We start from the raw sequence: 72,089 nt of genomic DNA on the forward strand, positions 1-72,089 counted from the left end.
TTAATAATCTGGGGCTTTCCCATGACATCAAGGCAATTGAGTACATGAGTAATGACATTTTTTTTTGAAGAATTTTGTTATGAAAAAGTTCAAAGCCTAAGAATGAGTAAGGAGGTTTTAATTGAATTTTATCAGGAGCTATCTGAAGACCAGCTCTGGTAAGGGCCCTAGAAAGCTCTTGAGAGCAAGTAAGGAGTACAGTGGGATCAGGACCAGCCAAGAATATGTCATCTATATAATGAATTGTATACAAGGAAGGCCATCTATGTCTAAATGGATCTATAATTTGGGCCACAAATTTTGACACAGCGTAGGGCTGTTGGCCATCCCTTGGGGCAATAATTTCCACTGGAATCTCTGTATAGTGCCTCTAAAATTTACCACAGGTAAACTAAATGCAAAATGCTGACGATCCTCAGGGTGTAAGGGAATTGTAAAAAAGCAATCCCTCAGGTCAATAATGATTTTACAATATCCTGCAGGAATTGCTACTGGATTGGGGAGGCCTGGTTGTAGGGCTCCCATAGGTACCATGGCCTTATTAATTTCTCTAAGGTCCTGGAGAAATCTCCATTTTCCAGACTTTTTCTTTATAACAAAGATAGGAGTATTCCAAGGAGAGGTGGTAGGTCCAATATGACCTGCAGCAAGTTGTTCCTGCACTAACATTGTGGCTGCAGCTAATTTTTCAGAAGATAAGGTCCATTGACCAACCCAAACAGGTTCTGTTGTTTTCCATGTATTTTATCTGCATGGGTTACAGGCATGTAAACAGCCATTAGGATAAATTTTCATAGCCTATTCCAGCACGATCAGTCTCTCTCTCTCTCCATATATATATATATATATATATATATATATATATATATATATATATATATATATGTATATGGTATTGGCTCTTTTGTTCCCTGAGAATGTCTGCCAAATCCTTGTCCTGGGTGGAAGCCTTGATTAAGCATTTGACAAGCTACCAACTCATCAGGGCTGCACATAATGAGTTTCATTTGAGAGAGTATGTCTCGGCCCCAGAGATTAATGGGCAAGCCTGTGATCACATAAGGCTGAATGGTGCCTCAGTTGCCTTCTTCATCCTCCTACTGAATAACTTCAGAACTTTGTACGGGGTTAGAGCCTGTCCAATTCCTTTGAGATTGGTCATGGAAGCGATGAGAGGCCATGATGCAGGCCAATTTTTACTGCAAATAATTGTGGCATCTGCACCAGTATATATAAGACCTTACAGGTTTTTCCTTTTAACTTTAATTTAAGAAGGGGTCTTGCTTGAGTGACCTCTTGTGCCCAGTAAATGTCTGATGACCCAAACCCATGGGGGCCTCTCTTTTGTTTCTGGCTGGGTGCTTTATCATTGAGGGGCAATAATATTAACTGAGCAATTTGTTGGCCAGGAATTAAGGTAATAGAACCCTGAAGGGCAGTGGCCATGAGTTTAATTTCCCCAGTATAATCATTATCAACAACCCTGGAGAAATGGTGAGGCCCTGAATGGTTGAGCTGGCACATCCCAAGATAAGACCAAAAGTGTTTTTTGGCAAGGGACCAAAAACTCTTGTGGCGAGGACCTGAGTCCCCACCTCTGGCACTAGTATTGTTCTGGAGGTGGAATAGAGGTCCAGTCCTGCACTGCCAGCGGTTGCCTGGGAGAGGGCAGAGATGTTACATTTTGAGTAGACTGGAGGACGAACCTGATAGCCCCAGGGTTCTGTCCAGGGATCATCCTGGGGCCCTGGGGTAGGCCCCTTGTTAAGTTTCCCTGCTTTTGTGGTAAGGGGTTTCCCTGGATATCCATTTTAGAATGACACTCAGAGGCCCAATGTTTGCCATGCTTACAACGTGGACAGAGGGAGGAAGGACATGGGTGTGTAGCCTTAAGGGCAGTACATTCTCTAGAAAAATGACCTGGCATTTTGCAATTAATGCAAGTTTTATTGTTATTTCCCTGTTTGAAGCCCTTCAGGGTGGCCCCTATTGCTAGCCCAATGCTGCAAGAGGCAGGGTCCACATCTGCACATAATTGGATAAAGTCAAAGATACTTTTACCATGGCAGAAGGGGCAGGTAGCTGCCTGGCAGGCCAAATTGGCATTCTCAAAGGCAATATGTCTTATGAATTCATTATCTGTTTCTTCCCTTCCCATAAGCCATTCTGGAGCTTCAGTGAGCCACCTGATAAAGTCGTTGTACAGCTCATTAGGACCCTGTCGTACTTTAGTCAAGGAAGTCACAGCCGATCCTTTAGCTGGAAGATTTTGCCAAGCCTCAAGGGCAGCATGTTGGATTTGTGAGAGTAACCCAGGGGAGAATTTTGCCTGGTCCTGATTAGTATCATAAGGAGTGTTGCCCAAAAGTTTATCTAGTGTCCAGGACTTAGAAGAGGATCCAGTGGACGCGTTGTGGCAGGCAGAGTCTCGACATCTCTCAGTATAATCTCCTGCCACAGGAGAAAGTCCCCGCATGTCAGGAAGGACTTTGCAAGCATTTTCCAAACATTTACTGAAAGCCAATTATCACTAAGGGCCTCTAGTAGTGTCATGGTAAAGGGAGCAGTAGGTCCATATGAGGAAACAGCACTTTTTAATTCCTTGATATTGTAAATTTTAAATGGTGATACTGATGGGGCTTAATAACAATATTTTTGCCACTAGGTGGCTCACTGTCCTCATCTGAACAGGAAGATTGTTCAGAGGGTTCCTCTTTTTCAGATTCTTTTTCCTCTGATTCAGATTTAGCCCTGCTTGGTTCAGGTGGTAGGCTGGCTAAGGAATTGGTTTTAGTTTTAGCTTGAGCATGCGTTATAGGAAATGCATGAAGGGTCTTAGGAGATTTGATCTTAGTCTTTTTATGTCAGGTGGGGGCAGGAGCAGGGGAACGGATCTCTAGGTCTAAGTCATGGAGTTGTTTAAGTAAGGTAGCCTTTTCTTTTTTAACTGCAAGGAGAGTTTTTAGTGATTGGGCTTCCCAGGAAAGTTGGTGCGTTGCCTGTTGAGTGACTGTTTCTAAATCACAATAGAGGGTTACAGGGGCAGAGAAGTGACATGGCTTAGGCTTGTGAAGATAAGGTGGAGGGTCTGCTATGGGGGCCATAAGAGGCAGCCAGTCAGGGTTATGATACCTGGCAGCCTCATACTCTAGCTCTGATTCCTCATCTGAGGAAAGAGGGGCATTGGGGGAGGGGTAACTGTAGATTTGGAGAGAATAGCATAAATAGATTTAGGGGCAGGTGAGTCAAGTGGGTCATCCTAGGGCATAGGAACAATGACAGAAGGGCACTGTGAAGGGTGACCATTTGTCCTGCCCAGTGCTTTTGCCTCAGGGCTGTCACCATCACAATGTCCATCTGGAGGGTGGGGTAGTTTGGGGGAGGGAGCTGCAGCTGCTGTAGCTGCCACTGCATGGGGATCCTGATAGCTGGAAGTTAGTTCATGAATGGGGGAGGGGTCTGGCTAGGTTTAAGGTTATTTTTAAGAAATAATTAATTCTCCATCCCTAACAACTTTTGAAATGTCCGGTTGGCACCTGTGAATCTGGAGGATGTCGTTTATTAAATTCCAATAGGAGAAGATCTAAACCAGGACTTTTTCAGGGCCAAAAGTCTTATAATAGTCTTTTATTCAATCTCCCACTCTCCCCTATCTTTTTTCATCAATGGTACCTTCCTTGGGAAACCATGGACATAAATCTATGAAGAGGAAAAAGTGGACAAGATCTTTTTTCTTAACTTTTGTCCCACGAGTCTTGAGGGATTCTTTAAGTCCCTGGATAAAAAAGTTCTTGCTTACTTAGGGTTTGTCCCATGATAGAAAAGGAAAGAGGAGAAATGGCAAGACCAGAGGGCAATGTTCCTGGATGGAGAACCAGCATGGGGGATTCCCCAATGGACCTGATGCAAACCTGTCCACAAATTTAAGCATCTGGCAGCTGCCCTAAGGGCAGTTACTGGCCTTTGTGTAACCAGTTTCGTTGGTAGGAAGAGAGGCTAGATAGGAGGTCTTTGCCAATGCCTGAACAGGCTGTTGGGATTCCCACAGGGAGCTAGGGGCCTTCAGCCAATGCCAGAGGGTAGCCCTGTCCAAAAGGCTTCAGTTGCCCTGTCACTATGTTGCAATTCCACTCAACTGAAAGTAAAAGAAGGAAAAGAAGTCTACAAAAAGCAACAAAGAAACCCCACAATTCTTGTGTCTTGCACATCTGACTAAATAGTCTTTAAATGGTTTACCTAGAATGCATCTCTTGTCTTACCTTAGCGGACCTGCATCACAGGCGGGTTTTTTTCTGTGGTGATCGTGGTGCAGGTCTGTATCACAGGCGCGAACTGCCTGCAGTGACCTGTATGTGGACCTTCACTCACCTACTGGTGGGGTGGCTGTCCAATGGCTGGGACAGCCATCCTTTTGAGCAACTTTCAGGTTTTTCTTCATACCTTGAACCCCACATTTGGGCACCACTTGCCCTGGCCAGTGGGGAGTTGAACAAGGACCCAAGGGGTAATTAACCTGAATGGGAGAAGGCAAACAGACTCAAGAAGGAGACCATGCTAGGTGTTTGTCAAGGCCTCGAGATTTTGTTTTTACATGTGTGTTTATATAAGGTTGTAGGGGGAAGGGGACATAATCAGGCCAAAGATCACAGAGTTGCTGGTTAAGCCACAATGCCTTTGTTGCTTCATCAGCTACCAGCAGCATGGGGGAGTATTTACCCAAGTGTATGATTCCTTTGTTTCTGGTAGTTGAATATTGGATGAGGAGGTAGAAACTTGACTTGCTATATGGCAGTCTTTGTTTTTCATAGTTGAGTATTAGGTGAGGAAGTAGAAACTTAACTTGCTATATGGCAATTTCTGTTAATATGGCCAAGGTTTGGTTCATGGCTCCCAACAAAATATTACTCAAATTTGTGTGAAAATATAAGTGGAAGAAATTTTGCTTTTCTCAGTCATATGCTGCTGTGACCTTAGCTAGTATTATGTCAGTGACATAGTCTGTTATCATATTAAAATTAGGAAATATCTGAATGAATATAATAACATTTTAAAAAATTTTCTTTATTTATAAGCAGAAAGGTACAGAGGGGCCGAGAGAGAGAAAGGAAGAAAGAAAAAAAGAAAGAAAGAAAGAAAGAAAGAAAGAAAGTAAGAAAGAAAGAAAGAAAGAAAGAGAATGCCAGGGCCTCTAGCCATTGCAAGTGAACTCCAGATGCATGCGCTACTTTGTACATCTGGCTTATGTGGACACTGGGGAATTGAACCCCAGTCATTAAACTATGGAGGTAAGCACCTTAACTGCTGAACCCTATCTCCAACCTCAGGATAAACTTGTTTTGAGGCAGGTACTCACTCAGTCCAGACTGACCTTTTGGTCACTGTAGTCCAGGATTGCCTTGAGCTAACAGCATTCATCTACCTTGCCCTCCCAAGTGGATGTGAGACACTGTAGGCCTTACTACAAAGTCCAGTCTGGCTTTGTACTATGTACTGCAAGTTGGCCTCCTGCCCAAGTCTCCTGAATGCTGAGATTATAGGCATGTACTGCTATGCTTTGCTCAAGGTAAGTATTTCTGTGCGATCATGAATGAGCATTAGTGGTGGGTTGTATTTTTCCACAGTACCTAAGGTGATTCTGAGGATATTTCACAGAAGTTGTCACCCAGAACTTCATGCTCTAGGAGGTTTGTAAGAAAGAAGTGATGGGCAAGAAGATTGGGGAAGTAAGTGGCTGGAAAGCCCCATCAGATAAGGTAAAGACCAGAGAGAGATTTGTAGGTCTAAGAACATGCACTTCTCTCTCTTTATTCACTGTCTGGTTTTAAGGTGAACTGTAATGTATATCAGTCTTAATCTTGTTGAAAAATACATTCTTATAGAGAAATAAGAAATTCTGATTATGCCTTTATTGAAATACTTGGAAAACCACCTAGCTCATTTGATTTTTACCACCTATATTTTGAATGTCATAGGCCAACTATGTTGTAACAATTAAAGACTGAGAATATTGACAAGCAAAAAGAAATATACATTACTTATCATTCTGACTGCTAGGTGGGAAGATGGTGTTTTAAGAAGAGATTTCACAGGCTAGAAAGATGGCTCAGCAACTAATAAGAGATTTCACATTGACAGTATTCTAATAAAAGTGACATAAGAGTAGCTCTGTCCAGGCTTGGCTGTAAATCTCTAGTTTTTATTTGGTTCCCAGGGCATAGCACAAAACTTTTCCAGGATTAGATTCAATCTAACGTCTTTCTGTTCTTCTGGGGAAAAGTAAGGAAGCTGGAAAATCAGAGGCCCAATTCATGTAGTTGGCAAGTCCTGGGACTAGTATGAAGTCACATTGAGCTTGTAAGAAATGAAGGCTCTTGGCTCAACTCTGATGCTAGCACAGGAAGCTGGGCTTTCATTGTTGTTTGCCTCCACGGTTATCGTTATTATTATTTTAGCATTAACCTTTCCTTTTTATTAGTTTTTAAAAGTTAGTATACAAAATAACTAGCTTTACATGACATCTTAATACATACATGTCATTATACTATGCTATTTATACCCATTTCCATGCTCTCCAAAATTATTTTTAATTTTACAAATAATAATTCTATATAATTATGGGGCAGAGTGTGATATTTCAATTTGTATATAGTATATAATGATCAAATCAATGCAAGTACCTTGGCTTATATTGTTATTACATGTTGTTAATAGGAATATTAATTGTATAACCATTACCATATTGAACTTTATCTGCTTGCAGGAGGGAACACAGTATTGTGAATATTTACATTCTTGTTTTGAGGTAAGGTCTTGCTCTAACTCAGGCTGATCTGGAACTCATTCAATAGCCCAGGCTGGCTTCAAACTCACAGAGCTCCTCCTACCTTAGCCTTGCAAGTGCTGAGATTAGTGGCATGTGCCAATATGCCCAGCTTAACATCTACTTTTTAAAAATGAAAACTCCTGGGAAGACATAAAACATGACTTTGCTTTGCAAATGAACAGAGAAAATTTGTGCCTGGACTATTATGATGAAGAAAGCATGTGAATGCAAGGTCCTTGCTGGCTGTCACCAAGTGACAATATCAAAAGAAGTCCAGTATTGGAGTTCACATGTTGAGCTATTTGTTCTTTGTTCTGTGATATCTTTGGGCTAGAGAAAAGCAAGCTGAAAAGCACTGAAAATTAACATACATTGTCTCCTGCAGGGTAAAGAATAGGATTGTGGTGGTTTGAGTCAGGTTTCCCCATAAACTCAGGTATTCTGAATGCTAGTCTCCCCAGCAGATGGCAATTAGAAACTAAAGCCTCCTGGAGGCAGTGTATTGTTGGGGGCAGGCTTATGGGTATTATAGCTAGTTTCCTCTTGCCAGTGTTTGGCATACTCTCCTGTTGCTATGGTCTACCTTATGTTGACCAGGGGGTAATGTCCACCCTCTGCTCATGCCATCATTTTCCCCTGCCATCATGGAGCTTCCCCTTGAGTCTGTAAGCCAAAGTAAACCCTTTTCTTTTTCCCAAAAGCTGCTCTTGGTTGGGTGATTTCTGCCAGAAATGCAAACCTGACTGCAACTAGGATCAAAATACATTTGTATACATATATGAAGTTATTAAAAAGTAATGCAAAGGGATTTCCTCATAATAGAAGAATATATTTTTAAAAGACCTATAGCTACATCCTGTTAATAATGAAAGACCAAATGCTTTCCCTCTAAGAGTGGGATTAGGGTGAGGACTCACTATTTCTAATTGATATGTCACTGGAGTCAGTACAATGGTTGAAACAAGAGAAAGAAAAAGAAAGGGAAAGAAAGTGAGGGAAGAAAAAGAAGGATGAAGTAAGACTATTTTCAGAGACTATTAATCATTTAGGAAATGAATCCTAAAGTAATCTTTAAAAAAAACCTGCTTATACCTAACTTACCAAATTTGGGAAGATTGTAAGATACAAGGTAAATCTATATTGAAATCTACTGTATTATTGTTATTTTTTTGTTCATTTTTATTTATTTATTTGAGAGCTATAGACAGAGAAAAAGAGGCAGAGGGAGAGAGAGAGAATGGGTGTGCCAGGGCCTCCGACCACTGCAAACGAATTCCAGATGTGTGCGCCCCCTTGTGCATCTGGCTAATGTGGGCCCTAGGGATTCTAGCCTCGAACCAGAATCCTTAGGCTTCACAGGCAAGCACTTAACCACTAAACTATCTCTATAGCCCTACTGTATTATTTTTTAATTACTAGCAATGAATCATCAGAAATTGTTCACAATCATGGAAGTTGTTTATAAAAAAAGCTATAAAAAAAAGAAATCAAATAAAAGTAATGGTCCGTAGAGCCCATGTAAAAATGCCAGGTGTGGTGGCATGTGTTTGTAATCCCAGTGCTCAGGAGGCAGAGACAGGAGGATCCCTGAGGCTTACTAGCCAGCAGTCTAGCCTGCTTGGCAAGTTCCAAGGCTATGAGAGAGTCTGTTTCAAAATGGTAGATGGTGACTGAAGAGCATCACCTGACATTTTCCTGTAGCTACCACATTCATGTTCACATATACACCTGCACACACAAGCATGTATACACACATGTGTCCCTGCACACAAATTTGCACATATATGTATATGCATAGAAAAAGAAGAAACATACTCCAGTATAACAAAAGGTTTATATGACAAACTTATAGTCAGTATTATACTAGATGGAGGGGGAAACTGAAAACATTGCCTTTAAAATCTAGAATGAGAACTTGGTGCCTACTTTCTACCCTCATTCAATATAGTACTTGAAGTCTTAAGTGGACAAGAAAAGAAATAAAAGGGATACAGATAGGAAAGGAATCACAGTACATATATTTGTATTCCACATGATCCTATACTGACAAGACCCCAAAATTCTTCATAAAATTCTTAGACCTGGCAGGCACATGTAGCAAAGTAATAGGATACAAAATCAACATAAAAATAGAAGTTATGGGTGTACTTAATAGGATGGTATTGTATATATGTAAGTAGAAGAATAGATTAATGGGGGTGTAAAGGCCAAAGTGAGGTCAGGGGAAGAGATTGAGTAAAGAAAAGGTGGAAGAGGACAAATCAAAATCTAAAAGGATATAAATAAGTCATATGGAAACCTACTTTTTTGGACAATGGAATACTCAGGAGCCATAGTTTGTTGCTAGAGACTTTTCAGTGCCAAGGATGGGATACCTTCCAATGAGTTGGTGGCTAGGGAGGTCCCTAATGCCCTAAAACATTACAGGCCATTGTCGAGGCCCTTGGTTTTCCACCAGGAATAGATGGTAAGACCCTATTGCTGAAGACTCCACATACTTGGGCTGCAAGGCCACTGAGAAATCCTGCTGGAACTGAGCTGAAAACCTCCTCCATGTAGACCAGCTGACAGAAAGCTAGAAGAAGCAATTCTGCATGCAGTTCAATGGGAGAGAGAGAAACCATCAGTGAAGATACTCAACAGTGGACTCTGCAAGCCTTATATTTTGCAATGTTCTAAATCTGAATTACTGGAAGGACATCCAGGGCTGTAGCATACTGTCCTGTGCAGCATGAACCCTGCTCTTGTGTATAGTTCACATGTGCAAAGTGATATCTCCAGAGTTTAGACACCACCTGAACAGGCACACACAGTGACCATCAGGGCTGGTGAAAGCCACATTAAAAAAAATGCTAAGATACTCACAAAGGTTGGGTGCTGAGCAATTAAAGGAAAGATTTTTAGCTATTGTTTATCTTTTGTATATTTTTATGGATGTTTTTTAAGGCAGGATCTTACCATAGTCTAGAATGACCTGGAACTCTGTAGTTGAGACTGGCCCTGAACTCAATGGGTTCCTCTTATTTTAGCATACTGAGTGTGGGATTATAGGTTTAAAGCACCATGCCCTCTCTATTTTATCCTTTAAGAATTATTTTTATGTTTGTTATTTTTTTTAATATTTTTTGTTCATATTTTATTTATTTGAGAGTGACAGACACAGAGAGAAAGACAGATAGAGGGGGAGAGAGAGAATGGGTGCGCCAGGGCTTCCAGCCTCTGCAAACGAACTCCAGATGCATGCGCCCCCTTGTGCATCTGGCTAACGTGGGACCTGGGGAACCGAGCCTCGAACCGGGGTCCTTAGGCTTCACAGGCAAGCGCTTAACCGCTAAGCCATCTCTCCAGCCCATGTTTGTTATTTTTAAGAGCAGATAAATTACTCATTAAGTATAATCCATCCTAATCCATGTATTTAAGGTAAAGCTAATCTTTATCATTCATATTTAACATATTCAAAAGTATCTCTCCATCCTCACTGTAAACTTGTGTCACTGAGTCTTCTGTACTTTTTTTGGATGGTGAAGGGTATCCTTCATGTTTGCTGCAGGCCAGTGCTTACAATACACACTCTAGGGTGATGGGAATGCTCTTGATCTCTGCTATAAGGCAGTTAGCAGTCATCCCTGCCTATCCATCAACTGAAATGTGGTGAATGCAATCAAGGAACTGAATTTAACTTTTTGGTCTGGACAGGTTGCTCAGCCTTCAATGCCTAATGACCCTGGTTTGATTCCCCAGTACCCATGTAAAGCCAGATGGACAAAGTGGTGCATGCATCTGAAGTTCGTTTACAGTGGCTAGAGGCCCTGGTGCATCCATTCTCTCTCCACCTCCCTCTCTTTCTTTCTCCTTGCAATTATTTTTTATTTATTTATCTATTTGTTTTTATTAGTTTTGTACTCAGTAAATACAGTAAAGTTAGTACCACTGTTAGCCTCCTCCCTGATCACCCCCGCTTGCAAGAACAGTCCTTGTTGTGGAATGTGGGTCATGCTTTGTGGGGTTAGCCATTAGTTATGAGTAGGACGCAATGTTTCTGTGTATCATGATCCAACCTGGGGCTCTGACATTCTTTCTGCCCCTTCTTCTGCAAATTTCCCTGAGCTGTGATGGGTTCATTTTAGGTCTGCTTCAGTGATGAGTTCTTGGGAGCTTCGGTGTCTCTGGATATCTGGTTTGGTAGGAGTAGGTTGTTCTCTGTTTCTGTCTCCTTTACCATTGTGCTGGTACCAGGTTCACCAAGACAAAAGCCCCCAGTTATTCTTAGTTTCAGCTGGGGCCCTTTTGAGGTATGATAGGGTGGTTCTCTCCTTAGGATCTGCATCTATCTGAAAATGGGAAGCAAATTCTCTGATGGAGACTAAAGTTAGCACCAGATAAATTGTATAATCCTTATTTTATTTGTTTATTTTTTGTTTTAGAGAGAATGTAATATGTGTAGGCCATCTTGTAGCCCACAATTGTTGGGAGTTTGATAATGGAGAGCAGGCTCATTTTTTAATATGATTCTCACTTGTTTCCCAGCTCTAGTTATGAGTTCCATTCCACTGAGCAGATCAGTCAGCCAAAGCAGGAGCAGTTGGTTTCCCATCATTGCTTTGTGCTACTGTTGCACTTGTGTGAGCATCATGTCAGGTTGTTTGCTGCAGAGCAGCTTAGACCAGGAGTTACCTGGACAGATATTGGTGATGTTCCCCCAGTCGCTCATGTAGCACCTTCTGGCACTAGACATGCTGTCTGGGGACTGACTCTCTTCCAGCTTCCAGCCATGTCACTCCATGTTATGTGCCAACATCTTATGGTGTCTTCAGCAGTAGGGTCTTACCACTAACCTTTGGTGGGTCACCAAGTGCTCTGACAGAATTCTGTCTTCTTTTGGGAAACCTTGTAGGTCTTTCTGATCAAGAGCTCATTGTGGATGATAGCCAAATTACAGGTCAGTGCCCAAGGAGCGAAAGAAGAAAAAGGCAGGTAATATAAAAAAGATAGAGAAGAGGGAGAGAGAGAGAGAAAAAAAAAACTGAAACAGAAGGAGATTAAGCTCAGTCTTCATCATACCCTCTCCAGGCCCTTGTGATTCAGGTGTTCCCTTTCAGGGCCTGGTGAAGGTTCAACTATTTGGTCTGTCATTTAGGATGTAGAATTTTATGGTACCATTGCCGTTTGTGTCCAGTTTTGTGGTCCCCTCCCTCTCCCCTTCCTCCTTACCTACTCTAATGTCCAGTCCTTGAGAATCTTGCTGGGTATATTTGCATCTCGGGCAGATTTAGGTTAGGAGCTGTAGATAGTGAGACTATGTGGTGATTATCTTTCCCTGACTGGGTGAGTTCACTGAGAATGATCTGTTCCAGGTTCAACCATATTTATTCAAATGTCATTGTATTGTTTTTCCTTATTTCTGTGTAGAATTCCATCATATACCACATCTTAGTTATCCATTCATGTAATGATGGACATCTGGGTTGAGTCCAGCTCTTAGCTATTATGAATTGAGAAGCTATAACATGATTGAGCAAATATTTCTGAATTGAGAATTGGAGCTTTTAGGGTATATGCCCAGTAAGGGAATAACTGGGTCTGTTGGTTACTCAATGTTTTTTAGGAGTCTTCATATTGCTTTCCACAGTGGTGGTAACATCTTACATTCCCACCAACAGTGGATGAGTGTGCCTATTTCTGCACATCCTACCCAGCATTTATTTTCATTTGATTTTTTTTTCCAAAATTTTATTATAATTTTCATGATTATAAAAAATACCCCATTGTAATACCCTCCCTACACCCACTTTCCCCTTTGAAACTCCATTCTCCATCATATCCCTTCCCCATCTCAATCAGTCTCTTTTTTTAATTTTGATGTCATGATCTTTTCCTCTTCTTGTGATGGTCTTGTGTAGGTAGTGTCAGGCACTATGAGATAATGGATATCCAGGCCATTTTGTGTCTGGAGGGAGCATGTTGTATGGAGTCCTACCCTTCCTTTGGCTCTTAAATTCTTTCCGCCACCTCTTCTGCATTAGACCCTGAGCCTTGGAAGGTGTGATAGAGATATTTCAGTGCTGAGCACTGTGGTTATTTCTTTCTATCAACATGATACCTTCTGAGTCATCCCAAGATCACTGCCATCTGAAAAGAGAAGATTCTCTACCAAAAGTGAGAGTAGAATTAATATAAGGGTATGAACATTAACAGAAGTGCTTACTGGGCAGTTTGATAAGCATAGTATATACATTTAGCCAGAAAACAGCAGACATTACACCCCTAGGGCTCATGACTACTCCTGTATTAAGTTTTCAGTATCAGGGATGTATTCCCTCCCATGGAGTGGGCCTCCAGTACAATTAGAGAGCAGTTTGTTTCCACCATGATAGACATGCCACTATTGCACCTGTTGGCTCATTTGGCCTGGATGTCCAAATATAAGGCCTTCAGTGTCCACGGTTGAATATCTTCACTGGTGATTTCTCTCTCTCCTATTGAACTGCAAGCAGAATGTCTTCTTCCAGCTTTCTGTCAGCTGGTCTACATGGAGGAGGTTATCAGCTCAACTCCAGCAGAATTTCTCAGTGGCCTTGCAGCCCAAGTATGTGGAGTCTTCAGCAATAGGGTCTTGCCATCTATTCCTGGTAGGAAACCAAGGGCCTTGTCAATGGCCTATAATGTTTTGGGGGCATCAGTGACCTCCCGGGCTGACAAGTCACTGGAAGGTATCCCAGCCCTGCCACTGAAAATTTTCTAGCAAAAATCTATGGCTCCTGAGTGTTCCATTGGCCAAAAAAGTACGATTCCATATGATTTATTTACATCCTCTTAGATTTTTTTTCTGATTTTTTAAAATTATTTTTTATTAACATTTTCCATGATTATAAAAAAAATCCCATGGTAATACCCTCCCTCACCCCTCACACTTTCCCCTTTGACATTCCATTCTCCATCACATTACTGCCCCATCTCAATCATTGTACTTACATATAAACAATACCAACCTATTAAGTACCCTCCTCCCTTCCTTTCTCTTCCCTTTATATCTCCTTTTAACTTACTGGTCTCTGCTACTAAGTATTTTCCTTCTCAAGCAGAAGCCCCATCATCTGTAGCTAGGATCCACATATGAGGGAGAACATGTGGAGCTTGGCTTTCTGGGTCTGGGTTACCTCACTTAGTATAATTCTTTCCAGATCCATCCATTTTTCTGCAAATTTCATAACTTCATTTTTCTTTACTGCTGAGTAGAACTCCATTGGATAAACGTGCCACATCTTCAATATCCAATCATCAGTTGAGGGACATCTAGGCTGGTTCCATTTGCCAGCTATTATAAATTGAGCAGCAATAAACATGGTTGAGCACATACTTCTAAGGAAATGAGATGAGTCCTTATGATATATGCCTAGGAGTGCTATTGCTGGGTCATATGGAAGATCAATCTCTAGCTGTTTTAGGAACCTCCACACTGATTTCCACAATGGCTGGATCAGATTGCATTCCTACCAGCAGTGTAGAAGGGTTCCTCTTTTTCCACATCACTGCCAACATTTATGATCATTTGTTTTCATGATGGTGGCCAATCTGACAGGAGTGAGATGGAATCTCAATGTAGTTTTAATCTGCATTTCCCTGATGACTAGTGACATAGAACATTTTTTTAGATGCTTATATGCCATTTGTATTTCTTCCTTTGAGAATGCTCTATGTAGCTCCAAAGCCCATTTTTTGATTGGTTTATTTGATTCCTTATTATTTAACTTTTTGAGTTCTTTGTATATCCTAGATATTAATCCTCTATCAGACAAATATCTGGTGAAGATTTGTTCACATTCTGTAGGTTGCCTCTTTGCTCTTTTCACTGTGTCCTTTGCAGTGCAAAATCTTTGTAATTTCATGAGGTCCCAGTGATTAATCTGTTGTTTCATTGCCTGAGAAATTGGGGTTATATTCAGAAAGTCTTTGCCAAGACCCACATGTTGAAGGGTTTCCCCTACTTTTTTGTCTAGCAGTTTCAGAGTTTCAGGTCTGATGTTAAGGCCTTTAATCCATTTGGACTTAATTCTTGTGCATGGCGAGAGAGAGGAATCTATTTTCATCCGTCTGCAGATAGACATCCAGTTTTCCCAAACCATTTGCTGAGGAGCCTGTCTTTTCTTCAATGAGTATTTTTGGCATTTTTTACCGACTATCAGGTGGCTATAGCTTCCTGGGCTTACATCTGGGTCCTCTATTCTGTTCCACTGACCTACATGTCTGTTTTTGTGCCAGTACCATTCTGTTTTTGTTACTATGGCTCTGTAGTATAGGTTAAAATCAGGTATGGTGATACGATCAGCCTTATTTTTGTTGCTCAGTATTATTTTAGATATTTAAGGTTTTGTGTGATTCCAAAGGAATTTTTGGATTGTTTTTTCTATGTCCATGAAGAATGCCCTTGGAATTTTGATGGGGATTTCATTAAATGTGTAGATTGCTTTTGGTAAGATTGCCATTTTCACAATATTGATTCTTCCAATCCAGGAACAAGGGATGTTTCTCCACTTTCTAGTGTCTTCTGCAATTTCTCGCTTGAGTGTTTTAAAGTTCTCATTGTAGAGATTCTTTACTTCCTTGGTTAGGTTTATTCCAAGGTACTTTATTATTTTTTTGATGCAATTGTGAATGGGAGTGATTCTCTGATTTCATCCTCTGTGTGTTTGTTGTTCGCATATATGAAGGCTGCTGATTTCTGTGAATTTTTTTTTGTATCCTGCTACATGGCTGTAGGTTTTGATCAGCTCTAACAGTTTGCTAGTAGAGTCTTTAGAGTCCTTTATGTATAGAATCATGTCATCTGCAAATAATGATAACTTGCTCTCTTCCTTTCCAATTTGTATCCCTTTTATGTGTGTCTCTTGCCTTATTGCTATGGCTAAGACTTCCAAAACTATAATAACTGAAAGTTGGGACACTGGACACCCTTGTCTTGTTTGTGATTTTAGTGGAAAAGTTTTCAGTTTTTCCCCATTTAGTAATATGTTGGCTGTAGGCTTGTCATAAATAGCTTTTATTATATTGAGATATGTTCCTTCTATTCCCAGTCTCTGTAGGACTTTTATCATGAAGGGATGTTGGATTTTGTCAAATGCTTTCTTTGCATCTAATGAGATGATCATGTGATATTTGTCCTTCAACCCATTTATATAATGTATTACATTTATAGATTTGCGTATATTGAATCATCCCTGCATGTCTGGGATAAAGCCTACTTGGTCAGGGTAAATGATCTTTCTGATATACTCTTGTATTCTGTTTGTCAATATTTTGTTGAGAATTTTTGCATCTATGTTCATGAGGGAGATTGGTCTGTAATTTTCTTTTTTTGTTCTATCTTTGCCTGGTTTTGGTATCAGGGTGATGCTGGCCTCATAGAAGGAGTTTGGTAGAATTCCTTCTTTTTCTATTTCCTGGAAAAGCTTAAGAAACAATGGTGTTAATTCTTCCTTAAAGGTCTGGTAAAATTCAGCAGTGAATCCATCTGGACTTGGGCTTTTTTTAGTTGGGAGATTATTGTCAACTGTTCGGATCTCCATGTTTGTTATAGGTGTACTTAAGTGATTAATCTCATTTTGATTTAATTTAGGTAGGTCATATAAATCAAGGAAATCATCCATTTCTTTCAGATTTTCATACTTTGTGGAGTATATGCTTTTATAATATGTCCTATGATTTTTTGAATTTCTCTGGAATCTGTTGTGATGTTACTTTTTTCTTCTCTGATTTTATTAATTTGTGTCTCTTCTCTCTTTCTTTTGGTCAGATTTTCTAAGGGTTTATCAATCTTGTTTATCCTTTCAAAGAACCAACCCTTTGTTTTATTAATTCTTTGGATTGTTCTTTTTTTTCTATTTCATTAATTTCTGCCCTAGTCTTTGTATTTCTTGCCATCTACTGATTTTTGTTTGCCCTGTTGTTCTTTTTCCAAGGTTTTAAGGTGAAGCATTAGTTCATTTACTTGTGACCGTTCTAAGTTCTTAATATAGGCACTTAAGGCTATAAATTTACCTCTTAGAACTGTCTTCTTTGTGTCACAGAGATTTTGGTATTTTGTGTTCTCATTATCGTTTGACTCTATAAATTTTTTGATTTCCTTCTTGATTTCTTCATTGACGCATTCATCATTTAGTAGTGTATTGTTTAGTTTCCATGATTTTGTGTATGCTCTAGAGCCTTTCTTGCTACTGATTTGTAGTTTAATTCCATTGAGGTCAGAGTGAATGCAAGGAATTATTTCAATTTTTATGTATTTGTTAAGATTTGCTTTGTGTCCTAATATATGGCCTATTTTAGAGAATGTTCCATGTGCTGCTGAAAAGAATGTATATTCTGCAGTATTTGGATGAAATGTCCTGTATATATCTGTTAGGTCCATTTGTTCTATGACCTAATTTAGTCCAGATGCCTCTCTGTTTATTTTTTCCTGGGATGACCTGTCAATTGATGACAGTGGGGTGTTAAAATCACCCACCACCACTGTGTTTGGTGTTATCTGTGACTTTAGTTCTAATAGTGTTTGTTTGATGAATTTGGGAGCCCCCATGTTAGGTGCATATATGTTTAGGATTGTAATGTCCTCCTGTTGGAGTGTGTCCTTAATCAATATAAAGTGACCTTCCTTATCTTTCTTGACCAACGTTGGACTGAAGTCTACTTTGTCAGATATTAAGATAGCAACCCCTGCTTGTTTTCTAGGCCCATTTGCTTGAAACACTGTTTTCCAACTTTTCACCCTAAGATAATGTCTATCCTTTGTAGAAAGGTGAGTTTCTTGGAGACAACAAATTGTAGGATCCTGCTTTTTAACCCAGTCTGCAAACCTATGTCTTTTAGTTGGGGCATTGAGGCTGTTGATATTAAGAGATATTATTGAAAGGTGTGTATTTATGTTTGCCTTTTTTTTTTTTTTTTGTGGTTCTAGTTCTACCTTTGCTTTCTTGTGTTAAGTAGTATTTGAGTCTTGCTTGTTTTTTCAGGTTCCTTATATGTGTGCTTTTCTTTTTCTTCAGCATGGAGGATCCTATCAAGAATTTTCTGTAGAGTTGGTTTTGTCTTCAAATACTCCTTTAACCTGCTTTTGTCATGGAATGTCCTTATTTCTCCATCTATTTGAATGGATAACTTTTCAGGATAAAGTAACCTTGGTTGACAGTTGTTATCTTTCAGAACTTGGAATACATCACTCCAAGCCCTTCTGGTTTTTAAAATTTGTGTTGAATAATCTGCTGTAATTCTGATGGGCTTGCCTTTGTAGGTAACTTGATTTTTCTCTCTAATTGCTTTCAATATTTTTTCCTTGGTTTGTGTGTTTGATAGTTTGATTATAATATGACGAGGAGAGGTTCTTTCCAGGTTTTGAATGGCTGGGGTTCTAAAGGCTTCCTGTATCTGCATTGGTACCTCTTTCCCAATTTTCGGGGAAGTTTTCTTCTGTGATTTTGTTTGTATCCTTTGATTTGTTCTCTGACTTCTTTGAACATATTTACAATCATTCTTTTGAAATCTTTCTCAGCCATTTCCTCTAACTAGTTCTCAGTGGAGGTCATTTCTCATGCATTAATACTATTAGATGGATTTATATTGTCTTGCTTTTTAGTGTTTCTTGTGTTATAATGTATATATTTTTGCATCTTGGATTAAGTTAATGCTTGGATTTTCTAGCTAGCTAGGTATTCTTAGCTGTATCAATTGATTTGATGTTATATGTCTTCAGGATAGGAGCTTAAGGTGTTAGGTGTGGCTCTTAAGGCTCTCAGAGTAACTACAAAGGTGTTCATAGGGGTTGAGTTTGCCTGCTATGGGAGTATTCAATTAGGCTTAATGGAATAAAATACAGGTAGATTCTAAAATTTAACTAAACCCTGTCACATTCAATCAAAAACAGCACCGAATATTTATGCAAGAGTAGTTATTATAACAACCAGATCGTCTATCAACAAAGAGGTAAGATTTCTGGTCTGTTGTGGGATCCAAGTCAGCTTGTGGCCAAGTGAAACCCTTCCCTGGTGCAATCCATGCCAGTTACCTTTTTGGATGATTTTGGTCTCAGTCAAGTTGCTGGCTGGGTCGTTGGGCTGCTGTTCTGATTTCTGGAACTGGGCACTGGCTTTTTCTGCAGGGCAAACCGAGCCTCGCAACTGTGGACCTGCAGATTGGCAACCCTGCTGCTGGAACCACCACTGCTGCTAAAGCTGCCGCTGCTGTGTCTGTCACCTCTGCTGGGTCCACCGCTGCTGCTTTAGCTGCCACTGCTTGATCCTCCGCTGCTGCTGCTGGATCTGTGACTGCTGCCTCTGAAGCTGCTGCTGTTAGATCTGCCACTGCTGGGGCCACTGCTGCCTGTGCCGGAGCCGCTGATGTTGCTGCGGGACCCTGCTCATGCTTGGGTCCTGCTGTCTGCTTAAGTTGGCTTGGCCGGGTCCCGGGACGCTGCTCTGTTCACTGGAGCTGGGCACAGGCGGTGGGGGAGGGGAGGGAGACTCAGCTGCTCTGGTTCTCTCATTGTTCCACGTGTTTTTGTACCTCTTGGTCTGCTCCTCTGTTGTTCACTGCTCCTCTCCCTTCACGTTTCTTGAGTTGCGGAGAGCTCCCCTCACCTGGCTTTTCCTGTGGCTCGAGCAGAGCCTTGCAGTTTTCTGGTGCGCTGCCGCCGCTGCATTTGACAGACTTACCAGAGCCGCTTTTGCCAGGCTGTGAGGGCTCTTGATCTCTTCTAATTCTCCACTGCCATTTTGATTTCCTATACACCTCACTGTTTAGTAAAAGTGTGTACTTTGATGAGTTTTTTTGGTCTTTTTTCCCCCTAGGCTGCTTTGGCATGGTACCTAAGCAGCCATCTTGTTCTGCCTCTCATTTGATTTTTTTTTTAATTTATTTATTTGAGAGCAACAGAGAAAGAGTCAGATAGCGAGAGAGAAGGGGTGCACCAGGGCCTTCAGCCATTGCAAACGAACTCCAGACGTGTGCACCCCCTTGTGCATCTGGCTAACGTGGGTCCTGGGGAATCGAGCCTCGAACCGGGGTCCTTAGGCTTCACAGGCAAGCGCTTAACCACTAAGCCCTCTCTCCAGCCCCATCATTTGATTTGTTAATGTTTGCTATCCTTACTGGAGTAAAGTGGATTTCATAGTTTTTTAATTTGCATTTCCCTTATGATTAGGGATGATGAACCTTTTCTTAAGTGTGTGTTTGCCATTTGTATTTCTTCCCCTGAGAACTGCCTGTCCAGTCTTTGCCCCATTTTGTGAGTGGGTTGTTTGACTTTTTATTGTTTAGGTTTTTGAGTTCTTTGTAGATTCTAGAGATTAGGCCTCTGTCAGTTGGATACTCAGCAAATATTTTCTCCCATTCTGTCCATAATCTTTTGGCTCTGCTTATTGTATGTTTGTCTGTGAAGAAGCTTTTCAACTTCATATAATCCCATTGGTTGAGTGATTGTTTAAGATCCTGTGTTACTCAGGTTTTGTTCAGGAAGTCTTTTCCTGCTTCTATGCCACGGAATGTTCCCCCTATTTTTCTTCCACTAGTAGCCGAGTTTCCAGTGTTATATTGAGGTCCTTGATCCATTTGGACTTGATCATTGTGCATGATGAGATGAGTGGATAAAGTTTCAATTTCCTGCATAGGATATCCAGTTTGTCTAGCACCATTTGTTGAAGATGCTGTCTTTTTTCTAGCTTATATTGTTGGGGCCTTTGACAAATATCAAGTGGCTGTAGTTACTTGACCCAAAGTCCAGGCCCTCAATTCTATTACATTGGTCTATTCTCCTGTTTTTATGACAGTACCATGCTGTTTTTATTACTATAGCTTTTTAATATAGCTTTAAATCAGGTATGGTGATGCCTCCAGAGGTGTCGCTTTTGCTGAGGATATGCTTGGATATCTGAGGCCTTTTGTCTTTCCATATGAATTTTGAGATCATTTTTTCTATCTCTGTAAAGAACAATGTTGGTATTTTGATTGTTATTGCATTAAATCTGTATATTGCCTTTGGTAGGATTGCCAATTTCATAATGTTAATTCTTCCTACCTAGGGGCATGGCAGGTCTTTCCATTTTATCAAATCCTCCTCATTTTCTTTTTTGAGTGTTTTTATGTTTTCATTGTATAGATCTTTCACTTCCTTGGTTAATGTTATTCCAAGGTATTTTATTTATTTATTTATTTTTTGCTATTGAAAATGGGACAATGTCACTTATTTCTTTCTCTATCTTTGTCATTTTCATATAGAAATCTACTGATTTTAGTACATTGATTTTGTATCCTGCTACTTTGCTGAAGGAGTTAATCACCTTTAAAAGTTTTGGGATGGAGTCTTTCAGGTCTCTTGCACATAGAATAATTTCATCTGTGAATAGAGCTAGCTTAACTTCTTCCTTTCCAAACTGTATCCATTTTATTTCTTACTCCTGTCTTATTGCTTGATCTAGGACTTCCAGTAGTATATTGTAAAGCAGAGGAGTGAGTAGACACCCTTGTCTTGTTCCCAATCTCAATGGGAATTCCTTCAGTCTCTCTCCTTTAAGTATTATTTGGGCTTTAGGAGCTTTATATATAGCCTTTATTATGTTGAGATATAAACTGACCCTGCCAATTCTCTCCAATGTTTTGATCATGAAGTGATGTTGTAATTTGTCAAAGGCCTTTTCTGCATCTATTTAAATGATCATATGGTTTTTGTGTTTAACTTTGTTTATGTGGTGTATTACATTGACAAATTTCCATATGTTGAACCATCCCTGAATTCATGGGATGAAGCGTACTTGACCAAGGTGGATAATGCATTTGCTGTATTGTTGGATTCACTTTGTGAGGATTTTGTTCAGGATGTTTCCATGTAAGTTCATCAGGGAAATAGGCCTGTAGTTTTTTTTCTTGTGGCATCTCTACCTGGTTTTGGAATTAGGGTGAGACTAGCTTCTTAGAAGGTGTTGGAGAGCTTTCCCTGTTCTCTGATTGTGTAGCACAGTTTGATAAAGATTGGTTTTAGTTCTTCCAGGAAGGTTAGATAGATTTCAGCTGAAAAGTCATCTGGTCTTAGACTCTTCTTTTTGGGAGGCTTTTGGTTACCTTTTCAATCTCAATGGGTATGATAGGTTCATTTAGGAGATTAATTGGCTCTGAGTTTAGCTCTGGTAGATGGTATGTGTCCAGGAATTTATCCATTTCCTCCATATCTAGTTTTGAGGAGTAGAGATTTTTGAAATAAGTCCTGATGACTTTCCCAATTTCACTTGTGTCTGTTGTGTCTCCATTTGCATTTCTAATTTTGTTAGTTTGAAGCATCTCTCTCTCTTTTTTTTCCTTGATCACATTGGCCAGGGGTATGGTAATCTTTTTTCAAAGAACCAGCTGTTTGTTTCATCAGTTTTCTTAATTGTATTTTTCATTTCCAATTCATTAATTTCTGCTCTGATCTTAATTATTTCTTTCCGTCTGGAGCTTTTTGGGTTGGATTATTTTCCAGTGCCTTTAGGTGGATGAGCTTATTGATTTGGGAACTCTCTGTCTTTGTTATGAAGGAATTTAGTGCTATGAATTTTCCCCTGAGGACCACCTTCACTGTGCCCCATAAGTTTTGGTATGATGTGTTCTCATTTTCATTCATTTCTAGAAATTTTGCAATTTAATTTTTTATTTTGTCCACTATTCATTTATTGTTGAAAAGTGAGCTATTCAGTTTCCAAGAGCTGATGGGATTCTTGGTGGGTCTTTTGTTGTTAATTTCTAGCAATATAGCATTTGATCTGATATCATTTAGGGAATGATGTCAATCTTCCTAAATATATGGAGACTGGCTTTGTGATCCAGTATATGATCTATTTTAGAGAAGGTTCCATGTTCTGCTGAGAAGAATGTGTACTCTGTGGATTTGGGATGGAATGTTCTGTAGATGTCTGTTAGGTCTAATTGTTCTATGGTTTTGTTGAACTCTCTCACTTCCCTGTTTATTTTCTGTTTGAATGATCTATCTATTGCTGATAATGGAGTATTGAAGGGTGGCCTTGAACTCATGGTGATCCTTCAACTCTGCCTCCAGAGTGGTGGGATAAAAGGCATGTGCCACCATGCTGGGCTCTTCTATGTTTTGAATGGAGACATCTATTATAGGACTGAGCCATCTTGTTGGATTTACATGCATTTGATTTTTCAGGATGCTCCTTTTGGGCTGTGGTCTGCCCATCACAGTGTTGGGGCAGGGAGAGTGGGGCTGAGGTCGAGGTGGGGGGAGAGTGGTGAGACTTTCAGGTAGGGTAGGGAGAGTGAACGGCTTTGGTGCAGGCAAGCGAGCAAGGGGCTTTGGCATGGTCTGGGGATCTAGGGGCTTTGGCATGGGGCAGAGGAACTAGGGGTTTGGGGAGGAGCAGAGGAGTGAGAGGCTTTGGTGCAGGTGGGGGAGCTAGGAGGCAGGTGAGAGAGCAAGTAGCTTTGGCTTTGGGTGGAGGGGTGAGGGGCCTTTGTGTGAGTGGGGGAGCAAGTGGGAGGCAAGGGGCTTTAGTGAAGGGGTAGAAGAGCAAGGGGCCTTGGTGCAGGTGGGAAAGTGAGCAGGGAAGGTGAGCTAGGGGCTTTGGCATGGTGTGGGTGGAGCAGGTAGATTGCTCATGCACATTGGCACAGGTGGAGCTATGCTGGCCTGTGTCCCCTTGCTTGCTGTTAGTGCAGGAGGAACCTGAGGCTGGGTCTATGGCTAGGATAGCTGCTTCAGGGGATTAGGGGCCTGGAACATGGGAATCAGACAATTCCATTTTTTGCCCCTCTACACCTTTCCACTGGAGGTCTATTAGAGAATGCTCTTCCCTCTGAGTCCCAGTGAACCTTTAATATCTTGCATTTCCTTTCCCGAGGAGGATGCCATCTTGACCAGAAATCTCCTTGCAATTATTTAAAAAAAATAATTCAAATATAAATAGCACATCCTTGCACCCAGAATCTCCCATTTTAGTAGCCCTATTAAAATCATACTTACTGCTAAAGGAACCCTACTAAGAGCAACATATGAGTTTGCTTTGGCAGTAACATTGCTTCATTTTAGTGCAGAATATGTTCCTAACAATCTGTAGATATGGAGAAAATCTTTATATCAAGTCATGCTTATTCTGTTTAATTATACTATAATTTCAAGATAGGAGTAGCTCAGGAGAATCTTTGATTTCACTACATAATATATTGGATGCTTGTGAAAATTAACAATTGCTTTAAAATCTTTTAGTCTATCTCAATAGCTTTTATTAATATATATTATATAAAGTTGGCATACTTTAACTTTTAATGGTTTCATTGTGTCATTTTTATACATATGTATTATTATACTTTGTATTAATTCATCATTCCCTCCCCAACTATTCTCTCCTGGTCTCCCTCCAAATAGTCCTCTCTTCTGCTTTCATGTTCCTGTCTCCATCCTCCCTTAAGATCTCTTCTTCCCTTTTGTGCTCCCCTTTCTAGTTTCAACATACACACAAATTGTAAATCAAGAATCATGTGTGTGTATATATATATTACGTATATATATATGTGTAATCTTTCTCAGTTTGGGTTATGCAATAACATAAGACTGTATAATTTACAAAGGAAAGACTGACTTTGGCTCATAGCTCTGTGGGTTAAGAATACTAAGAGCACCACCACAGTGGCAGCTTCTTTTTTATTTTACTTTAATTTTTTTACTTAGTAAAAACATTCTTAGTACTGAGTTTCACTGTGACATTTCCTTTTTTAAAAAATATATATTTTTAAATTAGCAAACAGAAAGAGAGAGGGAGAGAGAGAGAGAGAGAGAGAGAGAGAGAGAGAGAGAGAGAATGGGCATGCTAGGGTCTCAAGCCATTGCAAATGAACTCCAAGTGCATGTGACATTGTGTGCATCTGGCTTTACATGGGTACTGGGGAATTGAACTCAGGTTGTTAGGTTATGCAGGCAAATGCCTTAATCACTGAGACATTTCTCCAGCCCCATTGTGACATTTTCATACATATGTGTCATTATATTTTGTTCTCCTTCATTTCTTCACTTCTCTCTGCATGCCCTTTATCCACCTGGTTCCATTTCTGCCCCAGAGAGCCTCCCTTGATACCTCTCATCACGTATATTATACTACCCTCTCTTCTTCTCCTCCCTTAAAGTCTCTTCCTCCCCTCTTATGTTCCCCTTCCAGGTTTTGTCACACACACACACACACACACACACACACACACGCACTTAAATCTAGAATCTACATATAAGAGAAAATACAGTATTGTCTTTCTGGGTATGGCTTATTTAACCTGACATGATGATTTAGTTCTGCCCAATTCTCAGCAATTGCCAACAGTTTGGCCATTTCTTTCACTGTTTCTTCACTCTGGTAGTTGTTTCCTTTGCTGTGCAGAAGATTTTTAATATCACATAAGCCCATTTGTACATTCTTAGGTTTGTTTCCTGTGTTATTGGAGTCTATTACAGAAAATAGATTCCTGTGCCTATATCTTAAATTGTTTTCCTCTAGCGGTTTCAAAGTTTTGGGTATTATATTAAGGTCCTTGGTCCATTTGGAGTTGCTTTTTATTTTCTTGGTTTTTCAAGGAAGGGTTTCACTCTAGCCCAGGCTGACCTGAAATTCACTATGGAGTCTCAGGGTGGCCTCGAACTCACAGCAATCTTCCTACCTCTGCCTCCCGAGTGCTGAGATTAAAAGTATGTACCACTATGCCCAGCTTTTGATATTTGGGTTTTTTTTGTCTGCTTTTGAGGGAGGGAGTCCAGGTAGGGTCTTACTCTAGCTCAGGCTGACTTGGAATTCACTATGTAGTTTCAGGGTGGCCTTGAACTCATGGTGATCCTCCTACCTCTGCTTCCCGAGTGCTGGGATTAAAGGCATGTGCCACCACACCCAGCTTGGAGCTGATATTTGTACAGCAGAAGAGATTTGGATCTATTTTCATTCTTCTACATGTAGATTATCACTTTTCCAACCACCTTTTCCCAAAGAGGCTGTCTCTTCTCTAATATGCGATTTTGACACCTTTGTTAGGTGGTTTAACTACTTGGGTTTACTTCTGAGTCCTGTATTGCATTACATTGCTCCCAAGTCTTTTTTTGTGTAAGGGCTATGCTGCATCTGTTACTGGGATGGTGATATAACTTTGAGATTAGGTATTGTGATGCTTCAAGCATTGCTTTCTTTAAGGAATGTCTTGGATATTTGCTTCTATGTGAATTTTAGGATTTGTTTTCTAGTGCTGGGATGAATGTCATTAATAGTTTAATGGGTATTTTAATGAATCAGTAGGTCATTTACCTGGTTGGGTTTATTTCTAGATAATTTTTATTTCTGATTGTCTTTTGTGGTTTTTTTTTTTTTTTTTTGGTTTTTCAAGGTAGGGTCTCACTCTAGCTTAGGCTGACATGGAATTCATAATGTTGTCTCAGGGTGGCCTCAAACTCACAGTGATCCTTTACCTCTGCCTCCCAAGTGCTGGGACTAAAGGTGTGTGCCACCACACCCGGATATTTTTAAATATTTTAAAATCTTTTGTAAGTGTAATTTTCCTTCTAATTTCTTTCTATGAGTTTATTATTGATGTATATAAGAGCTATTACTTTTTGTATGTTAGTTTTATTTCCTGTTGCTTTGCTTAAAGTGTTTACTAGAGCTAAAGTTTTATGTGTTTTGAAGTCTTTTAAGAGGTTTATAACAAGCTGGGCCCAAAGGGGTGACCAAGCCGCTTTCACTGTGCCACGGCAAATAGCAATCTCTCTCTTTTCCTTTCAAAGGCTTGTTGGATAATGTTGCTTACCTCTTTCCAAAGTGCATGCATGCCTTTTGTGGTGGGATCCTGCATACAGACTGATTCCCAAGATATTCTAACTACTCTCCTACCCTCAAGAGAACAACTGGCAACACTGTGGAAGAGCTACTCTTTAAAGTAGAACATTCTGGATTCAAAATATAAAAACTTGGCTTTCTTTCTAAATTTCTCTGCTTGTTATGAACCTCTTAAGTCTTTAAATTTGTATTCTTATTAAGTGATTAAAAGAATTTCCCTAGATTTCAAGGGCAAAATATATAGACTGAATAAAAGAATCAAAGTTTTTATTTAAAATGTTTAAGAAGATAGTTTTATCTGTAAGGATTTCTCCCTCTTTGCTGTTTATCTCTCAAAAAATAAATGGATAATTATTTGCTGTAGAGCTACACGAGTAACTTCACCAGTGATCTTTCACGTTCTTGAGTCTTACATCTCAAAAGATATAAAGTTACACCCTAATTTTCTTAAGGTGCACCTAGATTTATGTGCTTGTCATGTGTGTCTATGATCTATTCAATTTTGTTTTTGTATGTTGTCTTGAAAAAATAGAGCAAAACAATAGTGCACCATCATGCCACCACCCACCGGGTTGAACTTTTTTTTTTTTTTTTTGATGATTTCTTTTTTTTTAATGATTCTTTGTTCTCTCCTCCCCTACAGGGCTGAGATTACAGATGAGCACTGGCCATGCTCAGCTGTTTATATGAGTCACAGGGATCAAACTTGAACAGTCTTTCAGGCTTCCTGAGGCCCTCATGCTTACACAGGATATGCTCTTAACTACTGAGCCACCTCTCCAGCTGGCGCTAGCACATTTTGACAGAAAACTGCATCTAACAGAGACAATCACATTTGGAGAGTCCATTTGAGTAATCTTTCCTAGATGAAACCAAACTGGAAAAGCTATGCATGGAAAGGACAGGGTGTTAATAAAGAAGATGTGTGCCTCATGTCAGAGAAGAGTCAGAATAACAGGAGGGGGAAGACTATTCCAAAACAAAAAGAGGAAGAGCTTTGGAAATTCACAACTGTAGGTAGTGAAAAGGTAATGATAGGGTACTGAAAAGCACATAGAAAAAGAAAGGTAGTATTCTATGAAGAAGCATGCCAAAAGAACACGGCACAGGTGTATGGCTGCTGGTGGAGACAGTAGGCAGGAACATCATCAAGAGGAAAGTCAGGCAGCCCTGGTGAAATGAACTGATAGTTCCACCTTCAGGGCAAATCCACAGCCCTAACAAGATTACAATCCAGGCAGGCTTTGATGAGAGAGGTCAGCAGTGGAAAAGAATCCCATTTTATCACTATGAATTCAGAGGGGAGTAGCCAGGTAGGACCTACCATGGGGGCCTGAAAATGGGAAGTCAAGCAGCCTGATGCTCACCCTCTACACCTTCAGGGTGAGGGACAGCCAGCCCTGGGAGACAGTTGTGGGAAGCAGGATGGCCACTAACAAACAAAAGATGAAGGTGACAGGAGGGCGACAGTGAGATGCACAGTGAGATGCACAGGGGAAAGTAGCCTGTGTCTGGAAGCCTGGGAACATACCCCTACCTGAGAATGACCTGGAGCTTGACAGGTGTCAGCTCAGTAGGGGATCAACCTCAAGAGCCACCTACCTGTCACTTGCTGCTGCAGAGTCTGAAAACTCTAGATCATCAGGAAAATGCTTAAAAGCATATTTGGAAGATTGTACACCATGACAAAACTGGATGAATTCCAGGGATTTAAGAATGGTCCAACCAACATGTGTAAATCAATAAATCACATATCAAATAGGTTCAAGGATAGACATTACATGATCATCTCAGTTGATCTAGAAAAGATCTTTGACAAAGTTTAACAACTCTGTGTGCATCATAATTAAAGCCTTGAAGAAATCAAGAATAGGATACTTGAACACCATAATGGGTATAAATGGTAAACCTATAGCCAATATTATGCCTAATGAGGGAAAACCTGACAGTATTTCCTCTAAAATATAGGAGACAACAGTGTCTACTTTCCTTTACATTCATTCAGTATAGTGCTTGAAGCCTGATTAGAGCAATAAAACAAGAGAAAGAAATAAAATGGATACAACTGGCAAAATAAGTCAAATTATCCTTATTTGCAGATGGCATACTCATTTAAAAGGATTTCTCCCTCTTTGCTGTTTATCTCTCAAAAAATAAATGGATAATTATTTGTTGTAGATCTACACAAGTAACTTCACCAGTGATCTTTCACGTTCTTGAGTCTTACATCTCAAAAGATATAAAGTTACACCCTAATTTTCTTAAGGCGCACCTAGATTTATGTGCTTGTCATGTGTGTCTATGATCTATTCAATTTTGTTTTTGTATGTTGTCTTGAAAAAAATAGAGCACAACAATGTAAAATTCAAAATATATATAACTGGTGGCCAATTCAATTTTATTATTTTTAATTTTGATTTTAAAATATTTTTGATATATCAACTTAAAGTGTGAATGTGCGTGAATGTGAATGTTTGTTGGTATATTAAAAGACTTTATAAGCCTATACTCATAAACTTAAGTCATCTTAACTTCTTAAAACCTCTAGAAATGTTATTTTTTGGATTTACTAAAGGATTTATAAGACCATAAATTCTACTTGTTTGAGCAAAGCAATACTTATTGGAATCAAAAGACAAAATTTTGGGCTGGAGAGATGGCTTAGCAGTTAAGGTGCTTGCATGCAAAGTCTAAGGACCAGGTTCTATTACCCAGGGCCCACTTAAGCCAGATGCACAAGGGGGCACAAGTGTCTGGAGTTCGTTTGCAGTGGCTAGAGGCACTGGCACACCCATTCTCTTTTTCTCTATCTGCCTCTTTCCCTCTCAAATAAAATAAAATAAAATATTAAAAAACACATTAAATACTACTTGTTTGGGCAATGCAATATTCATTGGAATCAAAAGACAAAATTTTGGGCTGGAAAGATGGCTTAGCAGTTAAGGTGCTTGCTTGCCTATGAAGCCTATGGACCCAGGTTCGATTCCCTAGTACCCATGTAAGCCAGATACACATGGTGGTGGGTGCATCAAAATAAAAGAGAGACTAATTGAGAGGGGGAGGGGATATGTTAGAGGGTGGATTTGTGAAGGGTAAAGTTTGGGAGTAGAGGGAATTATTATAGTTTATTGTCTATAATTATGGAAATTGTCAGTAAAATAGTTAAAGAAAGAGAACCAGATTTAAAATCATTTTGCAAGGAACATCATTTCTGTAATTGCATAATGTATTTGTTTTTGATAAGCACTGAGTTAACAAACATAAGACAATTTTACTGGGGTTTGCACTAACCTTTTAGTGCCTTAATTTAAGAAAATTATTTTACTACCATGAGTGCAGATTTTTTTTTAATTGTGTGTTGGTAAGTTTTTCATTGATAATTGGTTTAATTTAACATATTTAGGTTTATTGAACTTTCATAAATTAAACACAATTTTGCATCAAACTACCTGTTACAATAATAAATGGCTTTATAAAACTATCTACAAACAATATACAAGATTACCCCAATATTTATGAAGAAGAATTATGGCAATATATCCATGATGTTTTCCAGTTAACTGTTAAATGCTTCTCCAATAACAAGAGTTGATTTATGTGGGCAGTATGATTTATTGTTTATTTTTAAAGTAAATAGTCATATAGATAAAGCTGTTAATTTAGTCCAAATTCCTTTAAATGCACAATATAATTAAAAATTTAAATAACAAGTGTAATTAATCAAAAATTTATTTTATAAGTCACTGTCTCAATTCTAATTTTACAAAAACTCTTTATTACTTATATTTTTTATTCCTGCTTCAAGACTTTATTCTCTCCCTCATAGACAAATGCCCTCACCTTGGGGATATTGCAGGCCATTTAATTTTTTCTCTAGACATAGCATAATCCATCTTGAAGTAAAAGACACTTTGGCTAGGTAGCTACTAGAACTTTAACATAAAACAATTTAGTGATACAATGTCTATAGTAATGATAATAGGAACTATTGACCACTCCCTAATGCATGAAGAAAATGAGGATCACCAGACCCTCATGTGAGTTACAATTGTTCCATCCCTTTTACCTTCTCTCAGTGTCAAAATTTTCCCAGTGAAAAACAAATATATGTCACTTCTCAAAAATAAAAATGTCAGTGCCCTAGCCTTAAGGTTACTTAATACTATAAAAAATAATGATAATTATTTGATTTTTAAAACTAATGACAAATTTAAAAACTACAGAATTTATTTGGCCTTTATAATGCTTTGTGGCTAAGGGTCATGTACATTGTCTATACTGCTGATATAGTAATATTGACTCATAACTGAGTACTCATAGAAATTGAATTCAGTTAGGTTCTTTGTCACCAGCCACTTGTTATGCTGTTCTGTATTTATGTTTCATGTAATTTGTTCTTATGTGTAACTAAATTTATGTCCAGTGAATATTCAAAAGTACATGGATAAACATTAATATAAGACTAAATTGCTAAAATCATGTTTACAATAAATTAAAAATAATTCATCTCTAAGGTTTTGGCTTTATGCTTATTCATGCTTGCTGCAATTAATTTAAAGTTACCTTCTAAATATATATTATCATAACTTAAATCTTTAACTAATTAATTTGGATTTACTAACCAACCATAGGACTGTTACTATATTATGTCTATGTTTATAATTGTTATACTTTCTAAAAAATGTAGCTTCCTTGATTTTCATTTTAATTTTTAACTTATGACAATAATAATAAAGATACCATTAAATATAAAGAAATAATATTTCAAATATCAGGTATATTTTCAATCTAAAAACACGTTTTAGATCAAAAAGGTCACATGGTATATAAAAAGCCATGTTATTTAAACAAAAAGAGGGGGGAATAAGGGCTAAGGCCATAGCTACCCTTGACTAAAACACATACTACTATGATTACTTTTAATTTTTTTAATGTTCAAAAAGAAGGTCGATGGCTACTCAAATTAGGAATAGCCCAAATCTATTCTGGCCAGCCCTCTGCTCCTGCTGCCCACCAGGAAGGCCCTACTGTGACTAATGGAGTCTGAAGAAACTTTCCCACCACACTGAGGTGGTTCTGACTGTGTCAGGACAACCACAAACCCTACCACTATGCTTGCAGACACAATGGCAGTCATCTCCTGAGTGGTAATGTATTTACCTGGGGCAAAAGGGAATGCATAGTGGGCTTTCGCTGCTGACCTCCCTTTATATGTTCCACAGATGGATCTACCTTTCCCCATTTTCAATAATGTCACTTCTTGGCTAAGAGGCATAGAGCCCTTTAAAATTAATAGTCAATTTAATGTTACCCACATTTCACCCTCAGAAATCAATTATTGGTCCACTCATTTGTCAATTTGCATGGGTTCTAATAATTTATGCCTTATACCCAAGCTACAGGCTTGGCTCCACTTAAAAACCAGACGAGATAAATTTTTGGTTGCAGGTAGTTATACAAGTGGCAAAGAAATAAATTGTTTCAGCCTCCTATACCCTGCTGCTGTGTTCATACAGACCCTCATCCTGAATGTCAAGAAATCCCATGGGAAACATGTAAGGGCCCTGTAGGACTTATACCAGATGGGGAAATTATTCTGTTATTGACTGGGACCCTAAAGAGTGGATCCATGATAAACATAGTCACTCCTTGTCTGTCTATACTTCTGTCAATGACTTGACAGTATATAATAATGATTTTATCATATGGGGAGTAAGCTATGTAGCCCCCAACTTTTTTAGGAACATGACCACCACAAACCTGTTTGGTGACTTGGGTCCACCTTTTAAAAATTATTAAATGTGGGAAAGTAAATTCTAAAAAAAGTAAAGAATATCTCTTTACTTTCTATTGCTACCACATTGGACTAATTCACCTTTGTACTCTCCATTCATATGTCTTTCTTATTGGTCATTTTCACATTACACACAAAAAATTCTATTTCATATTCCATGCTCTTCCAGCTTTACCTGCTTGTTTCTTAATAAAAGTATGTTAGTGATGTGAAGCCTGCACCTTATCTCAATAAATTACACTGAGCCTTAAAAAGAATCCAGGGCTTTTGCTATAATTAATAAAATAGCATAATACTTCAACAGACCTAAATGGTTTCTGGTACACTTTTAGTATAGTCACTGCTGTTTTTTTTTTTTTTTAAATTTTTTATTTATTTATTTGAGAGTGACAGACACAGAGAGAAAGACAGATAGAGAGAGAGAGAGAATAGGCGCACCAGGACCTTCAGCCTTTGCAAACGAACTCCAGACGCGTGCGCTCCCTTGTACATCTGGCTAACGTGGGACCTGGGGAACCGAGCCTCGAACTGGGGTCCTTAGGCTTCACAGGCAAGCGCTTAACCACTAAGCCATCCCTCCAGCCCCACTGCTGTTTTTATTCTAACTGCTTCTGTCGTGAAAGTGACAAAGCTTACCTAATCTACTCTAATAACACACTTTTATATCAAACTGTGTGTAATGTAATGAGTGCCATTACTATACAACATGCGATAAACAAAAAAGCTGCTAACCCAAGTATAACTTATGAAATCAAGTATGACATATGTTGGTGACCAAATTTAAACCACTCAGCTCCAGGATACTTTAAATTGTGAGTGGAGACATATCTATGTCCTCATATCTTTAATATAAATCTAACTGTACATGAGATGGAATTAATGAACATCTTCAAGGGTCCCTATTTAATTATATTACTGTAAAAATTAATTGAATACATGACCAAATTAGTCAAAAAGTACTGTCTTACAAAAAATATTAAAAAGATAATCTTGTTACCAGGATTTTGCCAACAATTTGCCTTGGTTTAATCCATCTTCCTGGATTTCAAACACTTGGCCTTACACTTTGGTGGCCATTACATTAATTACCTGTACTCTGTTTTTGCACAGTTGGAGGGATCAACCTAAAAGTACTTACCTGCCAGCAACAACAATGTGTCTGCTTCATCAGACTGCTTTTAAAAGAAAAATAAAAGGGAGATATGGAGATCAAGCTGATTGGCAAAAGGCTAATATCTGCACAGGCTAAGTCTGGGGACATAGAAAACTATGAACCTTGGGTAGCACTTCATGGAGACAGGGATTCATAGCTTCTCCAAAGATTCCCTGACGAAATAAACCTGAGCAAACAACACATAATCTGTGCTGATGCCTGAATCTGAATAAAAGCTGTGAGTGCAGTCAGGGGGAATAGTGCTCAAATACATCTCCCTGACCCTCCATTAAATCATATTTTGCCTGGCATGCGTTCATTTGGCATTTATCCAAACACCATTAGATGGTGTACACACACAAGATGCTAATGCCTTGTACCTATAATCCATACTGTGTTCCTACATCTGTTTTTGCTATTGTGGGTATCTTTGTGAGTAAATCCAGAGGTGAGAACTCATTACTGTAGTCCCCTTTTCTCCTTGTGAGACCATTCAAAAACCCTTTCTTGGATGCCTGAAACTATGGTCAACACCATCACTGTGTGTGTGATTTTCATATATAGACATACAGTAAGTAAATTGCCAATAATTAAATAGAACTATAAGCCATACTATGGTGAAAGTTTGGGGCAGTGTTAAGAAAAGTAAGGGTCACCTTAATGCAAGCACTGTGTTTATATCAGAGACATGATAACTGAATAACTAGTGGGTGGATAACATGTCCAGGGTGGTCATAGTTATTTGCTCCCCAGAGAGGAGAAAGCACACAGTGAGGGGTATCATTACACTACTCAGAATGGTAAAATTTATATATCATTCATTTCTGTAATTTCTAGTCAATATTTTCAGACCATGATTGTGCACAGATAACCAAAGCTTTGAAAAGTGAAATCATGAGTACAGGGACTAGGGAACCACTGTACTCCAAGTGGGCATTTACCTAAAGCATGGGCTTTCTCCTGTCTCCCTCTCCCTCTTTGTGGATCTTAGAGTTCAAAAGTATTTGAGAATAAAGCTATGGTAGTAATCCAATCCTGAGTGGAGGGTGGGAGGGCAGGTTTAGTTCTGGTGACAGACATGAACCTGCCTGGCCTGGTATAAGACTCTAGGGAATAGACAAGGAGGACACTGTTTCTGCTTCTTGAGGAATCAGTGCTCCAAGAATGAGGCACACATACAATGACAAGAATTTGTGGAAGATGAAAATTCACATTAAAAACCATGCACAGGGGCCCTGTTTTCTCCCTCAGGGCACTTTCTGGCCTGATCCTGTTAATCTGAGAAATGTTAATCACTTCCCAACACAAAGCAATAAATCTTCCCGGTTAAGAGCTAGAATACCTTTTTGGGACGGTTGCTAGGTGAGCCTGGGGTCTCCATGAAGTCTCTCAGCTCAGAATATTTCAAACACAACCTGCAGATTTCGTTTTCTCTTCCAAAGAACAAAACAGGCATTTTTTCCCCATACTTGGTAATTTAAAATAATAATGTATAAAGTCCTGTTTACCTTCCTAAACAAAACACTTCTAAATTACTCCTTTTCCTGCTAATACTTATATGTTTAATATTCTAAATCCTTCATGTAGGCAAACAACGAGTGGCAAGCACCATAGGATGGCGTAAACCTCCTTAAACGTGTGTGGTTCTTGCCACCTTCCAGGTGGCATCGAATATGCTTATTTTTCAAACAGTGCCTTCTTCCACCAACCATTGTAGCCCTTATTAACTTAGGGCTCCTGGCATGTCCCTCAGAGTCTACATGCTGGAATGGATGGCACACTGAATATATTTAAAAAGAAAATTTAAGAATTAAAAACTCATGACTGTAAATATTCAATAGACATTTAAATTAATGTTTCAAAACAGCTTTTTTGATGTGGGGGACATGTTTTCTGTCAGCTGCTTGATATTTATTTTAACATATTAAACAACTTCAGAAATATTCATTGCACGGAAACCTTTCTATGTTTGATTGGGTTAAATTTACAAGCTGAATTAATGGTATAAATACATTTACATAATACATTTCCCACTAAACAAGTTATTTTGCCATCATCTCTGCTCATATGTATGTTTAAGGAAAAGGCAGTCCCCTTTCTGTTGCCTGCATAGCTCATTTAGCCTAAGTAGAATTTAGAAGGCAAGTCTGTGTTCTCTCTGTGTTTCAGCCAGCCAACATAAGAATTTTACCATTAAATAGCACACATCTGTGGTCTCCTGCAAGGAGAGAAATCTTCTAACTAAACCCAAGCTTTCCTGTAGGTTTTGCTTTTCAGAGGTGCTATAATGTACATGTAGTGTGCTAATTTAAATCAGAGGTGAACAAATTAGGTAGGAGGTCACATGCAAACTCTGAAATTGTCAGCTCAAACCCAGATGAATTTCAAATGGCAAGAAAGGCTGAAAGAAGCAAGTTAGAGCACTGACAATGCACACAAGGCAGTCATCTTTTTTTTTTTTTTTTTGCTCCTACACCTATTTTCACAGATAAGAGAGGCAGCCACTGCATCTGCTGCTGCTGTCTCAGGCTTCAGGATGTTTTGAACAATACACTTCAAATTATGCCAATTAGAGGACCCTTCATTATCCAGTGTTGTGTCTTTCATGATGTTACTGGCAGAAAGGGTACATCACTCCACCTTGTAAGGCTTGGTTTTGCATGTCTGGCACTGAAATGGGCATTGTTTGACTCAATTTCTCTCCTCTTTTCTCCATTTCCCATTAAACTTCTTTGTTCAGAGCCAGCTGCTTGTTCCTCTCAAGATAATGACTGGGCAATGCGCTTTCAAAAACCATGGAGAACATAATTTCTGGAAGGCCTGACTCCTTGTACATTTTGCTGTCTGTCATCTGGTGGTGACTTTCAATGATCCCAGGGTAATAAGAATTCATGGTCCTAATGTGGAGCTGAGAGCACCACAGAAATCCTCCCCATGTTTGTTTCTGAATGGAGGTAAAACTTGTCTATGAGGAGCTCCGAGCACCACAGCAGCCCTTCTCATATGTATTTCTGAATGGGGGTATAATTTGTATGTAATTGGATGTGCAGATTTTAAATATAATTTGAGTTTGAACAAATATATTTTCCTACATCACCATGAACTTTATCAAGATGTAGAAAATTTCCATTACCCCAGAAAGTTTCTTAATCCCTTGTCCTAACCCATCTGTCTGGAAAAGCAGCTACTGTTTGGGTTGTTATCCCTGTCAGGGAGTTTGGCCTACTGTTGGACTTTTCATAAATGTAAGCCTAAGTGACTTACATAGTGGGTGTGTCTGTCCCTCTGCAGACTACTTGTTCCTGAGAGATGTCTGTATAAGAAAGTGACATGGGCTGGAGAGATGGCTTAGCAGTTAAGGTACTTTCCTGGAAGCCTAAGGACCCATGTTCAATTCTCCAGGTCCCACATCAGCCAGACACACAAGGTGAAGCAAGTGTGCAAGGTTGCACATGCACACAAAGTAGGACATGCATTTGGAGTTCTACTGTAGTGACTGGAGGCCCTGGCATGCCAATTCTGTCTCTCTCTTGCTCATAAAATAGGGCAGTCTGTGGGCTTGTCTCAAAAAAAAAAAAAAAATATATAAAGAGTTGTCCAAACTTGTGGTTGAATCCTTTGTTATTTTGGAGGAGAAAAGCACTCAACCACAAATATTATAGAATGAATTTTGTATCTGGTGATTTTGACCATAAAATTATGATGTTTATTAGGGAACTGACACCCTTCTTTTTTATTTTATTTTATTTTTTTAAATTTATTTGAGAGCGACAGACACAGAGAGAAAGACAGATAGAAGGAGAGAGAGAGAATGGGTGTGCCAGGGCTTCCAACCTCTGCAAACGAACTCCAGACACGTGAGCCCCCTTGTGCATCTGGCTAACGTGGGACCTGGGGAACCGAGCCTCGAACTGGGGTCCTTAGGCTTCACAGGCAAGCGCTTAACTGCTAAGCCATCTCTCCAGCCCACCCTTCTTCTTTTTTAATTACTATTTCTGTTAGTTTGAGAGAGAATCTTGCTATCCAGTTCAGGCTGGCCTTGAACCCATTATCCTCCTCTTAAGCCTCCCAAGAGCTAAAATTGTAGGGTGCATCACCATATCCATCTCTGCCTTTCTTTAATATAGACTTATGTTTTGGAAAGAGTTTGGTTTTTATTAGAAAAAAAGATATGAGGTGTCAGTAATAGAAGTAGTTTAGCTTTTATTTTGCTTTAAGGGAGTCTGGGGTTGAAGTCTGAGGAGGCAGAGCTACACAGTCAGGAGTTGGAAGCCATCTTGAGCTGTATAGCTAAACAAGCAAGTAAGAAAGAAGGAAAGACTTAGGGGAGTTTGGGGCAAGCTTTCCCAGGAAATGAGCTTGTACACTGGTTCTAATAGTTTGCTCATGAGGTTGGTGGGGATAGCAGGAATACCTCCAACAAGGCCAGATCTGCAGGCTCCCTTAAGAAGCAGAGCCCATGCTTCTGCAGCAGGTCTCTGTCAGTGTCAGTCTCTCATGGCCACACAGATGTTTTGTGCCAACAAGTCAGAGCAAGAGGACGAGAGCTCAGTAATGTGAGAGCTTTCTCATGTTCTACAGACCAAGCCCAAGCCCTCTTGAAGTTGTTAGTGCTATATAACATCTCACTGGAATCTTTTTCACACATGCTGCTCACATGCCTTACAAATAGCTGTAAGTCAGTAGGCTTGGACATTTTCAAGCTGCTTGTCTTAATCAGTCTACCTTTATTGTACTGAATTAAAACCAAAACCAATTACAGGGGCTGGGGAGGTGGGTTAGCAGTTACAGGCACTTACTTGCAAAGCCTACTGCCTAGGGTTCAATTCCCCAGCTACCCTTGTAAAGACAGATGGACATTCATTTGCAGTGGCTAGAGACCCTGGTGTGACCTCCACCTGTCTGTGCACAGTGAAAAACAATAACAATAAACATGTAGGTGTGGTGGTACATGCTTTTATCCCAGTACTTGGGAGGCAGAAGTAGGAGGATTACTGTGAGTTCAAGGCCAGTCTCAGACTACAGAATGAGTTCTTGGTAAGCTTGGGAGAGAGTGAGACCCTACCTTGGAAAAAATCAGACAAAAAAAAAAAATTGGGGACTGGAGAGATTGCTAAGTGGTTAAGGATCTTGCCTGCAAAGCCTGATTACCCAGGTTTGATTCCCTAGTACCCATATAAAGGCAGATGCACAAAGTGGTGCATGTATCTGGAGTTTATTTGTAGCATCTAGAGGTCCTGGAATGTCCATTCTCTCTCTCTTTCTCTGTCTCTCTTCTGTCTGTTTCTTTCTACTTGCAAATAAATTAAAAAAATAAAAAACAATAACAATAAACAAATGAACAAAACAAACTCTCACTTATTCTGCCATCCTCTTTTGAAATTCTTGGCACAGTATGGGGACTTAGGTGTGAAGTAGAGGTGTGAGCACAGCCCCCTTTCTATTCTGGAGTAGTTGTCAAACCAGCAGAGCCCTTTGTAAGTTTAGCATCTCTGGCCTTTTAACTTTGACACTCAATACCACATTGTTTCTATAGATGCCAAAGACAAAGCAGGAACTTAATAAATGACAGTCCCCTTCCTCCATCACCCCCATTCTTCTGGCATTTCTTTAACTATCATCAGGACCACAGTGAGATGATTCTGCATTGTTTTAACTGAAAGGATGAAAGTTAGGCCGATATATATTAAATATCATTTAAAAAAATGCACAAGTTGGGCTTGGGGACCTTGCAGCAGCTGGGAGGCAGACGCAGGAGGATCAAGAGCTTGATACCAATTGGTATTATATGAGACAGTGTGGAAAGATACATGAAATTAAGTCCTTATGAAATGCTATTTTAATTGATAATATCATTATCACTTGTTTATTGTTATTATTCCATTTCCTTGTGGTATCATAAGTTTATGTAGTTTCATAAATCTGACTTTCCTATTTATTGCCTTTCTACTCAAAAAAGAGTTGGCGTTATGTAACTTCATTTAATAAAGATTGTTGAATATTTCTGAACTGTCAGCAAAATTATCCATACATTGCAGTCTTGAAGTTACTTATAAATGGAAGTAATATTTTTACCTTTTAAAAACTGTAACTGTGAAATAAATTATATTTGTTGAGTTTTGGCAGTCAAATATTTTAAAAGTAAGAGTTTGAGACTAGCTTGGGTTATATATTAAAAAGCTTCAACTTATCAAGGAGAAAAAAAAAAACAACCGAAGTAAAAAAAAAAAAAGAAATTTTGAATAGACATCTCACCAAATAAAAAATTATATTCATAGAGAAACGTTTATGCTTATAGTAATTTTATTTATAATTGTAAAACATCAAGCCAACAGGGGTAGTGTTGTAGCTCAGTTGGTAGCATGCATGAAGCCCTGGGTTCAGCCCCACCACCAGATAAACCAGATATGGTAGCACTCACCTGCAAAAAAATCATAATAAATAAAATAAAATAAATGAAGCAACCAAGATGTCTTATGTAGGGGAATGGCAACAGAGCAAATAAACATGAAAATGCTGACATATATGTCATTAGGGAACTGCACATTGAAAACAATAATGAGATATTATTACATACCCATTGGCATAGTGAAGATATGCACTAAGACCTCATTAATACACCCTAGAGAAACTGAAACTTGAGTGACATTATGTTCATGGAGGTTTATGGACAGCAACAAATGCATCTCTGTTGTGTGAGCTGTGGATAGTGGGAGGCTGTGCATGTATAGGTGGCATAGAGGTGAACAAGGATGTTAAGTTCTTTCCACTCAATTTTTCTATGAGCCTAAAAAACAAATAAAGTAAAAAATAAGGTCTAAGGCTGGAAAAATGGCTTAGCAGTTAAGGTGCTTGCCTGCAAAGACTGAGGACCTAGGTTCGATTCTCTAGTACCCATGTTAGCCAGGTGCACAAGGTGGCACATGTGTCTGGAGTTCATTTGCATTGGGCGCGCCAGGGCCTCCAGCCACTGCAGGTGAACTCCAGATGCGTGCGCCCTCTTGTGCATCTGGCTAACGTGGGTCCTGGGGAGTTGAGCTTCGAACCAGGGTCCTACAGGCAAATGCTTAACCACTAAGCCATCTCTCCAGCCCATGTCTATTCTTTATCTGTAACTACTCCTAGTTTATGACAATTGAAGGAAAATAGTCAGAAATAATGAGCTGCCAGGAAGAACACACAAACAAACATTGAGAACTTCAAAAGTGATATGTGTTAATGCAGGAGCCAAAGTCTGGCCTTGGGTATTCCTCATGACTGAATGGTAAGTTCAACTGAGTAGTTGGAGTTTTCCTGAAAATGCCTGTCTGGGTACCATTTCCAACATGTTCATCACCAGCTGTGGTGTTCCTACTCCAGTAAACTCCATGAAGTAATTGTAGCCATTTACCACTTGTGAAGTCCTTGTCTGAAACTCCATTCAGCTTTGCTCAAATTTGTGAGCTACAAGGTTACTGTGAGGAAATAAGGTTGAATTCAGAGTTTGGTGTGCTGATAATAATCATGGAAGTTGACATGTATCCAAAAACCACATCAGGAAATCTGGCCAGATTTTCTTCATCCAAACATTCTATTAATTTGATGCAAGTTATTATGTCAAATCTAAGCAATGTGAGTCTCTGTCTACAACAGAGCTAGAATACAAGGAGACTGTTAAATCCAGATCTTGGAGTTCTACAAGCTCTCCCAAATATGGAAACAAATAGTGCCCATTTGACTGTGTTTCAGTCACTTTCTCATTGCTGGGACAAAGCACCCAACCAAAAGTAGCTGATGGGAGGAGACTTTTTTATTTTGGCTTACAGTCTTGAGGGGAAGCTTCATGATGGCAGGAGAAAGCACAGCATGAGCAGAGGCTGGACATCACCTTTAGTATAATAGATAGGAAACAACAGCAAGAGAGTGAACTGAACTCTGACAAGGGTGAGCTGGTTATTGCTCCTTAAACCTGTCCCCAAGAACACACCTCCTCAAGAAAGGCACCACCTCCCAAATTACTGTCAGCTGGGGATCAAGCATTCAGAACACATGAGTTTATGGGGGCATCTGATTCAAACCATTACATTAAAACCCTGGTCCCCATAAACTTGTAACCATCCATGATGTAAAATACAATACATTCAGTCTAACTTCAAAAGTTTCCATAGTTTTTGTCAGTCCCAACACTGTTCAAACATCCTCATTGTCTAAGGTCTCTTACCCTGCACCTGTAAAACCAAAAGCATAATGGAACAGAGCAAACATTCACACTGCCAAACAAGGCATTGGGCATAGCAAGAAAGATTGAACCAATGCATTATCTAAAAGAAGGAAAATATCAAATTCTGTAACTCCAAATCTAACATCTTAAGGCAGTGATGAAATCTCTGGAGTTCCAATTCTGCCACTCCTGCTGGGCTTCCCACAGCATGGGGAAAACTCCATACTGAACCAGATGCTCTCATTGGCAGTCATCTCACAGTCCATGTATCTCAATAATCCTGGAATTGCCACTGCAACCTAAATCTCATTCTCATGGCTCCGCTGGGCCTATGACTCCAGTAACTGTGCCTCACATTGGCCAGTGGCCATCTCCAACAAAACTGCATTGCACATCCACTGGCCCTTTCTTCTTTTAAATTTATTTTATGTATTTTATTTATTTACTTGAGATAGAAAAACAGGAAGAGAGAGACAGAGAGAGCGTGAGCACACCCAGGCATCCAGCCGCTGCAAACAAACTACAGACACATGTACCCCTTGTGCAACTGGCTTAGGTGGGTCCTGGAGAGTTGATCTGGGACCCTTTGGCTTTGCAGACAAATGCCTTAACTGCTAAGCCATCTCTCCAGCCCCCACTGGCCCTTTCTTTCTTGTATTTGTTATACTCCCATAGTACCAGGGTACCAAATTGCTAATGCAAGGAATAAGCCACCTTTGAAGAGCAGGATATTTCTTTAGCATTCAGGATGTACTTTCAAAAGAGTAAAAACTTATTCTTGCTGTCCAATGCAAAACAATTGGTCCAATATCAAATGGTGGTACTCTCTCAAGCAATTGCAGCTTAAACAGGTATCTTCAGCCTGTTTTTATTTCTTTCTGTTACATATTCATCTACTTACATTTCTTCTTCCTCCTCTTCCTCTTCCTCTTCCTCCTCCTCCTTCTCCTCCTCCTCCTCTTCTTCTTTTTCCTCTTCTTCTTTTTGAGGTAGGATCTCACTGGAATTCACTATTTCAGGGTGGCCTTCAACTCACAGTGATCCTCCCACCTCTACTTCCTGAGTACTGGACATAAAGACATGTGCCACCATGCCCGGCCTAAATTTATTTGAGACAGGAAGTGGGATAGAATGGGCATGCCAGGGCCCCTAGCCACTGCAAATGAACTCCAGATGCATGCATCACCTTGTGCATCTGGCTTACATGGGTACTGGGGAATCAAACCTGGGTCCTTAGGCTTCACAGGCCAGTGCCTTAAGCACTAAGTCACATCTCCAGCCCTTACATTTCTTCTAAGCTAAACCTTGTTTAAGTTCTCAGAATATAGGCAGAGTACAGTAAGCCTCTCACACAAACTCCTCTAGTCCAGTCCAGCTAAAGTTCTTCCTATCCCTCATACGCTAAGCCTTCACAGTACAGTGTTCTTCCTGCATTGAGGTCTTTCAATTTTCTGACCAGAAGGGTCTATCAGACTTTGCTTATAGCACTACAAGGTGTCTCTTTGGCCAAGGCTTCAAGTCCTCCCACATTGCTCCTGCAAATTAACTTCATTAACTAAAAAGCCCCATAACCATGTTTCTAGCATTAACGCCCCCACTTCTGGCTGGGAAAAAGCACCTGAGCAAAAACAGCTGGTTGGAGGAATGTTTTTATTTTGGCTTATAGGAGAAGCTTCATGATGGCAGGGGAAAGTATGACAGGAGCAGAGGATGGACATCCTCTCTGCTACAACAAGTGGAAAACAGAGTGAGCAGATTTCTTGCAAAAGTAAAGTTGGCTATAACACCCTTAAGACTCCTCCCAATAACATACCTCTTCCAGGAAGGCTCCACTTTCCAAATTGCCACTATCTGCTGACCAAACATTCAAAACACAGATCATAATGTTTTCTAATTGATATCTACTCTAACATGCAGTTGAATTCATGGGTAGATTCTTTTTCATGTTTTTATTTTTTTTTTAATAAGTAGAAACTTTGTATGGATACATCATATGTTGGTAACATCATTTCCCTCCTCCTTGTCCCCACTCCACTGAGGGCTCTTAACAGCCTTAGGATCTTGGTGTCATCACATCCCATGTCTGCAACCTTCTTGGATTTATGACAATCCACAAAATCTATAACAAATTCATGCCATTGTTTGCATAATTTAGGTTTAAACTTTATTACTTTTTCTGGGCTAATTTCTTCAAGCTTATGGTTAACCTCACTATTGTATTTGTATAGGCAAGACCTTGGGTTCCATGTCCTATACATTCTTTTCTTTCATTTCCATTTTGTTTCCAAATATCTTTGTGACAAAAAGCAGATATATCCTTTGAGATATATATCAAGGAATAAGCAGCAACTCAACTCTGATAAGAAACATTTCTAAGTTGAAAGCAAACTTTTCCTGTTAAGAATCACTTACCCCTATGTAGCTGCTGGCCCCACCCATCTTACTGTGGTCTTTTGGCCAGATTTATAGTGTCAGGAATGAAGTTCCTCCTGTGGAATGGGACTCAAAACAAACAAGAAAGCAGTTAGTTATCCATATAACAGTTATGTCACTACTACACCAGTGGGCACATCTTGCCTGGCAAGTCCATTGTGGAGCACACAGGATCCACAGTAGGCAAAGAAGGTTAATGACTTTTCTCCCCCCTGGAGCCTGCATGGTACCTTGTCATTATGAAAGCTAGCCATCAAGGAATAAGCTTCAAGCTCACTTCCAGCTTTATTCTTCTAGTTCAGATTCAAAGGCCTCACTTCCCCATGAGTGGTTCCACCAGCCTAGCTCCCTTCTCCAACCCCAACACCCTTCCAACCCACACCTTCACAAACCTCCCAAGGTTCCTCCCTTGCTGGGGCAGTTTCTCCTTCCTCCCCAAAGGAGCATAAAAGCCTTGTCCCTCATTTTGTAGCTTTCTCTCTCCTTGGCTTCTTATGGATTTAAGGTACATGACCCACCCACCCATCTCTGTCTCTCCCTCTATCTTCCTTCTATTTATTCTGTCTCTCATCCCCTGTTTTAGAGCTTCCTTTCTACCTGTGCACCCTGCCCCTTTTCCTGAGCTGTGCCTGACACTCTCCTGCAGACAGTAACCTGCTTCTTCCTCTGGCCTGACTCAATGTTTCCCCTCTCCCTCCTGCCTCTAAATCACCTACTGTGAACTGCTCAAAATAAACTGCACCCCCCCCCGTAAAGCTGTGTTTCAGTCCTCTATCTGAAGCTAACATTTAGTTTTGGTGGGAAGTTAGGAGCAATAACAGTAACATGTATTGTTTTAGGGGCGCTGAGGCCCCTAAACCAATAAGTAACAGGAAATATCTAATCCTTGGCACTGAGATTTTCATTGAGTGAACTGTTGCTTCTGGAACCAGCTTCATCTACCTCTAACCAATAAGTAACAGGAAATATCTCATCCTTGGCACTGAGATTTTCATTGAGTGAACTGTTGCTTCTGGAACCAGCTTCATCTACCTCTGTAGTGTACCTTCTGTGCATCAAGTTTTTGTGTGGTGACGTAACACATGTTTATTGGCTGAAGATTTTCATTTTGTTGAGTTGTCTTGTGACCACAAAAAATTAGGAGCCCAGATTACAAGATATAAAGCAAAGGAGATTCATTAACAAAAATGTGGAAAAACCTCAGGGTGTCAGGGAAAGCATGCTTAGCAAGCATTGAAAGAGAAAGAAAGGAAAAAGAAAACGTTATACTTTCTGGGTTAGAACTCAGCAAACCAGGCAGGCAGTGACTGTATTGAGCAAGTACAGTAAGGGATAGACTTTTGGGGGTATATAATACATGATTTCATTGAGGAGATAAATATTCCTCATAACTCCTTAGTGTGTCTATAGGTGAGGGGTGTTCTCTTAGTCAGGTGATATCCAGGTTCAGTTAAATTAACTCTTGAGGGAGAGTCTCATAATCTTATATTTTAGGTACCTTAGCAAGTCCTGGGTTCCACCCAGGGCCAGAGGTAAAAACTTTCTCTTAACAAAAGCCCTGCTTCTATCCTCCATTTTATAGACTATTTTATTTACTAATTTATTAATTATTTTTTAATTAAATTTTTTTCTCAATTTTATTAAACACTTTCCATGATTATAAAAAATATCCCATGGCAATACACTCCTCCCCCCTTTTCCCCTTTGAAATTTCCTTCTCCATCACATGCACTCCCCATTTCAATAAATCTCTCCTCTATTTGGATGCCATGATCCTTCCCTCCTCATATGATGGTCTTATATAGGTAGTGTCAGGCATTATGAGGTCATGGATATTGAGGCCAGTATTTTGACTGGAGGGAGCACATTGTAAGGAGTCCAACCCTTCCTTTGGCTCTTACATTCTTTCCTCCACCTTGGAAGGTGTGATCGAGATATTACTTGGTACTCTAGTTACTTCTTTCCAGCACCATGATACCTTCTGAGTCATCCCAAGGTCACTGCCATCTGAAAAGAGAAGATTCTCTATCCAAAGTGAGAGTATCATTAATATAAGGGTATGAATATTAAGAGAAGTGATTACTGGGCAGTTTGATAAGCATAGTATATACACTAATCCAGACATCACCAGATGTTACAACCCTAGGGCTCATGACTACCCCTGTTTTAAGTTTTTACTGAAAACTTAAAAAATTTAAAAACTTAAAAAGGGATGTATTCCCTCCCTTGGAGTGGGCCTCCAGTCCAATTGGAGGGTAGTTGGTTTCCACCATGACAGATGTGCCACTATTACACCCATTGGCTCATTTGGCCTGGCTGGCCAGTTAGAAGGCTTGCAGTGTCCACTGTTGAGTATCTTCACTGGTGGTGTAACTTTCTCCCATTGAACTGCATGTAGAATGGCTTCTTCCAGCTTTCTGTTAGCTGGTCTACATGGAGGAGGTTATCAGTTCATTTCCAGCAGGATTTCTCAGTGGCCTTGCAGCCCAAGTATGTGGAGTCTTCAGCAATAGGGTCCTACCATCTATTCCTGGTGGGAAACCAAGGGCCTCGGCAATGCCCCATAATGTTTTTGGAGCATCAGAGACCTCCCTGGCCAACAACTCACTGGAAAGTATCTGATCCCTGGCACTGAAAATTTTCTAGCAACGATCTATGGCTCCTGAGATCCATGTCCAAAACTGCAGGATTCCATTAGATTTATTTATATCCTCTCAGATTTTGATTAGCCCTCCCTCCACCTTTCCTTTACTCAATCTCCTCCCCTGACCTCACTTTGGGCCTTTTCACCTCCATTAATCTATTCTTGTACTTACATATATACAATACCAACCTACTAAGTACCCTCCTCCCTTCCCTTCTCTTCCCTTTCTATCTCATTTTTAGCTTACTGGCATCTCCTACTGAGTTTTCCCCTTCTCACACAGAAGCCCAATCACCTGTAGCTAGGATCCACATATGAGAGAGAACATGCGGCACTTAGCTTTCTGGGCCTGGGTTACCTCACTTAGTATAATCCTTTCCAGATCCATCCATTTTCCTGAAAATTTCATAACTTCATTTTTCTTTACTGCTGAGTAGAACTCCATTGTATAACTGTGCCATATCTTCATTATCCACTCATCAGTTGAGGGACATCTAGGCTGGTTCCATTTACCAGCTATTATAAATTGAGCAGCAATAAACATGGTTGAGCACATACTTCTAAGGAAATGAGATGAGTCCTTAGGATATATGCCTAGGAGTGCTATAGCTGGTTCATGTGGTAGATTGATCTTTAGCTGCTTTAGGAACCTCCACACTGATTTCCACAATGGCTGGACCAGATTGCATTCCCACCAACAGTGTAGAAGGGTTCCTCTTTTCCCACATCACTGCCAACATTTATGATCATTTGTTTTCATGATGGTAGCCAATCTGACAGGAGTGAGATGGAATCTCAATGTAGTTTTAATCTGCATTTCCCTGATGACTAGTGACATAGAACATTTTTTTAGATGCTTATAAGCCATCTGTATTTCTTCCTTTGAAAACTCTATTTAGCTCCATAGCCCATTTTTTGATTGGCTTCTTTGATTTCTTATTATTTAACTTTTTGAGTTCTTTGTATATCCCAGATATTAATCCTCTATCAGATATATAGCTGGTGAAGATTTTTTCCTATTCTGTAGTTTGGCTCTTTGCTTTATATACAGTGTCCTTTGCAGTACAAAATCTTGTTATTTCATGAGGTCCCAGTGGTTAATCTGTGGTTTTATTGCCTGAGCAATTGGGGTTGTATTCAGAAAGTCTTTGCCAAGACCAATATCTTGAAGGGTTTCCCCTACTTTATCCTCCAGCACTTTCAGAGTTTCAGGTCTGATGTTAAAGTCTTTAATCTATTTGAACTTAATTTTTCTGCATGTAGAGAGAGAAGAATCTATTTTCATCCTTCTACAGATACATATCCAATTTTCCCAACACCATTTGATGAAGAGGCTGTCTTTTCTCCAATGAGTATTTTTGGCATTTCTATTGAATATCAGGTGGCTATAGCTGCCTGGACTTACATCTGGGATCTCTATTCTGTTCCATTGATCTACATGTCTGCTTTTGTGCCAGTACCATGCTGTTTTTGTTACTATGGCTCTGTAGTATAGGTTAAAGTCAGGTATGGTGATACCACCCGCCTTATTTTTGTTCCTCAGTATTATTTTAGATATTTGAGGCTTTTTGTGAATCCAAATGAGGTTTTGGATTGTTTTTTTGATTTCCATGAAGAATGCCCTCGGAATTTTGATGGGGATTGCATTAAATATGTAGATTGCTTTTGGTAAGATTGCCATTTTCACAATATTGATTCTTCCAATCCAGGAACAAGGGATGTTTTTACACTTCCTAGTGTCTTCTGTAATTTCTCTCTTGAGTGTTTTAAAGTTCTCATCGTAGAGATTCTTTACTTCCTTGGTTAGGTTTATTCCAAGGTACTTTATTTTCTTTGATACAATTGTGAATGGGAGTGATTCTCTAATTTCATCCTCTGTGTGTTTGTTGTTAGCATATATGAAAGCTACTGATTTCTGTGTATTTATTTTGTATCCTGCTACATGGCAGTAGGTGTTTATCAGGTCTAACAGTTTGCTAGTAGAGTCTTTAGGGTCCTTTATATATAGAATCATGTCATCTGTAAATAATGATAACTTTATTTCTTCTTTTCCAAGTTGTATCCCTTTTATGTGTGTCTCTTGCCTTATTGCTATGGCTAAGACTTCCAAAACTATATTAAACAAAAGTGGGGACAGTGGACACTCTTGTCTTGTTCCTGATTTTAGTGGAAAAGCTTCCAGTTTTTCCCCATTTAGTAATATGTTGGCTGTAGGCTTGTCATCTCTAATTTTATTAATTTGTGTCTCTTCTCTCTTTCTTTTGGTCAGATTTTCTAAGGGTTTATCAATCTTGTTTATCCTTTCAAAGAACCAACTCTTTGTTTCATTGATTCTTTGGATTGATTTTTCAGTTTCTATTTCATTATTTTTTGCCCTAATCTTTATTATTTCTTCCCGCTTGCTGATTTTTGGTTTGTCTTGTTCTTCTGTTTCCAAGGCTTTAAGGTGAAGCATTAGGTCATTTACTTGTGACCTTTCTAATTTCTTACTATAGGCACTTAAAGCTATAAATTTACCTCTTAGGACTTCCTTCATTGTGTCCCAGAGATTTTGGTATGTTGCGTTCTCGTTATCATTTGACTCTATAAATTTTTTGATTTCCCTCTTGATTTCTTGATTGACCCATTCATCATTTAGTAATGTGTTGTTTAATTTCCATGATTTTGTGTGTGCTTTATGGCCTTTCTTGCTATTGATTTGCAGTTTGATCCCCTTGTGGTCAGATAGAATGCAAGGAATTATTTCAATTTTCCTGTATTTGTTAAGATTTGCTTTGTGTCCTAATACATGGTCTATTTTAGAGAAATTTCCATGTGCTGCTGAAAAGAATGTATTTTGCAGCATTTGGATGAAATGACTGTAGATATCTGTTAGGTCCATTCCTTCTATGACCTCACTTAGTCCAGATGCCTCTTTGTTTATTTTTTTCCCAGGATGACCTGATAATTGATGAGAGTGCGGTGTTGAAGTCACTCACTACCACTGTGTTTGGTGTTATCTGTGACTTTAGTTGTAATAGTGTTTGTTTGATGAATTTGGGGACCCCATGTTAGGTGCATATATGTTTAGGATTGTAATGTCCTCCTGTTGGAGGGTGCCCTTAATCAATATAAGGTGACCTTCCTTATCTTTCTTAACTAATGTTGGACTGAAGTCTACCTTGTCAGATATTAGCATGGCAACCCCTGCTTGTTTTCTAGGTCCATTTGCTTGAAACACCATTTTCCAACCTTTCAACCTAACATAGTGTCCATCCTTTGTAGAAAGTTGGGTTTCTTGGAGGCAACAAATTGAAGGATCCTGCTTTGTAACCCAGTCTGCAAACCTATGTGCTTTAGTTGGGGCATTGAGGCTGTTGATATTAAGAGATATTATTGAAAGGTGTGTATTAATTCTTGCCATTTTTTTTTTGTAGTTCTTCTGGTTTTACCTTTGCTGGCTTGTGTTAACTAGTATTTGAGTATTTTTTTTTCCCGGTTCCTTATATGTGTGCTTTTCTTTTTCTCCAGCATGGAGGATTCTTTCAAGTATTTTCTGTAGAGCTGGTTTTGTCTTCAAGTAGTCCTTTAGCCTGCTTTTGTCATGGAATATCCTTATTTTTCCATCTATTTGAATGGATATCTTTGCAGGATAAATTAACCTTGGTTGACAGTTGTTATCTTTCAGAACTTGGCATACATCACTCCAAGCCCTTCTGGCTTTTAAAGTCTGTGTTGAGTAATCTTCTGTAATCCTGATAGGCTTGCTTTTGTAGGTAACTTGATTTTTCTCTCTAACTGCTTTCAATATTTTTTCTTTGCTTTGTGTGTTTGGTAGTTTCATTATAGTATGGTGAGGAGAAGTTCTTTCCAGGTTTTGTCTGGTGGGGTTCTAAAGGCTTCCTGTATCTGCATTGGCACCTCTTTCCCAATTTGGGGGAAGTTTTCTTCTGTGATTTTGTTGAAGAGGCCAACTATGCCTTTGGAGTGAAATTCTTCTCCTTCTACTATGCCCTGAATTCTTATGTTTGATCTTTTCATAGTGTCCCAAATATCTTGAAATTCCCACTCATACTTTTCTATAAGTTTGTCTTTCTCTTTGTTGCACTGTATTAGATCTGCCACCTGGTCTTCTAACTTAGATATCCTGTTCTCTCCTTCATCCATTCATTGGTGAGATTTTCTACAGATTTTTTTTTTTTAATTTCCTTAACTGTTTTCTTTATTGCTAGTAATGCTAACAGGTTTTTCTTTATTATTTCTATTTCTGTACTTATGTCTAATATTGAGCTCCTTATTTCATTAAATTAGCATTCTATGTCTTCTTTGCTTCCTTGAATTCTTCTTTGAATTCTTTGAGCATATTTATAATCACTCTTTTGAAATCTTTCTCAGGCATTTTCTCTATCTCATTCTCACTAGATGTTATTTCTGTTGCATTAATAATTTTTGGTGGATTTATATTGTCTTGATTTTTGGTGTTTCTTGTGTTATAATGTATATATTTTTGCATCTTTGATTATTTAATGATTGGATTTTTCAGTTAGCTCAGTATTATGAGATGTATAAATCAATCTGCTGTTATATATCTTCAGGGTAGCAGGTTAAGGAGCTAGGTGTGGCTCTGAAGACTCTCAGAGTATGTACAAAAGTGACTCTAGTTTTTGGATGTGCCTGCTATGAGAGTTTTCAAGTAGGCTAAGAGGAACAAAACACAGGCAGATTCTAAAATCTAACTAAACAATGTACACTGTCAAGGAAAGATCTCAGTGTATTTATCCAAGAGTAGGTATTATGACAACCAGATCCTTTGTCTGTCCCTTAGGCTGTGTGGTGCCTCACCCACTCCCTTAATCCTGACAACAAGGTGGTTAAGATTTCTGGTCTGTAGAGGGTTCCAAGTCAGCTTGTGACCAGGTGAGACCCTTCCCTAATGTATAACAGAAGAGTAAACAAAGCCACTATAATTCAAGAAGCAACAAATAACAAGCCCAAACTACAGCTTATTTAAGAATGGCAAATTTGACCATCCATCCAACTTAACATATAATTTATCCTGATATGGAAGTGAAATTAGCACTTTTGGTTCAGGCATATATACTAGGTTTATTAGGCGGGTACTGACCTGGTGTAACCCCAGTTACCTTTTGAGATGATTTTGGTCTCAGCTGCACTCTTTTTTTTTTTTTTAAATTTTTAATTTATTTATTTGAGAACGACAGACAGAGAGAGAAAGACAGATAGAGGGAGAGAGAGAGAGAATGGGCACGCCAGGGCTTTCAGCCTCTGCAAACGAACTCCAGACGAGTGCGCCCCCTTGTGCATCTGGCTAACATGGGACCTGGGGAACCGAGCCTCGAACCGGGGTCCTTAGGCTTCACAGGCAAGCGCTTAACCGCTAAGACATCTCTCCAGCCATCAGCTGCACTCTTGATTGGGTCTCTCTTTGGTGCTCTGTCAGCTCAAGTAGGCATGGCCAGGTCCCTGGACCACTGAGCTCTTCCCCTGGGCTGGGCACTGGTGGTGGGGAGGAGAGGGAGCCAATGCTGTTCAGTTTGCCCACTGTTCCACGTGTTCTTCTACCTCGTGATCTGTTCCTCTGTTGTTCACCATGGTTTTCCACGTTTCTTGAGTTTGCAGAGAGCTCTGGTGTGAGTGGAAAATCCCCTCACCTAGCTTTTCCCGTGGCTCAAGCCCAGCACTGCCGCCACAGTCTGGCGCATGGACCAGCCTCCCAGAGGTGCTTCTGCTGGCCAGTGGGGGCTCTGGATGCGCTGGATCTCTCCTACTTCTCCACTGCTGTTTCAATTTCCTATACACCTCTCTTTTTAGTAAAAGTGTGTATTTTTCTGGCTATTTTTTTTTTTTTTGGCTTTGCCCCCCTACGCTGCTTTGCTGTGGTACCTATGCTACCATCTTCTCATAGAGTATTTTAACTCCTATGGAGGAGCAATTATGATGTTTCTCTTTTTAATGGTGACTTCAAAATCTAATGTCTATCTAGCATCCTATCATATTCACCCCAGTAAGGCATATGAAAGACCAAAGTAATGATTGCCCTGAAATCTAACTTGATGATCCAATGAGTGTGTTGGGATTACAGATTAAGATTATATTCTTGCAGAGCATGAATGACTCAAAGGCAACTGCATCACTACAAAGTCCCACCCTATCATGGATGGTAATGTCATGGAAGCTGCATCATTATGTTCCTCTTCAGTTAATCTACTAGTACCTACATTCTGTAGCATTTCCCCAAATCACTTGTAACTAGGGGATGGGGCAGGATTCTGTCTTTATGGCTTCTACAGATAATGGAATAGATGTTTTAAAGGGTCCTACTGGTTTTTTTTGTGGGGGTGGTACCAGCATAAAGAAAGACATCACTGAGAAGAACCAAGGTCCTTGTGTGGGGCGGGTGGGGGAGTATGCATTGCATTTGCCCACATCAGACCTGTATCTCTCAATGATGAGAAAAAGAACCAAAATCAATTCTCTGGAGATAATGCTCTGTTGGGAACATTACTGTTGTCAGTCAATCTCAAAAATAAGTAGGATTTAGGGCCAGAAAATTTTTCAGGAGAAAAGTCAAGAGTAAGAGAATGAGAGAGAAAGAGAGAGGGAGAGGGAGAGGGAGAGAGAGAGAGAGAGAGAGAGAGAGAGAGAAAGAGAGAGAAAGAGAGAGAGAGAGAATTCTACTTTTTTGTTACTCCTTTACTCCAAACAGTAAAGCTACTTAAGGGTGCCTCTGCTGGAGGAATGTAGATAATTTCAGCCACTTAATGCATATGTAAGAACGGGAACTCAGGAGACCTGTAGAGGAGGCTGTGCATGAACTATAGAAAATCATACCTGCTACCCCAATTTTTTCTTTATTGTCAAAAATTTCTTCTGTTAACTCCACTCCATCTTTATCAATTCTCCTTTAAGCAGTTATGGCTTAGTGTCTACAATCACTGAGGAAAATCAGAAATGTCCATTCTGGGAGTATAGAATGGGATACTTGAGAAGGGCTGATGGAAAGGGACAGGTCCAGGGGCCTCAAGGGAGTCTCTAGCAGCAGTATGAGCTTTCCCAGTGAGTACAGTTTCAGTCATCTATGAAACAGCATCATAGCATGTGGATCAGCTCCATGAGGTATGAGAAAGGCTGACAAAAAAAGAAGTGGAGAGAAGGACCAGGTTTCATAGGATGAAGTAGGTGGGAAAATGGATGCCATAAATTTTGAATCATAAAGACATATAAGTTCATTTTTTTTTTATTTGACACTAGTGAAACCTGGACAGTCAGGCTATTTGAGACAGGAGCTGAGGCTTGGCTGCTGTTGATTTTTCTTTCTTGCCCATTTTGATGGCAAGTGAATGGGAATGAGGCCACACTGGCTTAAAAATTAGGAGTAAACTGTGACAAATAGGAACACTGTGCTCCATTCTGTAATTTGAGAGACACAATGTAACACTTCATATCTGATTAGCTACAAACACTGACGTCAGTGTTCATGCTCTAATCTCAACACAGGCTGTCCTTTTGTTGTCCATTTATAGCCTTCTGATTACCAAACACCTTAGCAAATAGGAGAGCAGATGTTCACCTCACAACTTTAATGTGGGCATCTGCTCAAATCATTTGTCTCTTCTAATCCATTCATTTATAAGCCCCTCTGTCTGCCGTTACATCTCGGGGTCTGCTTCTTGACTGTGTAGTCCACCTGAGCAACACTGAGTACTTTCCAAGGCTGAGTTACTATCAAAGGAGGAAAGCAGAAAAGCTGTGTGCGCATGCTCCCTGTCAGGGAGACATTAACTTTACTGTAGCCAGCTTAAGAGGGATTTTCTTTAGATGACAGTTCTGATTTATTTTTCATATTATATTTTCTAAAATATATTCATTTCTCTCTAATTAAAAATGAACAGATATTTTTGTAAGGTAATGATGTTTAAAATTTTAAGACCAATCTACTTAGTAAATTATAATCAGATTTAACTTTCTTAGTTTTTCCTGCCAGGCTTAATATTCTGGAAAGAGGTGTGAGGAAGAATGCTGGCTTATCTTTAAAATGGATATGATCAATTCTTTCCCTTCCTATATACACAAGCCATTTCACATTGACAAGTGACATTATTAAACCTAAACTGGCCTGTGACTTGTTCTTGACCAACAGACTATGATAAAAGTGACACATCTAACTTCCAAATCCAAAGAAGCCTTGCAGCCTCTGCTGGCTCTCTTGGGCTACTCTTTCTTCAGGGAATCCAGGAACTACATAACAGTTCAACTACCTTGAGACTTCATGTTGTCAGCAAGCTTATCTACTGTTTTCTACTGTCCCATTCAGGCTCAATGTACCCTCAGAGAGAGACTGCTTGAAGACAGATAGATGCTCAAGCAGCTGCCAATGTTTTCAGCTAGTCATGTGAATTAAGAAACTTGAAAATGAACTGGAGAGATGGCTTAATGGTTAAGGCTGTTTCCTACAAAGCCAAAGGACCCACATTCGACTCCCCAGGACCATATAAGTCAGATGTACACATTCATCTGGAGTTTGTTTGCAATGGCTGGAGGCCCTGGTACACCCATTCTCTCTTTCTTTCTGCCTATTTTTGTATCTATCTCAAATAAATAAATAAAAATTAAGTATTTAAAAAATGTGAGACCTTGATCCAATCAGTAAATCTAATTAAATTATCAAACAGATAAAAAGAAAAAAAAAAGGAAACCTGAAAATGACTCATGGTCCAGCTGAACCCATCACTCTCAGACCCATGATGTGCAATAGCACAAAACTTTTGGAGGAATTTATTACTTTTGTATGGAATATATTACTGGAAAAACTAAACTATGAAATAAACTTAATTCACTACAGTTTGTATTTAAATTTAAGTAGTTTCTCTTCTGTTAATGTTCATGATAAATGGGACTAGCTTCAGGAAATGCTGTCATTCATGATTCAGAGTAGTATTTGGCTGGAGTACTTTGAGATCATTGATGTTATGCTTGGAAGAATGGATTCACATTAGTGAATAGATGTGTATAAGCAGACTGGGAATGTGGGTCAATGATCGAAGTACAAGGTCCTAGACTTGATCTCTAGAAAAAATGGAACTGATAATATACATAATACATAAAACCATCATAGCTGATCTGTGAGATGAACCAATGGGTATTACAGTAAAGTCTTGAAGGAGCAGATCAGCTTTGAAGGTTCTAGGAAGACTGTAAGAAAGGAGCTAGGAAGGGCAGGGAGGAGCTATGTAAAGGGCTCTAAGTCACCTTCAAGCCCTGGGATGCAGCTGGGGCATGGGACTACTGTGAAGATATATCTTCTCACTTGCGAGTTCCACAAGAGCCAGTATTCCATGATGCTATTGTCATTCTTTCATCCTTTTACATTTTAGCCTCCATAATCAGTACTTTAAAGAGACAATCAACACATAATTCTCTATGTAGCATAACTTTGACAGTGAAAGTGGTACTGTTGCACTTTTACTCATTATAAAAATATACTACAAGCTGGGCAAATGTTTATCTTAACTATGAGGCAAGTGTACTCACTGCTTTGACTGTATAGGAGATATTTTAGGCTTATGAGTGAAGTTACTTGCCCAATGACACACAGCCAGTATGTGCTGGATCAGTATTTAAATCCCAACAGCCTAGCTCCTGAATACACACTCTTCAATACTGCAGCAAAAATGTATTTATGATGTAGTGTTCCTGAATGCAAAAGTCACAAACTGGCCATCCATAGGCTAAATTTGCTTCATAGGTTTGGTATTCAATGATCTTTTTACATTTTACTTTATTTATTTATTTATTTATTTATTTATTTATTTATTTATTTATTTATTTGAGAGAAGCAGAGAGAGACTGAGAATGGCATGCCAGAGCCTCTAGCTGCTGCAAACAAACTCTAGACACATGTACTACCTTGTGCATCTGGCTTCATGGGTCCTGAGGAATGAAACCTGGATCCTTAGGCTTTGCAGGCTAGTGCCTTAATTAACCACCAAGCTGTCTCTCAAGCCCTCATTGACTAATTTTTAAAAGTTGAACTGGAATGCCTTTGGGTGAGGGGTTATTACTATGATTCACCTTATAATAATTTCCCATGTGTATTTGGCCCATCTGACTATTATATAAGTGACTCCTGGAGGTGTTAGATCTGATTGCCCCCAAAGTAATATATTTCCTGGCCTCCCAAGACTTGCCATAGAAATGATGAACTCACTCTCTTCTACCCAGGCCAACTGTTATACTCTTATCTTTCCAGTCTTTCTTGTATAGCCCCAGTCACTTTTTAAAAAAAGATCTCTTTTGGTCCCATCTTTGTAGGAAAGCCAATTTATCAACAGACTTCAAGTTTCCCCAGAAACAGTGGAACCATTATTGAAAGTGTTTCAAACTTCAGTGGAACCATATGTGTATAGATATGTACAGATAATGTTTCAAACTTCATTTAGTTATAATTTTTATTACACATGATCACTCTAACCAATGAGTGTACAAATATCCACTGACTATTAGGAAACACCTAGGTAACATAAATTGCAGGTACTGGCTATTCATAACACCATGAAGCATCACTAAACATGTTACTTAATATTTAAAGTTGAAAATACAAAACCTTGGGGGTTAGGAAGATGGCTTAGTTGTTAAAAGCACTTGTTTGCAAAGCCTGGAATTTTGGGTTCAATTATCCAGTAGCCACATAAAGACAGATGCACAAAATGTTACATGTATCCAGAGTTCAATTGAATCTGCAAGATGCCCTGGTGTACCTATTCTCTCTTGTTCTTCTTGATAATAAACAAAAATATTAACACAAAAGAAAACAATACCAATTCCTTTTTTAAAAAATATATTTTGTTCAGTTTTTATTTATTTATTTGAGAGCGACAGACACAGAGAGAAAGACATATAGAGGGAGAGAGAGAGAATGGGCACGCCAGGGCTTCCAGCCTCTGCAAACGAACTCCAGACGCGTGCGCCCCCTTGTGCATCTGGCTAATGTGGGACCTGGGGAACCGAGCCTCGAATGGGGGTCCTTAGGCTTCACAGGCAAGCGCTTAACCACTAAGCCATCTCTCCAGCCCCAATACCAATTCTTGAGCAGATAGGACATCTTAGTTATCCATTCTTCTAGTGATGGACATCTGGGTTGATTACAGCTCTTACCTATTATGAATTAAGCCGCTATAAACATGGTTGAATAAATTTCTCTGGACTGAGGTTTAAAGGTTTTAGGGTAGATGCTCAGTAAGAGAATAACTGGGTCTGTTGGTAACTGTATAGTCTGCTTTTTTATGAGTCTCCCTATTGCTTTCCAAAGTGGTTGTACCATCTTACATTCCCACCAACAGTGGATGAGGGTTCCTAATTCTCCACATCCTCACCAGAAATTATTTTCATTTGATTTTTTGATGTTTTCTATTCTTACTGGGGTAAGGTAGAATCTCATAGTTGTTTTAATTTGCATTTCACTTATGATTAGGGATGGTGAACATTTTCTTAAGTGTGTGTGTGCCATTTGTATTTCTTCCTCTGGGAACTGCCTGTCCAGCACTTTGCCCCATTTTGTGAGTAGGTTGTTTGACTTTTTACTGTTTTTTTTTTTTTTAATTATTTGTATATTCTAGAGATTAGGCCTCTGTCAGTTAGATAATCAGCAAATATTTTCTCCCATTCTGTGGGTAATCTATTGGCTTTGCTTATTGTATGCTTGTCTGTAAAGAAACTCTTCAACTTCATGTGATCCCATTGGTTGAGTGACTATTTAAGATCATGAGCTACTGGGGTTTTGTTCAGGAAGTCTTTCCATTACTATATCATGGAAAGTTCTTCCTATATTTTCTTCCATTAGTAGCTGTGTTTCTGGTCTTATATTGAGGTCTCTGTTCCATTTTGACTTGAGTGTTGTGCATAGTGAGATGTGTGGATTAAGTTCCAATTTCTTGCATATAGTTATCCAGTTTGTCCAGCACCAATTGTTGAAGATGCTGTCTTTTCACCAGACTATATTGTTAGGGCCTTTGTCAAATACCACATAGCTATAGTTGCTTGACCCAATGTCTGGGTCCTCAATTCTATTGCGTTGGTCTATACTCCTGTTTTTATGGCAGTACCATGCTGTGTTTTACTACTGTGGGTTTGTAATATAAATTTAGATCAGGTATGGTGATACCTCCAGAGGTATTTCTTTTGCTGAGGATACGCTTGGATATGCAAGGCCTTTTGCCTTTCCATTTTTTTCTATCTCTGTGAAGAACAATGTGGGGATTTTAATTGGAATTTCATTAAATCTGTATATTGCCATTGGTTAGATTGCCATCTTCACAATGTTAATTCTGCCTATCCAGGAGCATACGAGGTCTTTCCATTTCCTCAAGTCCTTCTCAATTTATTTTTTGAGTATTTTTGTGTTTTTGTTGTATAGATCTTTCACTTCCTTGGTTAATGTTATTCCAAGGTATTTTATTTTATATATTTTGTTTCTATTGCAAATGGGACCTTGTCGCTTATTTCTTTCTCTGTATCTTTATCATTTGCATATAGAAAGGATACTGATTTTTGTGCATTGATGTTGTATCCTACTACTTTGCTATAGGAGTTAATCACCTTTAGGAGTTTTGGGATGGAATCTCTTGGGTCTCTTACATATACAATCATGTCATCAATGAATAGAGCTAACTTAACTTCTTCCTTTCCAAATTGTATTCCTTTTATTTCTTTCTCCTGTCTTGTTGCTTGAGCTAGGACTTCCAGTACTATATTGAAGAGCATAAGTGAGAGTGGATAACCCTGTCTTGTTCCTGATCTCAATGGGAATTCCTCCAGTCTCTCTCCATTAAGTATTATTTGGGCCTTAGGAGCTCTGTATATTGCCTTTGTTATGTTAAGATAAGAACCAACCATGCCAATTCTCTACAATGTTTTGATCAGGAATTGATGTTGTGTTTTGTCAAAGGCCTTTTCTGCATCCATTGAAATGAGCATGTGGTTTTTGTGTTTAACCTTGTTTATGTGGTATATTACATTGACAGATTTCTGTATGTCGAACCACCCTGTGTTCCTGGGATGAATCCCACTTGATCAGGGTGGATAATGCTTTTGATGTATTGTTGGATTCAGTTTGTGAGGATTTTGTTCAGTATCTTTGCATCTAAGTTTATCAGGGACATAGGCCGGTAGTTTTCTTTCCTTGTGGCATCTCTGCCTGGTGTTGGAATTAGGGTGATACTAGCTTCATAAAAGGAGTTGGGTAGTTTTCCCTGTTCTCCAGTTGTGTGGCACAGCTTGAGGAAGATTGGTTTGAGTTCTTCCATGAAGGTTTGATAGAATTCAGCTGAGAAGCCATCTGGTCCTGGACTGTTCTTTTTGGGAGGGTTTTTATTACTTTTTCAATCTCAATGTGTGTGATAGGTTTGTTTAGGAGATTAATCTGCTCTGAATTTAGCTTTGATAGATGGTATGTGTCCAGAAATTAATCCATCTCCTCCACATTGTCCAGTTTTGTGGAGTAGATGTTTTTGAAATAAGTCCTAATGATTCTCAATTCTCAATTTCACTTATGTCTGTTGTTATCTCTCCTTTTTCATTTTAATTTTTGTTAATTTGAAACATCTTCTTGTTTTTTTGCTCGATCAAGTTGGCCACGGGTTAGTCAATCTTCTTTATTTTTTCAACTAAGCAGATCTTTGTTTTGTTAGTGTTCTAAATTCTTTTCTTAGTTTCCAGTTCATTAATTTCTGGTCTGATCTTAATTATTTCTTTCTAGAGCCTTTTGGTTTGGATTTTTCTTGCTTTTCCAGTGCCTTTAGGTGGATGGTTAGGTTATTGATTTGGGATCTATATGTCTTTGTTATGAAGGCATTGAGTTCTATGACAGCCTTCATTGTGTCACATAAGTTTTGGTACAATGTATTCTCATCGTCATTCATTTCTAGAAATTTCACAATTTCAATTTTTATTTGGTCCACTATCCACTTCTTGCTTAAAAGTGTGCTGTTCAGTTTCCAGGCGCAGATGGGATTCTTGGTGGGTCTTTTGTTGTTAATTTCTAGCAATATAGCATTGTTATGTAAGAACATGCAGGGAATTATGTAAATCTTCCTAAATATATGGAGGCAGGCTTTGTGACCCAGTCTATGATCTACTTTAGACAATGTTCCATGGGCTGCTGAGAAGAATGTGTAGTCTGTGGATTTGGAATGGAATGTTATGTAGATGTTCATTAGGTCTACATGATCTATAGTTTTGTTGAGCTCTCTTACTTCCCTGTTGAGTTTCTGTTTGGATGATCTGTCTATTACTGATAATAGTGTATTGAAGTCCACAACCATGATGGTGTTGATGGTTATTTCTGTTTTATTGTCAAGTAGGTTTTGGTTTATGAACTGTGGTGCCCCTGTGTTTGGTGCATACAGATTTATGACTGTAATATCCTCTTTCCTTCTTGTTTTTTTTTTTTTTTTTTGAGGTCGGGTCTCACTCTAGCCCAGGCTGACCTGGAATTCACTATGGAGTCTCAGGGTAGCCTCAAACTCATGGCAATCCTCCTACCTTTACCTCCTAAGTGCTGGGATTACAGGAATGAACCACCACACCCATTTGGAAGTGGCCTTCTTTGTCTTTTTTGATTATTTTTATTTTGAAGTCTATTTTATCTGATATTAATATAGCTATGCCTGTTTGTTTCTTATTCCTGTTGCTTGGAATATTGTTTTGCATCCATCACCCTGTGGAGGTGTCTGTCTTTAGTAGTGAGATATGTTTCTGAAGACAACAGATCGAGGGGTCTAATTTTCTGATCCATCCTTTTAGCTTGTGTCTCTTGATGGGTAAATTAAGGCCATTAATATTTGGGGTAATGACTGTGAGGTTTGATTTAATCCCTGTAATATTTTGTTGTTGTGTGATTTGGTGTTTTCATGGACTTTGAAGTTTTTTGTGACATCTCTGAGTTTGGTCATTGTGATTTGCTTCTTGTAGTCATTTGATTGTGATTATTTGATTCTTCTGTGTGGAGAATTTCCTGAAATACTCTCTGTAGGTTTGGTTTTGTGTTCATATAATTGTAAAGCTGAGTTTTGTCATGGAAAGTTTTTCTTTCACAATCTCTTATGAGGGATACTTTTGATGGGTAGAGTAGTTTGGGATGGAAGCCATAGGTTCTTAGATTTTGCAGTGTTTCATTCCAGGTCCTTCTGGCTTTCAGGGCTTCCATTGAGAAATCTGAAATAATTCTGATGGGGTTACCTTTAAAAGTGATGTGTTGTTTTTTCCCTAGCTGCTTTTAGGATTTTCTCTTTGGTGACAATATTTAGATTCTTTTTTTTTTTTTTAATTTTTTTATTATTTATTTGAGAGTGACAGACATAGAGAGAAAGACAGATAGAGGGAGAGAGAGAATGGGCATGCCAGGGCCTCCAGCCTCTGCAAAAGAACTCCAGACGCATGCGCCCCCTTGTGCATCTGGCTAACGTGGGACCTGGGGAACCAAGCTTCGAACCGGGTTCCTTAGGCTTCACAGGCAAGCGCTTAACCGCTAAGCCATCTCTCCAGCCCAATATTTAGATTCTTAATGACAACATGTATTGGAGAGTTTCTCCTTTGGTCCAATCTGTTTGTAGTTCTGTTATCTTCTGTGTCTTGATGGGCCTTTCTTTTGAGAGAGTGGGAAAGTTTCTTCTTTGATTTTGTTAAATAAATTCTCCAAATCTTTGGTCTGAATTTCTTCCCCTTCTGGTATTCCAATGATCAGTATATTAGGATTTTTAATGGTATCCCACAATTCACTCATGTTCTGTTCACAGAAAATTTTGAACTTATCAAAACTTTTGAACTCTCGAACTGTTTCTTCCATCTTGTTTTCCAGATTGGAGTTTCTGTCCTCTACATGGCTGACTCTATTCTTGAGAGCTTCTAGAGAGTTTTGGACTTGTTCAATATGGTTTGCATTTCCTACTACTTTTCTGTGTATAGTTTCTATCTCTCTGTCAAACTCCCTTTTCACATCATTTTCTGATTTTCTTGATGCTTCTTGGAATTCATCCTTGCATTTCTTTATGTCTTCATTTAGCATTGCCAGCTGATTTTTGAGCTCCTTTTTTTTCACTCTCCTTCATATCTCTTAACTGTCTTTGAACTCCTTCCATTTTCTTATCTATTAGGTGTAGTCTAGTGATGGCAGCATTCACATGATTATTGGTCCTTTGTTGCTTTTCTGCAAGTTCTACCAGTAGCTTGGTCAGGGTTGCATTGTTCATAGCTTCATTTTGGTGTTCTGATCCTAATGTCTCTTCTATGTTTTGATTATAGATGTTCATTGTAGGACTGGGTGATCTAACTGTGTTTACTTGCATTTGATTTTTCATGTTATTTCTTTTGCACTGTGGGCTGCCCATCACAGTGTATGGGTAGGGAGAGTAGGACTGTTGTCTCAATGGCGGGGGAAGTGGCCCCTCTTGGGGGAGCTTGTCTGGGCTAGCCAGCAGGCAAAAAGATGGGCTGAGTGGTCTTGAGCTAACACATGGGTGGGTGGATCAGTCTGAGCCCAAGCAGAGTGGGAATCTGAAGTAGCCTGAGGCAGATGCTGAAGCTATCTGAGCTCTCACTTGGCACAATGCCATAGCAGCCTGAGCTCCTGCATGGCCGGGTTGCCAAAGTTGCCTGAGCTCTCACACAGTGATGCACCAAAGCTGCCTGTGCTCTCGCTAGGAGGCATGCTGAAGCAACAAGGACTGAAGCAGCCTGAATTCATGTGTGGTGGAACACTGGGACACAGAAGCAGTCTGAGCTTGCCTGCAATAAGACACTGAAGGTCAGCCAGCATAGCAGACAGGCAGGGGTTTTTACCTGAGCTTGCACAGGTGGGCAGGAGAGTGAACCTGAGGTCATGTGGGCAGGTGGAATGGGTCTGAGCTTGCACATGAACGTGTGGCAGCTGGAGCAGTAAGTGGGCAAATGGGCAGATCAGGCTAAGCTTGCACAAGTGGGGATCAGTGGTGTGTGTGTGGTGGGGAAATGAACCAAAGGAGCCTGAGCTCCAGCAGGCAAGTGGGTGGTGCTTGCCAAATGTCACACATGGGCAGGGGTAGCAGGGCCATCACCCCTGTGCAGTGAGGCAAATGGAACTATGTTGGCCTGGGTCTACTTTCCTATCATAAGTGCAGGAGTATCCTGAAGCTGGGATTGTGGGTACAGTGGCTGCTTGGGGGGGATTGGAGAATGGTGGGCTTCCCACAAGCAAGGGAATCAGAGATTCCCTTTATTTTGCCCCTCTGTGCCCTCTCACTGGCAATCTATTAGAGGTTGCACTACACTAAAAGACCCAATGAACCCTTAATGCCTTGCCTTTCTTTTCTGGGGATGAGTGACACAGTTAGGCAGTTGACATCTTGGCTGGAAGTTGTCTTTACTTTTCTTGCTATTGATTTGTAGTTTGATCTCATTGTGATGAGATAGAGTGCAAGGAATCATTTCAGTTTTCCTGTATTTGTTAAGATTTGCTTTGTGTACTCATATATGGTCTATTTTAGAGAATTTCCCATGTGCTGCTGAAAAGAATGTGTAGCCTGTAGCATTTGGATGAAATGTAATATATATATATGTATATATATATATATATATACACACATATACATAGTCCATTTGTTCAATGACCTCATTTAATCCACATGCATCTCTGTTTATTTTTTGCCAGGATGACATGTCAATTGATGAGAGTGGGTTGTTGAAGTCACCAACTACAACTGTGTTTGGTGTTACCTGTCACCTTAGCTCTAATAGCATTTGTTTGATGAAGTTGGGAACCCCCATGTTAGGTGCATATATGTTTAGTATTGTAATGTTCTCCTGTTGGAGTGTGCCTTTAATCAATATAAAGTGAGCTTCCTTATCTTTCCTATGTAATATTGAATTTAAGTCTACCATGTCAGATATTAGGATAGTGACCCCTGCTTGTTTTATAGGCCCATATGCTTGAAACACCATTTTCCAACCTTTTACCCTAAGGTAGTATCCATCCTTTGTAGAAAGGTGAGTTTCTTGGAGGCAAGAAATTGAAGGATTCTGCTTTTTAACCCAGTCTGCAAACCTATGTCTTTCGGTTTGGTCATTGAGGCCATTGATATTGAGTTATTATTGCAAGGTGTGTTTTTATTTTTACCATTTTTCTTGTTTTATAGTTCTGGTTTTACCTTTGCTCTCTTGTATTAACTAGTATGTGAATATAGTTTGTTTTTTTTCCAGGTTCCTTAAATGTGTGCTTTTCTTTCTCTTCAGCATGGAGGATCCTGTCAAGTATTTTCGGTAGAGCTGGTTTTGTCTTCAAATATTCCTTTAGCCTGCTTTTGTTGTAAAATGTCCTAATTTCTCTGTCTATTTGAAGGGAATAGCTTTTCATGATAAAGTTACCATGGTTGGCAGGTGTTATCTTTCAGAACTTGGAATACATCATTCCAAGCCCTTCTGACTTTGTTTGTTTGTTCATTTTTTTTTTTTTTTTTTTTTTTTTTTTTTTTTTTTGTGATAGGGTCTTGCTTGAGCCCAGGCTAACCTGGAATTCACTATGTAGTCTCAGGGTGGCCTCAAACTCATGGCAATCCTCCTACCTTTGCCTCCCAAGTGCTGAGATTAAATGTGTGCACTACCATACCTGGCTTGCCCTTCTGCCTTTTAAAGTTTGTGTTGAGTAATCTTCTGTGATCCTGAAGGTCTTGCCTTTGTATGTGACTTGATTTTTCTGTCAAACTGCCTTCAATATATTTTCTTTGGTTTATATGCTTGGTAGTTTAGTTATAATATGGCAAGGAGAGATTCCAGATATTGTCCATTTGGTGTTCTAAAGTCTTCCTTTATCTGCACTGACATCTCTTTCCCAATTTTGGGGAAGTTTTCTTCTATGACTTTGTTAAAACTGCCTACTATGCCTTTGGAGTGAAATTTTTCTTCTTCTACTATACCCTGAATTCTTATGTTTGATCTTTTCATAGTATCCCAAATATATTGAAATTCTTATTCATACTTTCCTATTAGTTTGTCTTTCTCTTTGTTGGACTGTATTAGATCTGCCACCTGGTCTTCTAGTTTATATTCTGACCTATCCTTCATCCATTCTACTGGTGAGATTTTCTTCACAGTTTTTTATTTCACTGACTCTGCTTTCCATTGCTAGTATTTCTGATTGATTTTTCTTTATTGTTTTTATTTCCTTATTTATGTCTTGTATTGATCACATTTCATTAAATTGGTTTCCTGTGTCTTCCTTGATTCCTTTGATTTCCTCTTTCATTCCTTTGATTTCCCTTTTGATTTTATTGAACATATTTATAATATATATTATATACTTATTATATATATGTATATATATATTTACATAGTATATATGTATATTATATAAGTATATGCTTATATGCTTATATAATATATGATATATATATATATATATATATATATATATATATGTATATGTATATGTATGTATATATATCAGATTTAATATATAATTTACCCTGATGTGGAAGGTGCAATTAGCACTTCTGATTCAAGCCTATACACCAGGCTTATTTTGCAGGTACTGACCTGGTGTAATCCCAGTTACCTTTGGGATGGTTTTGGTCTTAATTATGCTGTATTCCTGATTGAGTCTCTCTTTGCTCCACTGCACTGAGGGCTCAGATAGACTGGCTGGGTCGCTGGGTTGCTGCTCTTATTGCCTGTGCTGGGTGCTGTGTAGGTGAGCTCTCTTCCCCAGATGGTGGCTGAAGTTCTCCTATAGGTCCTCATGATCCTCTCCCTCATGAGCCGCTCTGTTGATCCCTGCCATCCTTCCTTCATGTTTCTTGCATTTGTGAGAAGCAGGCTGTTGTGAGTGGGGAATCTCCTCACATGGTTCTTCCTGTGACTCAGGCCAAGCCTTGAAGCTGTGGACACACGGACCTGGTTCTGCCACTGTTGGAGCTGTTTCTTCCTGCTTCTGTGGACTCTTGACACTCCAAATCTCTCCTGCTTCTCTGCTGCAGTTGATAATTTCTTATACACCCCACTTTTTAGTATAAGAGTGTATTTTGCTGTTGATTTTTTGGCTTTTTCTCCCCTAGGCTGCTTTGGTGTGGTTCCTGTGCCACCATCTTAATTGGAAGTCTACATGTGCCTTTTTTATATTAATGTTTATAAAAACTGTCCATCAGATACACACTAGGGTAAAAGGATGGAAAATTGTATTCTGAGCAAATGGAACCAAGAAAAAGTAGGTGTTGCTATTCTAATATCTGACAAAATAGACTTCAACAGAAAACTTTTAGAAGAGATAAAGAAGAACAATTAAGGCTGATTAAGAGAACAATCTACCAAGATGATATTACAATCCTGAATATATACACATTGACACAGGGGCACCCAATTTCATAAAAAAAAAAAAACAAAAAAAACAAAACAATACTGGGCATGAAGTCACAGATTAACTCCATAGGTGACTTCAACACACTACTCTCTCCAATAGATAGGACATCTAGAAAAATTAAATATTGGACTTAAGTGACATCATAGTGTAAATGGACAGATGGGTCAGAACATTGCACTCCAAAACAATAGGATGCATGTTCTTTTCATCGGCTCTAAAATACATCACATATTAGGACACAAAATGAGTCCTAACCAATATAGAGAAATTGAATTAACTCCTTGGAGCTGGAGAGATTGCCTAGTGGTTAAAGCTGCTTTCTTGCAAAACCTGCTGGTCCTAGATTCAATTCTCCAGCACCCACATAAAGCTAAATACAAAAAAATGGCACAAACACCTGGCATTAATTTACAGTGAAAGAGACCCTGATACCTCCCAAACAAAATAAATGGAATATTTTTTTAAATTTAATTTATTAGTTTTCTTTTCAGTAAATACAGGCAGTTTGGTGCCATTATTTAGGCTCATCTGTGATCTACCCCCTCCCATTAGGCCCTCCTTGTTAATGAAAATGGGTCGTGCATTGTGGAGTTAGCCCCCAGTTATTGGTATGATAAATGTCTCTGCAAATCATGACCCAACATGTGACTCTGACATTCTTTCCGCCCCCTCTTCCGCAAGATTTCCCTGAGCCATGTTGGGTTCATTTTTGGTCTGCTTCAGTGCTGAGGTGTTGGGGGCCTCTGAGGCTCTGGCTCTCTGATTTGGTAGGAGTTGATTTTTCTCTGCGTTGATCTCCTTCCCCTTTGTGCTGGTATCCGGTTCACAGGAAAACATCACCCTTGCTTATTTCGCCAGTTGTCCTTAGTTTCAGTTGGGCCCCTTTTGAGGTATGTTGGGGCAGCTCTCTTCTTAGGATGTGCATCTATCTGGAAAAGAGAAGCAGATTCTGCAAGGGAGAGTAAGTTAGCACCCAGAAAATTGAGATAACACTTACTATTTTGATAGACAGATTGATAGGTGTAGGCCCTCTTATGTGTTTGGATATGGTTCTGACTTGTTTCCCAGCTCCAGCTATGGGTCTAGTACCATTGAGTGGATCAGTTAGCCAAATCAAGAGCAATTGATTCCTCACCATGGCTGTGTACCACTATTGCACTTGTGTGGGCATCACATCCGGTTATTTGTTGCTAATTAGGTTAAACAATGTGTTGCTTGGACAGATCTTGGTCATTTCCCCCAGTCGCCTATGTAGCACCTTCTAGCACTAGACACGCTGACTGTCTGGGGACTGACTCTCTCCTGGCTTCCAGCCATGTCATTCCATTTTATGCGTCAGTTGCGTATGGAGTCTTCAGCAATAGGGTCTTACCACTGGCCTTTGGTGGGTCATCAAGTACTCTGACAGAAGTCTGTCATTGTTTTGGGAAACCTTGTAGATTTCTCTGATCAAAAGCTCATTGTGGATGATAGGCCCAAGCTGGAAATGGGGGTTACAGGTCAGTGTCCACTAAGAAATTGAGGAAAAAGATATCTAATATACAAGAGTTAGAGAGGAGAGAGATAGAGGAGAGAAGGGGAGAGGGAGGGAGGGAAGATGTAGGAGATTTAGGTCAGTCTTGATCCTACCCTCTCCAGTGTCTTGTGGTTCAGGTGTTTCCTGTAAGGGTCTAGTGAAGGTTCAGCCATTTGGTCTGTCAACATAAGACCAGAAACTCGAAAACTACTGGAAGAAAATTTAGGAAGTACTTTCCATGATATAGGAATGGAAAGAGACTTCCTGAATAAAAGCCCAGTGGCTCAAGTTCTTAAACAGTCACTCAACCACTGGGATCATATGAAGCTGAAGAGTTTCTTTACAGACAAGCATATAATAAGCAAAGCCAATAGAATACCCACAGAATGGGAGAAAATATTTGTAGGTTATCCAACTGATAGAGGCCTTATCTCTAGAATTTACAAAGAACTCAAAAGTCTAAACAATAAGAAGACAAATACACCACTCACAAAATGGGGCACAGAGTTAAACAGGCAATTCACAGAGGAAGAGATACAAATGGCAAACACACACCTAAGAAAATGTTCATCATCCCTAATCATCAGAGAAATGCAAATTAAAACAACTATGAGATTCCACCTTACCCCAATAAGGATAGCCAACATCAAAAGGTCAAGTGAAAATAAATGCTGGTGAGGATGTGGAGAAACAGGGACACTCATTCACTGTTGGTGGGAATGCAGGATGGTACAACCACTCTGGAAAGCAATATGGAGACTCCTGAAAAAGCTGACTATAGAAATACCAACAGACCCAGTTATACCATTACTGGGCATCTACCCTAAAACCTTCAAACCAAAAGCCAGAGAGATTTGCTCAACCATGTTTATAGCAGCTCAATTCGTAATAGCTAAAAGCTGGAATCAACCCAGATGTCCATCATTAGAAGAATGGATAACAAAGTTGTGGTATATCTACACAATGGAATTCTATACAGCAGTAAGAAAAAACTACATAAAGAAATTTGAGGAAAAATGGTTGAACCTGGAACAGATCATTCTCAGCGAACTTACCCAATCACAGAAAAAAAATCGACACATAGTCTCACTCATCTGCAACACCTAACCTGAATCTGCCCAAGATGCCTTACATACCCAGCAAGCACCTCATGGACTAGACAATAAGATGGATGGGAGGGCGGGGAGGGAATCAAAGGGTGGAAAACAGTAATCTGGACCCAAACGGCAATGGTACCATAAAATAGAATATTTTTGGAAAGAAATTTGGAGCTGGGTGTGGTAGCACATGCCTTTAACCCCAACACTTGGAAGGTACTGGTGGGAAGATCACCATTTGTTCAATCCCATCCTGAGACTACATAGTAAATTCCAGGTCAGCATGGGCTAGAGTGAGACCCTTCCTCAAAGAAAACAAAAGAGTAGTAAGAAGAATGGATGAAACAAAGAGCTAGTTTGTTAATAATATAAACACACTGACAAACTTTTAGCCAAATTTACCAAAAAAAAAAAACAAAAAAGAGTAGAGCCAAGTCAATAAATGTAAAGATAACAAAAAAATAAAAAATAAAAAAAATAAAAAAGACATATCAGCAGGTACCAAGGAAATCATAAGGGCATACCTTAAAAACTATATTTCATTAAATTGGAAAATCTAAAAGAAATTGGTGAATTTCCAGATACATGTAACCTACCAATGTTAAAGCAAGGTAAGATAAATTATTTAAGTAGGTCTATAATAACCAATGAAATAGAAACAGTAATAAAAATTTTCTAACTAACAAAAGTCCAGGCCCAAACAGATTCATTATAGTATTCTACCAGACCTTTAAAGAAGAAATAACACCAGGGCTGGAGAGATGGTACAGTGGTTAAGGTACATGTCTGCAGAAATAACAGCAATTATTCTCAAATCATTCTGTGAAATAAAAAAAGGAAGAAATGCTTAAAACTCTTTTTATAAGGACAATTTTACCCTGAAACACAACTAAATAAAGATACAGCAACAACAAAAAGAAAAAAATGTACACAAAATTTCCTGATGAAAATAGATGTAAAAATTCTCAATAAAATAGCTAGGACTGAATTCAAGAATACATCAAAGATCATTCCCCATGATCATGTTGGCTTCATTCCAGAGACAGAGGAATGGTTTAACATAGAAATCGCTAAGTGTAATTCCTTATATAAATAGACTCATAGACAGAAATCACATGATCATCTCAGCGATGTAGAAAAGGACTTTGACAAATCCAACATCCCTTTATGGTAATAAAAGTCCTGGGGAACATAGGAACAAGGTGAAAATATCTCAACATTATAAAAGGCTATACATAATTAACCTATGGTTAATGCCAAATGTGGGAGGGGGACCCTTATATCTTTTCCACTAATATCAGCAAGAAGACAGGGCATCTTCTCTCTCTAGTCCTATTTAACAGCGTTGGAGTCTTAAGTAGAGCAACAGGAGAAGATAAAGAAATAAAAGAAAAGCAAATAAGAGAGGAAGAATCCAAAGTATTCTTACTTGCAGATTTATGATTCTATTCATGAAACCCTCAAGACTCCACAGAAAACTCCTAATGCTGATTAAACACTTTCAGGAAAGTGGAAGGATACAAAATTAACATACAAAACATACAAAATCTGTAGTCTTCCTAAATACTAATCACAAACACACTGAGAAAGAAACCAGGGAAATAATTCCATTAGCAATAGTCTCAATAAAACTAGCTTGGGCAGGGGAGGAAGGAAAATACCTTGGAATAAAACTAACCAAGGAAATGAAAGTTCTCTACAATGAAAACTTTGAAACACTGAAGCAGGGGCCTGAGGAAGTGGCTCAGCAGTTAAAGGAGTTTGCTTGCAAAGGTTGGAGTGCTTCAGGATGTGTTGCCTCTTATTTTATCTTCAATTCCCTAGTTCAGGTCCCTAGTACCTGCATAAAGCCAGAGATGTAAAATGGTACATGAATCTGGAGTTTGTCTGCAGAGACAAGAGGCCCTGGTAACCCCTTTCTCTCTCTCTCTCTCCTTGCAAATAAATAAATGAATTTAAAGGAGCTGGGCATGGTGCCAAATGCCATTAATTCCAGCACTTGGGAAGTCAAGATAGAAGGGTTTCTGTGAATTTGAGGACAGCCTGAGAGTACCTGATGAATTCCAGGTCAGCTTGGGCTAGAACGAGACCCTACCCTGAAAAATTTAAAAATAAATTAATTAATTAATTAAAAGAAAATAAAACACTGAAGAAAGAATTTGAAGAGGACAGTAGAAATTGGAAATACCTCACATGTTCATTTATTAGAATTAA

At 39.3% G+C, this 72,089-nt stretch overlaps 1 pseudogene; it reads right to left on the minus strand.

Annotated features, from left to right (window-relative positions):
- Positions 1-40,804: 40,804 nt before the first annotated feature.
- On the minus strand, positions 40,805-44,063 carry LOC101594159 (annotated as a pseudogene).
- Positions 44,064-72,089: the final 28,026 nt, after the last annotated feature.

This window comes from Jaculus jaculus, chromosome 12, assembly GCF_020740685.1.
Source record: "Jaculus jaculus isolate mJacJac1 chromosome 12, mJacJac1.mat.Y.cur, whole genome shotgun sequence".
Lineage (NCBI taxonomy): Eukaryota > Metazoa > Chordata > Mammalia > Rodentia > Dipodidae > Jaculus > Jaculus jaculus.